Source organism: Vicia villosa, unplaced genomic scaffold, assembly GCF_029867415.1.
Source record: "Vicia villosa cultivar HV-30 ecotype Madison, WI unplaced genomic scaffold, Vvil1.0 ctg.001422F_1_1_3, whole genome shotgun sequence".
NCBI classification, from domain to species: domain Eukaryota; kingdom Viridiplantae; phylum Streptophyta; class Magnoliopsida; order Fabales; family Fabaceae; genus Vicia; species Vicia villosa.
The window spans coordinates 68,922-129,040 of record NW_026705614.1 but is presented as its reverse complement, the minus strand read 5'-3'; the positions used below and the strand labels follow the sequence as shown (position 1 = coordinate 129,040).

Here is a 60,119-nt window from a genome sequence, read left to right as displayed (position 1 = left end):
TATTTGGTTTAAATTGATTTTAAGTGAATAAAATCAAAAATACTTGAAATAAAATCATAAAATAATTTAAGATTGGATTATGGGCCACTTTTAAGCTTAGGATTTCGTGGACAATCAAAACGTTATGGTCCATTACTCAAAAACATGAAATTAGTCAATTAAAGCTTTATGTATTTCTCAAAATTTGCCCAACTTCTGAGGATCATAACTCACCCAACATTTGTCCTATGAGGGTGTTCTAGGACATTTTTAGAAATCTCATGATGTCCTCTACAAGCCACTTTAGAAGCTTTTTTGCATTTGAGGATTTTATCCTGAAGATATGGCTCCTGACGAAAAACTGCTTTTTGCGAGCTTCTAAAAGGACCTGTAATGTCTTGGCTAATATCTCTTATGCTGAAGCATTTCTTAACCTTGGGCCCAACATAAAAGTTGTAGAGAATTTAATTTCCTTGATAATGAGTTTTGGTTGGGAAATTTATGGTGAACCGTGTGGGAGATATGATCAGTCAAAGTTCAATTGACTTTCTCCTTAAAACCCTAATTTTTCCTTTTGATGATTTTTGAGCTTTTCCTGATGAATTATGATCAACCCTTGATCAAATGATGAATGTGACTTAAAATGTTGATGTTGACCAAAAATCAGGAGTTTTGACTGTGGTTTGACCATAGGTGACTTTTAGGTCAAACTGGTCGACTGTGGGCCATTTGAGCTTCTGACTGAGCAAACTTGTGAATCAGAGCTTGAAACTTGGTGTGAGGCTTCTTTGAGGCATATGAGATTCTATGAACTCCACTTGGGGCATCAAAGACTGATTTTACCTGGAGAAGAGCAAAACCCTAGTTGGAGATTTGTTGCTTAGGAGATAGGTAAGTGAGCTTATTCCTCAGCGCTTGAACCAAATTATTTGAAATATGATGGGAAAATTTTGGGGTATGACACAAAGGTGTGTTAGATATTGTAGATCTTTGTAAGGTGCATTTGAGTGTTGATATTTATATACAACATGATGTGTTTGAGACTAAGTTTTATGAGGATTCTCTTGAGGAAAAAAAATTAAATCCTGAGGACATTGTAAATCTTGAAGAGGAAGAAGATTTTCTTGCTAAACTTTATGAAGAAGTACCAAATATTGAGTTGGTGCCACATACATATGCATCGAGTTGCATTACATAAATAGGTTGTATGCGTAATATATGTTTGCGTGTGATTGTTGATTTGGAAGTACTGTGACATCTTGTATGCAATTATCTGTAGAACATGTATGCATTGATACTCTACCTTGAAGTGTGTACCGCTTAATATATTAATGATATTTGTCACCCTTTGTTGTGGTTTGTGCTCCTCTAGGAGTACATATAAGCAAGTAACTGAGTATCTATTTAGAGCGGGAGGAAGACTTGAGACTATTTTTTTCCTTTGTGTTTTGAGTTTTTTAAGAGTTAGGTTTTTTTGATCTGTAACACTTGGTGAGACGAACAATTGTTTTCCTTTATTTGGTTATGTTATTTTAGAGAGTTGGATATTATTCTCTCTTCGTTGTGATGAATATGTTGTTTTGAGATGGTTCTTACCGTATTTTTTGAGTTTTGATAAAGTACTTTATGAGACTTATATGACTTTGCAAAGCATGTTTATCTTTATGATTATGCTGCAATGATACCCTAAGTGAATGTGAGCGTGTGATGACAGGTGTTGAATGACTTATTATATGATTATGTGTTACAAAGCATATGTGTTTGATGTCGAGTAACATCCTAATTCATATATATATATATATATATATATATATATATATACACACACACACTCACACATATTCTTTATGCTTTATTTCATCATAATAAGTGCGAGGTTTTAGGGTGTTACATCAGTCACCTCCTTGGTATTTGATTTAATCTTCCTTTTCATTTTATTTTGTTTTGGAGAAGGTTTGGGGACCTTCTCCTTCTCAATTGTCTCGATAAATATGGATGTTGGTGTTTCAGGATACACCTCCATTTTCCGCTCCTTTGTTTCTACTTTTTCTTTTTCTTCTGCTTATCCTCTTGCTCAATTAGTTTCTATTCTTCAATAGGCAGCATATGATCTACTTCTTCAATCAGAGAGTCTTCTTTAGTGAGATCTTCATATTCCTTTTTCTAGTTGTCTTTTTCATATTCCATTTTTTCATTGTCCTTTTTTTCTCCTTTTCACTGTCTTTTTCTACCTCCTAAATTAATTCGTCCAAAACTTTGTCGTCCATGACCTCTTATGCTTCATTCTCTCATTGATTTAGTAATTTCTAAACTTCAACAATAATTGAGGTGATGTCTTGTGATATAACATTATATACAAGCCTCTTCTAAATTGACATTGCATATCTCTAGTTTGGGCATAGCTCTGCACATACTGGTTGGTATTGTGACCTAAGTGTCACACCTTCTGACTTTTCCTTCCTCATTTTCTTGAATTTCTTCTAAGTTGATGTTGGTGGTGGATTTTATTCTTGATTTACTGGAATTCACTAGGATGCCTCCTCCATATCTCCTAGATTGTGATCAGGAAAGATATTAGGTAAGTTAAAAAGTCCACCTTTGACATAGAGTGTGTAAACTCTTTTGTGCCACTTGCTGTAACATCCCGATTTTTATTTAATAGTTATTTTTAATTATTATATAATATAGTAGTTAATTAATTGTGTGATTTTGTGAATATGTGTTATATGTGTATTGGGTCATTGGGTGTGAGAATAATAGAAATGAATAATTGGGCCTAATAATAATTTGATGAGTAAAGGTGGGGCATGGGTTAATAAGTCCATTAGTGAGAAATTATGTAGTAAGGTTTAACTAAAACAATAGAAAATAGAAAGTTAGAAAGAGAAGTGAATAAAAGGGGAAAAAGAGAAAGGAAGGGAAGAGAAAACCATGGAGGAAGATTTCATCTAAGGTAAGGGTGGGTTTTCATGTGGTTATGAGATATATGATGTATTTAATGGGTAGTAATTATGGATAATTAATTGAATACTTGTGTGTGTGCTTGTATAAGTATGTTTTGGTGTGTGACAACGTGAATTATATATGTTTGTTTGTGCAATGGAGAGATAATTCAAATGTGATGAATTATGTGATATATGCTTGTATAATTGGGATTGAGAGATGGTCTTAATGGCATATATTTAATGAGATTTCACATGCATCATTTTTTGTCAAGAGACAACGTTTGTTAGTTTCGTGGAAGCTAGTGACTTGTCACAAATATAGAGGATTGGTTTGAAAGCTTAGAGGACAGGTTTTTTGGTGGTTATTTGTCTAAGAGATGGACTCGGTTTAAACATATAAATCGGTAAGGATAACAATCAATACCACATGCATATTACATTGGAGTCACATGAGTCGCTGTGAAATGTTGAATTAGTGTGAAATATGTGATATTGGTGTGAATGTTACATTTTGTGGTAATTATGCTTGATTATCTTTGGATTTTGAATTATTGAGCAATGTTGTATATGTAAACAAGTGGGTTGTACTATAATATGTTGAATACATGAATATGTGAAGCGTGATAACTTTAATTGATGTATGTATGTTGTGAATTATTTATTATTATATATTTATATAATAATGTGAATTCTCACCCTTCTATTGGAATGGTATTTTATACTACATCGCTCAGGTATTGAAGATTAGAGTTGCTTTGGCAAGAGTGAAGCTGTGGAAGCTATCTTTATTTTATTTCACATTTTGGGTTTTGAGTCGTGCTCTGGTCATGTAACACTGGGAGAAACGTTTGATTCATGTTTTGAGAGATAAAATTGTATACTCTATTTATTTTGTTAAATGGATTTGAATTTTATAGTGAAGTGGCTTTTTATGCCTAAGTTGATTCAATGAATGAAGTTTATTCGAGACTTAAATATTATGAGATTCTTAATGAAAGTGATTCCGCTGCAACATGATTATGTGAAGTGATATGAAAAGCATGAATTTAATTTAGTGTTATTTGAGCATGAAATGTGTATATGTGATTTTGGAATATGTGTGACACCCTTTCTTGATATGCATGCTAATTTACTCTGATTATTTCTATAATATTACGCGGGGTCTATAAAGATGTTACACTTGCCACCCTTGATTTTTTTGGTACTTTCTTTGATCCTTCTGCATTTTTAGCAACAAATTCACCATGGTATCTTCGGAGATCCTAGATGCTAATGGTTCTGACTAGTCTTTACGTGTCTCCTTACTACTCTTGTCAACTGGACATTTTATCATTTTTTTATATGTCCTTATTGTCAAATTCTACCACAGGATTAATCATATTATCATTTTTCATGATGGGCATTAAATGCCTCTTACACGGGGAAATGGTCAATCATGGAAAGTGCATAACCCATTCCTTCATTTGAGAGAAACTCGTGATTTCTTGATAAATTATCTTCCCAATTTAGATGGGTTGCAAAGTTGTTATGTAGTGAAGCAACACTAATCTTTCCTTGTAGAAAGTATCACTGTGTGTTGTAGGCAACGATGAATGCTTGAGATATTGATACCACATATTTGGTATGAAACTTAGGGGAGTTCATTCACCATATTGTTATTTTCTATCCGCCTTTCCCCTCTAACGCGTAATGACTCCATGATCGAAGTTAGGTCATGTTCATCGATATCACTCAAAATATTGTTGATAAGTGTATTTTACCTTATTAACACTAAAATTCATTTTAATGGTCGCTTATGACTACTGAAGGCTCTTACCTTGCACCACCAATTCCTTCCTTCTTTGACTGGGGTTGGTCAAATTTGCATAAAACTCCTTCACGGGTGGGGAATTAAATTAATTACCATGTTTGCGGAACCTCTTTCACCTGTGTTCTAATCTGGTTCGTCCATCATCATCTTGTAAACCCCGATCATTGTCATTATCATCGAAGATGAAGTCTCTTTCAACACGAAAAGTCTTTTTGGAAAAGATAGAAGAGAAACATAATGTTATTTCACGATTTATGAAGACTGAATTTCCTTAGGAATCAATTAATATTTTAAGGATTTTAATTTTAAAAGAGGATGAAGATGAAATATAATCCATAGCATTTTTTATGAAAAATTAAAGAGAGAGAGAGTGAGATGGAAATGGGTACTTTTTGTATGAGTGGAAAATTTAAAATTTTGAATTAAAATTTGGGAAGAAATATGAGAGGTTAAGTTTAGAAAGGTTGATGATGACGACATAGGTAATTATTAGGACGTACATATGTAAGAGGCGTTTAAAGGCTTTGCGCCACTTGTCACTTTCCTTGTATATTTCACGTGTTATCCCATGTTACATCCTTTCATCTTTCTTATTCTATTTTCTTCCTTTTCAAGAATAAATTCTATATACGTAAGTTATACATCTGACCATTTCACAATTTTTACCAACATACCAATATTCATTCTTTCAAAACAACACAACTTCATTGGTGAAAGTTGGTGTGATGTCACCTATTTTCATTGACCTACTTGGTACCTTTAATCACAACATGTCTATAGGCAAATTAAAACTATTGAAATCATTAAAAACCACGGTTGCCTCTCGATAGCATTTGGTTTTGAGTCTTCAACCTAACTTAACACAACACTATTGTTCATCTAGATCTATGATAATCTTCGTCATGAATAAATGATCAGTAAGGAATTTCTTTACTCTTTGGCCATTATCCTTAAACGCATGCCATGTATTTTCACCAAGGAGGTTCATAGTTCCATAAACATATATCTTTGATTTAATATCCTTTTTTGTCTCGTATGTTAACCTCAGGGTTCATTTTGGTTCCTTAACTAATAAAAAGTTCATATTGATCCCTTATCTCTTCAAAATGTATCATCTTAGTCATTTTCTCTAATTAGCGCCGAATTTAGAGACTAATTTTTTAGTTTTGCTGTCGCTAATAAGACGAAAATGACTAACGATGTTTTGAAGAGTTAGGAAATCAATATAGGTCTTTTTTAAGTTAAGAGACCAAAATTAATCTAAAGATTAACATAAAGGATAAAAAGGATATTAAGTCTATATCTTTAAAAGCTTAAACGGTCCTAACCACCTTGAATTAAGTTTCCTATGGAATAACTTAAGTCTTGAGTTAAAGAGGTGGATGTCTTGTCCCTTCACTAACTTTCTTTTTTGAATTCCCTGTCATGCCACCTTATGTTTTGCCCTTCATTTAATTATAAAAGTATTGCCTTATCTGAAGCTTGTAAGCTAAAGTTCTTTTTGTTTTTGGCCCAAAAGGCTTTATATTGCAGCTCAATGCAAAAACAACAAGTTTTTCCATAAATTAATCTCAATGAGGATATTTCTATTGGTGTTTTAAATGAATTTACAGATCCACAAAGCATCATTAAGGTGCTTAGACCAATCCTTTTTTAAGGATTTATCACTTTTTCAAGAATTCCCTTAATCTCTTTATTTGACAACTCGGCTTGACCACTACATTGATGATGGTGAGTTGTTGAAACCTTTTTTTTACTAACCAGTTTGGCATCACTTGTGAGTTATGCCATAATAATCTCGATCCATTTAAACCATATAATCAATAGCCATTAAGATATAGAGATTTCCAAAAGATTCGGGAAAAATCTCATGAAATTAATTTTCCACACATTTCATAAAGAATAAACTCATCCCAAAATTAATTATTTGATGAGTGGAAAAAATCCTATGATGTGAATTAAATTCTAGATATGTGTACCAAGGTGTCATGATACCTTACAGTGCCAACAGTTGTTCATATGAAAATTTCTCTCTAATAAGTCAATTTTATTGACATTTCCTTTCATCTTGTACATCTCATTATTTATCCCAACTTCTAGAATCTTATTTAGTTTAGATAAGGGGTGTTCACGGTTTGGTTTGGATTGATTTTAAAGCAAAAACTCATCCGATTTAGAGATAAATTTACTTGCGGTTCGGTTCGATTTTGGATGATATATTAAAAAACTAATTCCATCTGATCCAACTTAATGCAGTTTAATTTGGATTGGTTTTTAGATATCCAAATTACGAATTATATTTTATTCAGACTTAAATAGTCAGTTGGTCCCTGTAAGTTAGCGTGTTTTTTATTTTTGTCCCTGTATCTTTTTTTCTTGGGAATGATCTCTCAATGCTATAATCTTTTTGGTTTTAGTCCCTAAAGTTAAAATCCGCAAGAAAATCCGAAGGAAAATTCGCAGGAAACTTGCAGATTTTCCTGCGGATTTTAGTTTTAGGGACTAAATCCAAAAAAAATCAATATTGAAGGACTTTATCCAAGAAAAAAAAGATACAGGGACGAAAACCAAAAACACGCTAACTTACGGGGACTAAAAGACTATGTAAGCCTTTTATTAATATTATAAAAATACCAATAAATCATAAGTTTGATATAATATATAACATATAGTATATTAAAAGTTAATATTACAATATGAGAGTAATTGATTATGGTTGTAACAATAAAAGTAAATAGATTAAACCAAGTTAATAAATATTATTAAAAAAAATAAGTATCATCTAATAATAAATTCATGTCACATATCATACTAATAAGAAAATAAATATTTATAAAAATATATACATGTGGTTCGGTTCAGTTTGGATCGGTTTTGAAAAATCAATCCGATCTGAATCGAACGATTTTCACAAAATGACATTCAAACACATCCAATTAATTTTGGTTTTTTGCGGTTTTTGATTGTTTTTGGATTGGTTTGCGGTTTTTATTTGGATTTGAACATCCGTAATTTAGATCTTTTCAGGTGTCACGACTTCAACCAACATCTTCTTACACTTAAGTATGGTGGGACATCAACAGTCGAGCGCTATTGTGGCACCACTTATTATAAGAAATTAAATGTGCGCTTCAAAATCCAAGTGAAATCCAAAGACATAACTAGGGATGTCAATTTGCATATGTTAATGGAAATTCCAGTGGGGATTATCTATTTGGAGCACCGAAGTTGGAGACTATTTTTCCCCGCGGGGACGGGGATGGAGGGAAAAGTTCCCCTGATGACACTTTGAGGCGGGGATTGGGAAAGTACCCCCTGCCCCGTGGATTTCCCGACTTCGACCATATTATTTAACTTTTATATTTTGTATACTATATGATATATAATTATAAAAGTTTACATAAAAATAAAAAAATATTAATGTATTAGAAAATGAAGAGTCATTAGTGTAACATTTTATTTTTATGTGTTATTGTATAATATATTATTTCACTACCCAAGTACCTAACTCTAGAAAGTGCACCCAATACATAAAATGTACACACAGTCTTCTCATTCTCTTTTCTCAATTATCTTTGTCTCCTACATTCATCATTTTCTCCATTCTCTTCATCATCACCACAACAACCACTCTCTTTGTTCATTGTACTTATGGTAATTACTCTTCAAATATATGGTAATAATGAAATACTAGTGTCATAGTTTTGATCAAAAAGTATAAATTTTTTCTTAAGATTCGATCTCCGTGGGGATATGTTGGGATGGGGAAATATCCCCTTGTGGTGGAGATTGGTGATGTAGAATAAATTGGGGGGGGAGCGGGGAAGCATCCTCCGAGCATTCCCTGCCTGTTGACATCCATAGACATCACCCCTAATGTGCGCATTTACAAAATATTACTAATTGAATAAAAACAAACAAAGCTTATAATTTTTACTTAAGATACAATTGATGAACTCAACTATTTGAGACTTAGATAACTCACATAAATGAAGTTATCAAATTGTTTTACCTTAAGATTTTGATATTTGAGGTTGTTCCAAGTATTGGTTCAGAGAGACAGTTACGTCAAGTCTATGGAGAATTTAGAGGATGGCGTACGGGTTTGAGATCTTTGATGGATAAGGGGTTTGTTTTCTTAGAGAAATTAACTTGTCACCCTCAAAATTGTACCTGTCACCCCTCCAATTTTATTTATTCCAATTTTACCCCTGTTAAAAATGTGGGAAACAAAGAATTTCCTAAGCAAATTTCCGGTATGCACCTCAAAATTTCTGGTACAAAATACCGGGAATTTAGTTAATTTGAAATTTTCGGTACAACATACCGGAAATTTAGTTAATTTGAAATTTCCGATATACCGAAATTTTCAAATTTCAGGTATATCGGAATTTTCAAATTTCCGGTATACCGGAATTTTCAAATTAACTAAATTTCCGGTATGTTGTAATTTTTGGTTTTTTAAACGGTTGAGATTTTGCCGACACTTTTGGAGGATCCTGATTGCACTGATACATTTGTGTGGTCTAGAATGCACTACCAATTGTATAAATAGGGGTCTTAGGGTTATCGGATAACACATCATTTCAACAAAATGCCTCTTCCTCAATATTTTATTAAAGTATATGTGTATTTCAATGGCCGCAACCCTGCTGTTAAAACCAAGATTTCAGATGACGCTGAATCCTTTGCCACCTTGAAAGAAACGTTGAACAATTTGCTGCCTGATTCTGATAATAGAAGGGTGACAAAGATCGAGTTTCAGGAGCACTGGATTGATACAAATGGAAGGGTGAAATACAACTTAATCGAGTTGAAGAATGATGAAGATGTGAAGTCCATGTGGAAATCATTTTGCCGTAGGATAACTAAAGGTCCGATAGAATTGGATGCACAGATCCAAAGATCCATTGACGACATAATGAAGTCTCTGATTCATCCAGAGTCTTCCGATAGTGCCTAGGTTTTCATGTTTCGAAGTACTGTTTTATGCTTGTTATTGATGTTATTTTCTTTATCTACTTGAAACATGTACTAGCCAAAAAGATTATGCAATAAATAAGTTGTTCGTATAAAATATACAAATATACAAATAATACAATCATAACAAAATAAATCTACATAGGTCCTCCACGGGCAACATCCGCCAACCTAGCTAAAATACTGTGAACCTCGCCATCAGGGTTCACCAAACCCATGAGGCTATCCAAGTGAACTGTGATGTATTGCAGGCGATTGTCCTGGTCACCAGCGGGAGGTGGAGGTGGTGGTGGTGGTGAAGAAGCCTTGGTACCTGAAGGCCCTGGAACATCAGATGTTGCGGCAGATGGGCTGACCCTAGGGTGTGACACACTGAGGAACCACTCCAGGTATCCATCTTGACACTGCCCAGGCTGCTGAACCGCAATTGATGTATCAAGGATCTCACGGGGGGAGCTGAGGATGTGACTCTGAAACCAGCTATCAATGCCACCACTGGAGCCTCTGGGACCGGCCGTGGGATACCATGTATATAACCAAACTGGCGTAGACATCGCTCAGGAAAGTGTCTACCCACACGGCTCTCTCATCTGACATACCCTGAATAAAAAAAGATACATTAAAAGGAAGATGTTGGCGGTGACCTGTATACGGTGTCCAGATGACATCATCCAGCGTCAAAGCATCCAGCCTCCGCATGTACTCCATCAAGGTTTTGTCTCCTGGAAGGGTCTATTTGGCCTTCCACCTCCTCGCACAAGGGTCAGCAGCCGCACAACGCTGGGTATTCCGCTCACAAATAAAAATAATCAAGCCCATGTAAAATATAATAAAACACAAAAACTAATGTAAGAATATATACCTGTAACAAGCTCAGATAACCAGCAAGCTGTCTGGTGTCAGGATGAGAAGTGGCATTAAGCGCCGTGTATAGCATCGTCAAAGCAGCCACTCCCCAAGCCCAACATGGGTTCTCAAGGTTGCTGAAGAGAGTAAGATAGAGGGCATCTATATAAACCCCAGACTTGTTTGCAAAGAGAGTACATAACATGTACGCCCTAGCGGCAGCCTGGTACCTCTCTGCATTGACAAGCTCCTAATAAACCCTCCTCAACCAAGACATCATGAGGTGAAAGCCCCGAGTGTCACCAAACTCCTTGAGCATAACCAGCTCATCAACCTCTAAAGCATCCATCACCATGTGAACCGCAGTCGCCTGATCCCTATGAACTGATGTAAAAAATGTACCGGCTATCGGAAGGTGAAATAGGGAATGCACATCATCCATAGTCACCGTCATCTCCCCGAATGGAAGATGGAAGGATGATGTCTCCGGTGCCATCTCTCTACAAAAGTTGATAATAGAGGGACGTCCAGCATCGTCAGAGAGCATCCAGCAAAGTCCAACAAATGGAAGTTCCGAACTATCCTCGCCACCTGCTCAGGCATCGGTCTCTCGGGGAAGTTCTTCAACTTTGACCTGTGAGAAGTGAGCTTCAGCACTGGACGCTCCTGTAACAAAAAAAATACAATTCAAAAAATACAATTAAAACACAATAGTATAAATCAAATTGCATAATAAAAATTAAGCACTTAAGCAATGTTACATACTTTGCCCTGCCATATCCTATAAGCGACATGGTCAGCATATCCTGTCAAAACGAGCCTGTTAGAATATCCTCCTGGAAAACCTCCATCAATGTGTACTGATGACTCAGTAGATGTACCTGTAGTGGTGTCTGTATCATGCACCACCCGCTCCTCAGCAACCCCCTCCTTAACCACAGCTACCCGCTCCTCAACTCTAGGAACCTCCTCATCAGCAACAGGTACCTGCTCCTCAACAACAGCCGGCTCCCGAACAACAACCACCGCCTCAACCTCAGCAACCTCATCCTGATGCACCTGCTCGTCCACAGCAGTGGATGTTCTACCACCCCGACAGTGAGGTGCACGGAACCCCCTACCCGCCTGCTCAGTCCTCTGTTTTCGGTTAGAACCGTTCGGAGGAACGCGTCCAACACGTAAGACTGAGGTACCAGCCTCATCAGCAACCGCAATGGCCCGACCCGCAACAGTACCATCTCTGCCTCTAGTCCTCATTGGAAAAAAAAAAAAGAAAAATAGCATTTTTTAAATAAAAAATACTAGAAATTTCAAAATTTCTGGTATGGGAAAAAATACCGAAAATTTCAAAAAAAATCGGTATTTTTAGAATTTTATAAATATACCGAAAAATTGGAAATTTCTAATACAAAATACCGGAAATTTCATAAATCTACCGGAAAATTAAATTGTTTTCGCCAAATTTTTGGTATCGCCCAAAAAAATTTGAAAAATCCGGTGTTTCACGCAAATTTAAGAAAATATGATAATGAATTTTTGTTGGACATTTAGGTCATTTCATTCATTTTGGGGGGTGGTAGGGATAATTTTGGGGGGTGACAAGTTAATTTCTCGTTTTCTTAGGAGCTTCGGTTTATTAATAAGCTTACTTCGGATATTCTGGGTGGAATCTCTCTTCGGGGGGATATTTTCGATGGGAAATATTTGGCATTAGCATCATAAGGAGTGAGAGGATTTCCACTAAAAATATGTACTATGCTCTATTTGACATCACTTTATATCCTGAAACTCCTTTTTTGGGAGTCATTCAAGTTATGCCTCATCTCTAGAAGAGTTAGACCCCTTTGAAGATTATTGTTTTCTGTTTCTATACGACAATCATTAAGCTTCTTTAACAAACGCTTTGAATCCAAAATCAAAGATATTCCAACATGAATAAAACAATGCCATAAATTAGAAAAATGGTATTCCTTGTTCCCATGCCTTGAATGTCTTTAACAAGTGATCAAATTTCGTAGCTCAATCCTCATTGACAAATAGTGTCATTTATCTTGATTAAAGAAAAAAGATTGTAGTATTGATGAACATGCAGTCCTACTTATGTTAACACGCAGACGTCTATCACTATACTGTAACACAAATATATTGGTGAATTGAAAAAAAAAATATAAAGAAAATCAACAGGGCCGGCTCAACCCATTTAAAGGCTTAAAGCAAATTTTAAAATAGAATCTTTAAAATAATAATTTTGTGGTTTCTAATAATTGAACTCAAGATTAAAAGAAAAAAAGGCCTATATTCACTGATTCAACTATGATAATATATATAACTAATGTATCATTATATATTTTTATAACTAAATGAAAAAATTTTAAACTTTTTTTAAGCCCAAAATTTTGAGGCCTAAAACCCTAGCCTAGGTTCCTTGGCCCTTGGGCCAGCCCTGAAAATCAACTGGAACACTGTTAGACTTCTTATTTTTATTAAATGTTGGTTAATTATCAGTTTTGTTATAATTAACAATTAATTAAGTCAGTATGTGTGATTATATTTTCAGAATAAAAAGTGAAAAAGAGGAAAATAATCTTGAAAGTTAGAGTGATTTGTGAGAGGGATCCAACTCTATCATTTGGGAAAGGACACGGCTCTACCAACCTTACAGAATAATTATCCGAGTGTTACTATGTGTGATTTGAGTGTAATTGTACTGTAATTCTGTTTATATCAATATATATCAGAAATAAACACTACCAAATATATCGATGAAATGAAAAAATATACAAAAACATAAGCCTGAATCACTTGGTCAAAATAATATTTCATATATACATATAGAATAAAAGAATTGCTTGCAGTAGTCGAGCACACCATAGATGGTTGAACAATGTGGTATTGTTGACAACAAACACGTTTCATTGCATTTTTCCAAACCAGTCCAGCGCACTCATTGTGGTCGACTATGAGCAAGTTGCAGGGATCCCCTGTCTGAGTATTACTCTGCATGTGTTTAGTCTCAATCTTGAATATTTCCTTAAATTTTAAGTCTTAACAACCAGGCGGTACATTCTTCAAGAAGTTGGAATTTCTGTCGAGAAGCTATGTTGAAGATAACAAGCATCTTTTTGCGAAATTCAGCTGCATCTTCTTTGCATTTATATGAGCCTGCACATGTACATTGCTCAGCCAAATGTGCGGCTTTCACCTCGTTGCACCTGAGACACACCAGATCTTGCTCGTGGTATTTCCGCTCTCTTTGTCGTGCAATCAAAAGAAGAGCCTTCTCCATCTCCTCACGGTCATAAGGCTGGCCACACTGGGGTACGGCACAATGCCACTCTTCGGTCAATAAAGTCGGATCACGGCACAAGTCCAAATCTCTGCAGTCATTACAATAGCTGACCCGGAAAAAAAAATGTATGTGATTATGGAAGGGTTAATATGAAGGAATGACAAGGATCATGAAACTCTATAATTCTTTATTATTCATTTGATAATCAAAACCTATACTTTTTTACCTGCAGATGACATTGGGTAATATGAAGGACTGACAAGGATCGTGGAATTCTGCTTCTGGAGCAAACTCTCTGACGCGAACAAATTTTAACAAATTTTTCCTCATGACCTGCCAAGTGAAAGACACAATCAGAATTATCACTTGGTTCACCATATAGAAGATAAACAGTCAATGAATATATAAGGCAATGCATAGCTAGCTACATCACTCCTACTTATCTTATTACTTCGTTGAGCCATGGGTTAGGAACCAAACAAAGCTCAAATTCAGCTTTCTTGTTGATATTCCAATCAACATGTCTTAATCTCTTAAAAAATATTATTTGGGGTGAAATCTCTTCTATGTGCTAAAGTTGAGTAAGAGATCAACAGTGGGCAGTACTTCTTTGTAATACCGAAGTATTATCCATCACAACATTGAAATAAAAGTAATATAAACATGAGGCATTGTAAAGCCAAATTATCTCAGCTACTTTTCCAATCAGGGCTGTATCGTTAATAATGCATCTAGCCAATATATTATAGTTGTCGGTCTTAAGTTCTAAGTAACCCCAAAAAAGGTGTCATAATGAAACAGGTAGCATGTCGGAAATTCACCAAAGTTCATGCAGAATTCTAAAACTATGAAAATTTACATACTTGGTTATGAAACCTTGTCAAATTCCAAAACAAGAATCAAACAACTATCAATAACTCTAGAATAATCTCTTTGATACAGATTTCAGTTAAGAATTAAGATGAATCTAAGCAATAAAAGTATATGCATACTTTCTAGAGGTACAAATATCCCAACATAAGCCCATATGTAGAAGAGCTAAAAGTATATATAATACATCAACAATAATGGTGTAGATTGCAATATCTACTTTATAATTTTGTTTAGGGTGTTATCAGTAAATGGAGTTTTCAATTCGGGAAAATTTTATTTTTATTTAGTATTTAGAATTTTATTCAAATTTTGGATTATCTTATTCTAGCTTAGAATAGGAATAGAAATCAGATTTTTGCCTTTACTAGGGTCTGTATTTAGGCCTTCAGTGTAAACTTTTAGACACTTTTGAAGATTATATGATATTTAAATTTCCTAAGAAAATATCTAAGTTTGAGCTAGAGGTGTATTCCACACCTAAAGGAGTTCTTTAGAGGAGTCCGGCCAATAAGAGTACTCTTGGATTACATGTTCTACATCAAATAGTAGTTGTTAAACAATACCATCACAATGGGAAAACAAGTCTTACATAAACATCATGCTGCACACTTTGGTCGAGGGCAAGGACAGCACAGACATTCTTGATAAACTCCAAGGCTGCATCCCCCCTAGGTTGATCACCCATAAGCTGTGGAAGGCCAGCTGATGTACTCTGGTCGGTTTCTGATCTACCCGCCCCCTTCATATGAAGAACAATATCACGAACAACTCCAAGGAGTTTGTCAGTGAAATAAGAGCTAATCTGTTGAGTAGAATTCAAAATGTAAGAATTCAATAATTATTCAAATAAAAAACCATGTCACTTCAATTCCTTATGCTACCATTGTCATACCTGCTCCTTAATATATTCAGTTATTTCTGACTCAAAAACCTCTGCAGCCCCAATATTAATTGATGGGGTGCAGGAGTCTCCATTCTGCACGGAAGCCCTGATCGCTGATTGTTTTCGTGTATAATTCCAAGGAATATACATGAATTGAGAAACTATGAACACATAATGGTCCTGTAGAAAACCAAAAAAACGCAGAAATGAAGCAAAATAGTGCTAGTTGAATGAATAACCTTTTAAATCCATTGGGTGGATCTTCCCATTGCATTTAGTTCTTTATTCAAGTTAAAATTCATACTAGGTAACTCACTTGGATTTTTTTCGGCAAGTATTCAGCAATATTCCAACTGGATATTATGTCAACTTGAGATCCATCAATCATAGCTTCATCGGATTTTGCTGGTATTCCACCGTAGTTATACTACAAGAGAAAAAACACAATAGTTTAAGAAATATATTATTGCATTCCAGTTTGTAGTAAATAATGGAAAACTTAAATGATCCTGAAGAAACTACATTAAATGTTATTAGGAGTATATGGTAATATATTGATGTTCACAACAAATTAGATGCATTCATCAATTTGGTCACCAACATAAGGCATTTAATATTATATTCATCACATGATTAACATTATATAAAATATTTTCAGAGAGCAATATAAAATATTATATACTACCTTAAAATTTTTTGAAATATAACTATTAGCAGAAGCCATAGTATAGAACCTACCATCGGATTTTATATTAATCTCACAGAAGAAAATTTCCTTTCTCTTGATGAAAAATCAGTCAAGAAACTCAGTAACATATTTTGGTATATTAAACCTTGTCCTTGAGGTGAATATATTTCTAAAAAGTTATATTATAAGAAAAATTATCTATTCACCTCAAATTATTGAATTTACTAGTTCAATTCTCTTTTTAATATTCTATCCCTAACCATCCAGAATTATAATTATAAAATGTTCCTGACAAATCTGTTCTCATTTATAATTATTTGTTGATGAGAAACAACTCCAAAGGCCATTCACATAATCTTTAGAAATAATTTGAAGAACCTAATGTGAATAGTAATTAGTTTAAATGTAATTATTTAGTGTAATTACCGATATAGCCCTGTAACCTTTATATATACGAGAAATAATAATGAGAAAAGCATCAAGCCAAGAATTATTGACATGGTATCAGTAGGTTTTCGATCAAACCTATGAGTTTTAGGTTAATCTTGGCTTTATTCAGCAACACCTCACTGGGTCGCTCTTGAAATCGTCTCGGTAGATCTCGTTTCTCGGTAATTGAAATCATCTCGGTTCTCGGTAATCTCTTCCAAGATTGCGATTCTAATCTCGGGTGCTTACAATCGTGTCTCTGGTAGTGCTCATAAGTTACAATTTTGTTATTCCTCCTTGTTTGCAAATCGTGTTTGCTTTGATCGTGTTATCGTATCGGTATCGGCAAGTATTCTGAATTAGGGTTTTGATTTGGTGTCGGCGAGTATCCTGAATTGGGGTGTTGATTTGGTGTCAGCAAGTATTTTCTTCGGTGTTCCGTTGGTGTTTCGTGTTTCACGTTAACAAAATTGTTACGTTAACAAAATTGTTCTTAAGTCATCTCTGATATTATGGCTTTCGCAGGAGAGATAGATCATATTTGTGTTCGTTTTACCAGAAAGATTTATCTTGTTTGGGAATTTCAGTTTCGAATGTATGTCAAAGGGAAAGGATTATGGAGTCACTTGGACGATGTCTCTTTGGCACCGTTAAAGACAACTGACTTAGATGCATGGGAAATAGAAGATGCTCAAATTATCACTTGGATTCTCGGTACTATTGATCCTCACATGATTAATAATTTGCGATCTTTTTCCACTACCCAAGAAATGTGGAACTACTTTAAGCGTATCTATAACCTAGACAATGCGGCCAAACGTTTTCAATTAGAGCTAGACATTGCCAATTACAAACAAGGCAATTTGTCTGTTCAAGAATATTATTCTGGTTTTTTGAATTTGCGGACAGAACACTCTACGATTATACATGTTGAGGTTCCCAAGAGTTCTCTCGCGGATGTCCAAGAGGTCTACAATACTAGTAGGCGAGATCAATTTCTCGTGAAGCTTCGTACAAAATTTGAGGTTGTCAGAGGTGCTTTGCTGAATAGGAATCCTGTTCCTTCTTTAGATACATGTGTTGGTGAACTTCTCAGAGAGGAACAACGTCTTACTACTCAAGTATCCTGTCTCATGATGTTGTCATTTATGAGTCTGCTATGTATGCATATGCTCCTCCGAGTAGAGGTAAAGGTCGTTATATTCGACATGTCCAATGTTTCTCTTGCAAACAATTTGGACATTTTGCTCAGAGTTGCAGTAAGAAGTTTTGTAATTATTGCAAGCAGCGGGGCCATATTATCTCTGATTGTCCCACCCGTCCTCCACGATCAGCACAACATTCGGTGCAAGCATTTCCTGCTAGTACAAGCTCTGCAGTTGGTCCTTCCATCACCAATCCATCTAATGGTGGTGCTCTCCAACCTGAAATAATCCAACAGATGGTACTTTCCGCTCGTTCAACCTTGGGAATTCAGGGTAAGTGTTCGAAGGTTTCCTGCCCGTGGTTTCTTGATTCTGGTGCATCCAATCACATGAAAGCCTCTTCTGAATACTTGCACAGTTTACATTCTTACCATGGTAATCAGAAAATTCAAATTGCGGATGGTAATGCTCTCTCTATCACTAATGTTGGTGACCTCAACTCTGATTTTCGGGATGTGTTTGTATCACCTGGACTTGCTTCCAATTTATTATATGTTGGTCAATTGGTTGATAATAATTGTAATGTAAATTTTTCTCGTGATGGTTGCCTTGTGCAGGAACAGGTGTCGGGGAAGGTGGTTGCGAAGGGGCCTAAAGTGGGAAGACTGTTTCCACTTCAGTTTATTTCTAGTCATATATCTCTTGTTTGTAATAATGTCTTGAATTCTTATGAGGATTGGCATAGAAAATTGGGTCATCCTAACTCTGCTGTTTTATCTCATTTATTTAAAAATGGTTTGTTGGGAAATAAAAATGTTGTTTCTAATGCCTCTCTTTCATGTTCTGTTTGCAAATTAGCTAAAAGTAAAACACTTCCTTTTCCGTCTGGTGCTTATCGGGCTTTCTCTTGTTTTGAAATGATTCATAGTGATGTATGGGGTATGTCTCCTGTAGTTTCTCGTGCTCGCTGTAAATATTTTGTCACATTTATTGATGATTATAGTCGTTTTACTTGGATAAATTTTCTTCGGTCTAAATCTGAAGTGTTTTCTATGTTTAAGAAATTTCTAACATAGTTGAAACTCAATTTCATGAAAGTGTTAAAAAATTTCGCTCTGATTCTGGTGGTGAGTACATGTCTCGTGAGTTTCAAGAATTTCTTCAACAAAAAGGCATTTTGTCTCAACGATCTTGTCCCAATACCCCCCCAACAAAATGGGATGGCAGAACGCAAGAATCGTCATTTGCTTGATGTGACACGCACTTTACTTCTTCAAGCTTCTGTACCACCCCGATTTTGGGTGGAGGCTCTTTCCACGGTTGTCTTCTTGATCAATCGTCTTCCTTCTACGGTTATTGATCTCGATTCTCCTTTTTTTCGTCTTTTTAAAATTCAGCCTAATTATAATGATTTACATACTTTTGGATGTGTTTGTTTTGTTCACTTACCTCCATTTGAAAGGCATAATCTTGGAGCGCAGTCTGTTCAATGTGCGTTTATGGGGTATAGTCACTCTCATAAGGGATTTGTGTGTTATGATGTCACTAACCATCGTTTTCGCATTTCTAGGAATGTGACATTTTTTGATAATCAGTTTATGTTTCTATGTGTTTCTCCTGTCATGAATGATATTGTTACTCTTCCTAAGTTTTCTATTATGCCTCAATCTATAGAACGCTATAAACCAGGTCATGTATATGTCAGAAAACACAAACAGCAGGTTCCCACACCCCTTCCCGATGCTGAACCGCCACCTGATCCTGTAACAGTTGAACCACGACGTTCTGGTCGAATATATCGAGCACCAGATAGATATTCACCAGACAGGTATGATTCCTCACATACTTCTCTAACTGCCACACTCACTAGCATATCTATTCCTACTTGCTATTCACAGGCTGTTAAAGATGTACGTTGGATAAAAGCAATGAATGAGGAACTCCAAGCTCTTCAAGAGAATTTCACATGGGATATTGTCTCTTGTCCTCGTGATGTTAAACCCATTGGCTGCAAATGGGCGTATTCTGTGAAATTGAATTCTGATGGGTCCCTCAACCGTTTCAAGCAGGAATATGGAATTGATTATGATGAGACATTTGCACCGGTTGCCAAAATGACATTTGTTCGTACGGTACTCTCTATAGTTGCTTCTAACGGGTGGGCTCTTCATCAATTAGATGTGAAAAATGCTTTTCTTCATGGTGACCTGGCGGAAGATATTTATATGACTCCTCCTCAAGGTTTATTTCCGTCATCTAAGGGTGTGTGCAAGCTCAAACGCTCCTTATACGATTTGAAACAAGCGCCTAGAGCATGGTATGAAAAATTTCGCTCCACTCTACTTGGATTTTCCTTTACTCAGAGTCGGTACGATTCTTCTCTATTTATTCATAGAACATCTACTGGAATTGTCCTACTTCTTCTGTATGTTGATGATATGATTATTACTGGTTCTGATCATGCTTCCATTCAAAGCCTTAAACAGCAGTTACAAGCAGCGTTTCATATGAAAGATCTTGGGAATTTGCATTATTTTCTTGGTCTTGAGGTTCATTCTACATCCAAGGGCATATTCCTCCATCAACACAAGTATGCCACGGATTTAATTTCTATGGCTGGTCTGCAATCGGCTAATCCAGTGGATACTCCTCTTGAGGTTAATGTTAAATATCATCGTGATGATGGTGATCTGTTGCATGATCCCTTATTGTATCGTCAACTCGTGGGTAGTCTTAATTACTTGACTATTACTCGCCCTGACATATCATTTGCTGTTCAACAAGTAAGTCAATTCATGCACTCTCCTCGCCACCTTCACTTGGCAGCAGTTCGTCGTATAATTCGTTACTTGAAGGGAAGCTCTCATCGTGGTGTATTCTTTCCTACTGGAGTTCCTCCTAAATTGAGTGCTTATAGTGATGCCGATTGGGCAGGGTGCCCTGATACTCGACGATCTGCCACTGGTTGGTGCATGTTTCTTGCCTCTTCATTGATCTCATGGAAAAGTAAGAAACAAGCAAGAGTCTCTAAATCTTCTACTGAACCTGAGTATCGTGCCATGTCTGCTGCTTGTTCTGAAATAATTTGGCTCCGTGGTCTTTTGGCTGAACTTGGATTTCCTCAAATAGAGCCAACTTCACTTTATGCTGACAATACAAGTGTCATCCAAATTGTTGCGAATCCTGTTTTTCATGAGCGCACCAAACATATTGAAGTTGATTGTCACTTAATCTGTGACGCTTCTGATGACAGAATAATATCACTTCCTCATGTCAGTACTCAGTTGCAGATTGCAGATATTCTTACCAAGGCTGTTCCGCGTCCACGTCATCAATTTCTTGTTAGCAATTTGATGCTCATTGACAAGCAGCATCAATTTGAGGGGATGTGAATAGGAATTAGTTTAAATGTAATTATTTAGTGTAATTACCGATATAGCCCTGTAACCTTTATATATACAAGAAATAATAATGAGAAAAGCATCAAGCCAAGAATTATTGACACCTAAACATTATCTAGCAACCAAAAACCAACACAGAGGGAAAAACAAATCAAAACCAAACCTGATCCATGAATAGTAATGAGCACCAGAACTGCTGTGGCTCAAGCTCAATCCACTCGAATAGGTCTCTACAAAATATGCAATACAAGGAGTTAATAGAACAAGATGAATCACTTTTAAAGTAAAAAATATGAATTTGGTTAAAAGAAAAAAGAACACGGTTTGCAATTTTTTCACCACAACTTATGTCATTCAATTAAAAAATGTATATTTTCCATGCCTAAATGAAGTTGTTGACAAAATTTCCAACTTCTGTTATCCTTAGGTTAAATTATCCAAAAGATTACAAAAAATTAAAGAATAAGAAAAAATTTATAACTTTTTTATAGCCTCTGCAAGACTGACCTAGATTGTATAGTTTTTAACAAACTATCACAGTATGCTTTGGCTGTAGACAAATCATATTTTCCCGTGTCTATAATAATCTTGGAAAAGTTTGCAAATACAATGGTTGCGCCCAACTTGCGGAACTCTGCCAACAATAATGCGAAGACCTTTTGCATGACCTATAATAAATACCAATGCAATCAAAAGACATGCAGTGCAATTAATAAGGACGTTTTACAACAAAGTTATAAATCCCATTAAAGTTAAGTAATCCAGGTCATCAGGAAGAGGTAACTAAACGCTCTACCATCTGAGCATCGTACCATATGTTTTAACGAATAATTGTTTACCTTGTGGAGTAGCTGGTGAAGAGCAGGATCATGAAGCTTTGATTGAGGGCTGCGATGTGGAAGAAATGCAATAAATATACAAATAGAATAGAAGATGGTGGTAAACATTTGAGGTTGGTAAAAACCTGCAAATCCATCTATACAGATGTTGCAATATTGCATCAGCATAAACATTTCCAGATGTGACTGCATCTGCAAGGCACCGCTGGATCAAATGTTTTAGTACTCGAAAGGCATGTGCGCATGAAGTAGACTCATCAAAGCCATTCATCGGAAATGATTCAGAATCAAATTCATGATCAAATCCTAACAAAGCACCTCCTTCCATATCATTAACTTGGCTGCATTTTAAAAGGGCATCTACAGCCAGGTGGTGTATCTGCAAATAAATAAATAATAAATAAAAAACTATCCGTTGAGTTATAAAAGTATGACTGAATTGGTGAAAGAAATTTCAAACTATCGAACCTTTAGCTCTATGGTAATTTTTCTATAAGCTCCAGGAAACGTACAAACAGGTTGCTGCACCTATTTTCAAATAGCATGGCAGTCAATTTCAAAGTAACGGGCATGGGCATGCTAAATCATCATACAAACAAAAAATAAGGAAAAATTATTCTCAGTTGATTTTGTAGCAAAGTTTAACCACATCTACTATGTATTTGCAATTGCATATCTTTTGAATAACCAATATGATCACTATCACAGAGTGGATAATTAACTTATTATCAAATTGTAACTATAACTAGTGAATGTTGCCTCATGGACCAGTAGCTTTTAATAAAATAAGAATGACTTAGCTGTGGTCATGTTATAAAAAGTAGTCTCCGCATCATAAAAAATAAAAGTATAAATAGAAATCTAGAGTGGTTATTCAATTAAAGCAAATCCAACAGAGTTACTTATTGAGTTCTTAAGCCACGGCAATTGCTTAAACTTCGAATAAAAATGAGTAAAATTCTTAAAAGCAACATGGCATAGTGGAACCCACTTAATGGTGAGATAAGAACAGAGTGGGCTGCACCATTGGAGATGTTCTAATGTATCATTATTCAAAAGAGAGTTATGGGTAAAAAATGTACAGCACCTGTCAGGTATCTAGAAGTCATTTTCTTCCAGAATAATAATAATAATAAAATAACAACAATAACAATTTGCTTAATAAGGCAGAACAACCAAGCTCAGCATGAAAACATTAAAGGCCAGCAAAAAGTTGGGACATAAAACAGACCTCGTCTAAAAAACAGTTCTCTTCACCATTGTTGCCACCCAAATCTGGAAAGCCATCATCAGATATCCAAAGTACCTGGATTATGAACATCTCATTAAGACAAAAATGGGGTTGTAATGAATTTATTTATGTTTCAGTTTGATGCTATACTACGCAACAAGATACACCCATACTGGCATAAACAAATCATATGGTTCGGGTAAGGATGTAAAATATTAAAAATTAAGAGAGGGTAGTAAGTTTCTGTTGTTGATAATATTCAGATTCAAGATTACAAAATCATATCAAAACAAGAACCTGTTGATTATCACGCAGTGCTCTAGAAAAGAAGGTATCCACTGTAAACATAAGCCAGTCAAATGCAAAGTTCCCCAGTGGTACCTGCAAAAGAAATTCAAATGCATATAGCTGAAGCTGATGAAAATCTAATACACGATTATTTGATAATTGTATACAAACATATATACATAAGCTGAGCATGAAATGGAATCCGAAAGTCAGAAGTTAGAAAGATTACTGCTAAAAATTTGTTCATCTAAGGAAACTAAATCATATCACAAAAAGACTAAAATACAACCAACACTCTTTTTCAAACTAGAGCGCATATATTAAACTAGGGCATACATGTCATATGCATACTAACTGAAATTTTGGCATTAAAATAACCATTTTGGCGTAACTAACTAATTTTATTCAGTGAAGTGTTCATAAATTTAAACTTTTAATAATTAATCCTTATTTTTGTAGTTTTCCCAAATATATGCTGCTAAAGATTTGGAGTGCTTACATGGGCATATCTTGATAAAGCAATTCTCTCATTGAGCCACTGGACTGATGCAGCACATCGTTGCATTCCAAGTTTTGCAGCAACTTGTTGCCATCCGAGAATCTAAAAAGCAAAAATTTGTATTAAAAAAGCATTAAAAGATATTGACATACAAACAAGCTTAATATGGACCAGCAGTTTCAGAACAGTTTACCTGATACTGACTATCACGTGCATTAGAAGGAATACTCAGGCATGGGAAATCGTCTAGAGCTCGAATGCCCTGTTTTAATAGTTGAACATCAGGGCATTCAATGACAGCAACCATAGGCCCATGATGTTCGCTCCTATGACCATGATAAACAGAGGACAAAATAATTCAGTGCAGCGGATGAAAATAGAAAACTGATTTTTATATTTATAACATAACATGTAGATATGATGAACTTCGCTGGTACTAGATTATCATATATGAAATTTAATGGTCAAATTCAAGTTCAAAACAGAAATACTAGGTTATCTAAATAAGTTCAGAATAGATCTTTCATTTAAATTCACAAACAACATTAAGCATTTGACTTTTAATTAAAGTATTTTTAGACTTTGAATTCATGTTATTGCGGCAAGACTTCATTTGTAAAGAATACATAGGCTGTCTTGAACAACCAATAAACAGATGCGATATTGAGGAGTGACCTCTACTTAGTAATCAGTTACAGCATTTTTTACCATCTAACTGAATACATCTATTAGAATTGAGTGAATTGCACCCTACCATTAATGTGACCGTCTAAATGACATGTGCAATCCTTTTATTTTCTGTAAGACATTAGTTCCTCTGTCAAGTACACTCGCCTCCCCTTTAAAAAGGAGAGGGGGTGTAATATCTCCACCAAATAAGGGTGGTAAGTGTTTGTTTAAAAATACAAGAGATGAGACTCATTAAGCATAAAAAAGGAAGTAAATGCAATTTTCTCGTTAGAAATAGAAAAATACTACGGTATATTAAGGACCTCCGGTGAGGAATTCAGCTGCTACTTATATGATATTAAAGTGATAAAATTCCTAAAAACCAAACAGACAAGGGAAAGCTGGTAAAAAAAATTGGTGTATCGGAATGATATATTTGACTTGTAGTAACGCATGAAAGAAGATTTGTCGAAAATCAACAACCTCAGATAAATGGAGAATCGTTGAGACCTAAACTTTGTGCATTGACGTTGCCCTCTTATGGCAATAAACTTTCCTACTCATGTAAAGATTATAATAAACTCAACAAAATAATAATTAGAGTGCATACGGTTAACCTTTATTGCACTAAGCAGCTAAAAGGATCTACACAAAATGGAACAGTGTGGTCGCATGTTTTAAAGAAAACCTAAGTTGTGCTACTTTCTTGAATATTAGGATCAAAAACATTTTGTGCTTCACATAGAATTATAGCAAGGTAAGATATAAAAATAATAGAATTATAGCAAACTAACATAAAATAAAAGTAAAACCTGTGATCATTTATTGCGCTTTGCAATACTGCTTCCGCATCCTTGACAAGTGCAACATATTCCACCTGAATGTAGGATGTAATTATACACATGAACATAAAAATAGGTAAATAAATAGACACTTAAGTGAATAATTCTTTTTTAAAATATCTAAAGACTAGATACTAAGACCCATTACAGTGAAAGAAAATTATGATAAGAGAAATGTGACAGTTACATTGAAATTAATGCCATTCCCCAGAGCTGGCTCAATAGACAAAGCTCTGCAAGCATCGCGAAATTGTCTTTCGAGAAAAATCGGTGATATGTCCTTGTTTTGGTAGGGATTAACTACCACAAAAGTTATTGCCTGTGACCCCGGAAAATATCCAACATATATAGCCCGTCCCTCTGAGATGCTGAAAATAATAAAAGAATGGTGAATATAAAATAATTGCCTTTAAAGATATTATGCAAAGCACAAGAAAACATGAAATCTACCTTTAAAGCAAATGAGGCTCTAATTTTAACCAAAAAATTAGTGACATAAATAATTGAGAATAAAACTGTAGATATTAGGCTTACTTACCTGTGGTATAAGTAAAAAAAAGGTATTGATTGTTCAAGATAAGCACATTCTGTTGTGGTCTTCATGTGCAATTCACTCAAATTCCATGGCTCTTGTAGGCTACGTTTTTTAGCAGTTTTATCCACCTTACAAACACAACCAAGTTGGACTATAGCGTTGAACTCTAGTGGCACTTTGGTTTCATATATTCCCTGGCATAAAAATTGCATCCTCCAATTTAAATCACCAATCATATATATTTGACAAAATGAAAGTAAAACTGGTAATATAGCTCTTTGATGTACCAAAGTAATCTAAATGAGAGCAGACATAAAAATAATACCATGTGAAGCATGCAATTTGTTACAACTGATGTAAATAAGTAGCTGTGTTTAATAGTATTGTGTAAATTGTTTTAAGTTTCAAAAAAACTGTTATAATGATTTGATACAAACTTGATATAAAAAAACTAAACACTAACCCCTATTAATGGGGATATAAGACTCCTAATCTTAAATAAATAGCAAAATAAGGAAACAAATCATGATAATAACTAAGAAATATTAATCCTAGGAGATAAAATAAGATACGTAAGATTAGAAACTGATCCTCGGAAATAACTAAAATATTCTTAGATATTATGATATACTATCTTATATTATAACTCTTCGCCTCAAGCTAAAGCTTATAAAGCTTTAACTTGTAACAAGAAAATAATACATCTCTGCACAGATAAAAAAACAAAGGTTGGGAAGACAACTCAAAAATGCTTGTTAAGTTGACTAGAATTGCTAGAAAGTTAGTTCGACTAGATAGTTGTAATGACTATCATCCTGATAGCAATTTTGTGGCAAGTAATCAAACAAAGATAAGGCCACTGATTTGAGGTGAAGACAGCGCTAGTTTCTTTGGGGTGAAGGCTATGCCGAAGACGGGCTTCTGCACCTGGAAAGAGGCTGAAGCTAGAGCATCTGGGACAAAATTCTAGGATAACGAGTCATAAACAACATAAGTCACCATCTGAATGACAATCGATAGGAAAAGTAGTCACCACTAGAATGGGAAAGAAAACTTTTATATGATCCACTAGTGAGAAAATAATTGCATGACAAACACCGTAGAAGATAGCCTCACAATGCAAAAACAGCAAACATGCATAGTTGTGCAGTGCCCATAAAATAGAAGAAAACGAAACATCAAACATGTGTCACCTAAATTTACATGTATATTCCTTGTCTTTTGTATAAATTCCAAAAACTTAAGTGATGGCGAAACTCTTTCTCATCCTAGGTGACAACAAGCTATCAGTTAAAAAATGCATACACTTCAGAGCAGTGGGATGTTCCTCTTCCATCAAGGAAGGTGGTTGTTATCTTAGATTTGGGACACTTGCCCCAATTGCTAAAACGGATTATGTTCTTTTGCTATGTACATGGCTTCTATTTTTTGTTAGCCTCTTCACAAATTTGATATTGAGAATGTTTTCCTCCTTGGTAATCTCAATGAAGAAGTTAATATGGAGCAAAGCCTCCTGAATTTGTTACTCAAAGGGGGTCTTCATGGATCTATACATGGTCATCTCCTCGAGATTGGTTCAGCAGATTTAGACATGTTGTTCAGCTACGTGGTCTTACTTGAAGTGATACATATTCATTGGGGGCAATCGTATATCCTAGAAAAGTACTTGAAGTGATACATATTCATTGGGGGCAATCATATATCCTAGAAAAGTAAGAAGCATAAACTTGTTCACAAGGTCAAGTGCAAATACAAAATATTGAATCATGGTGCTGGCCGCTTGTGAGTTCATATGGCTTAAATAGTTACTTTAGGAGCTTGGATTTGGAGCGGCCATACTGATGGCATTGGCAACAATCATTAAACATATTGCCTCAAATCTAGTATTTCGTGAGAGGACTAAGCAAATTGAGACACATTTTCATTTTTTTATAGAGAATATTTTATTTAGAGACATCACTACTAGCTTTGTTGGTTCAAATGATAACTGACAAATGTTCGGAGTCCACATATGTACCAAACTTGATCCATATGATTTATGATAGGCCTTTGACACATGTGTATAAGAGAAGGGGAAGAAACAGAAATACACAGAGGGAGGAGAAAAGGCACATGGGACACAGTTAGGAATGATAGAAGGAATGAATAGTGAGGTGGTAGTGAAAACGGGAGCAGAAATAACTAATTGCTTAGGTGGCAATCAGAGAGTGGAGGATGTGATTGAGGAAATCAGTGAGCACATGGGGCAGGAGGGAATAAAAGAGGACAGGAGAAATTATGTGAGGAAGGCTGGTATTGAGAGGGAATTTGGTGGCTGAGTAATGGGAGGATTTTCACTATCAGTAGGGTTACTCTCTTAGGGAATCTCAGTATTTTCCATTTACCATTTTTTAAGGAGCTACTCTCCATTCCAACCTAGTGTTATTTCCATTGTAAGAAGTTTGTCACCATCATCAATATATGACACTGTTATTAGTTGTTATTACTATTGGGATCTATTAATTTATATACCCAAGCTTGAAGGGGAATGTCAGATATTATGTAAATAAGTAATTATAGTGTAAAAGACATGTGGATTCTCTTAGGCTATGTTTGGGAGTTTGGAGGGGGGGAGGGCTTCCCAAAACAAATTCTTAAAAAAATATAGGAAAACATTTGACATTTTCTGAAAAAATGATTTTGTATAGAATGGTAAAAGAATGTATATCATTACTATATTTTTAATTGTTCAAATACTATAACAACATAAAAGATATTTTGAAATTTTATGTAAGCCCTCCAAAGTCCTCCTTCAATGCAAATTTTGAGTCCCCTATATTAGGGGGTTTTTGGTGTTATGAATAAAAGCAAACCCTCTAAAAACCCTCCCACGTGCCTTTTCTCCTCCCTCGGTATTTCCCTTTCTACCCCTTCTCTTATACACATGTGTCAAAGGCCTATCATAAATCATATGGATCAAGTTTGGTACATAGGTGGACTCCGAACATTTTTCAAAGCCCTCCCCTCCCTTCCCCTCCAAACTCCCAAACATAGGCTTAGTCTCTTTCTAACCACATCAATTCCTTTGCATGTATACAAACTCAAAAGGGAAAGATGGCGCCTAATAACAACCCATGAAAGACACTGTTAGGAACTTTTCTTTTGGTAAATGAAGATACGATAACTTTACCCTACCCCAAAGGAGGACTATCCTTTCAGACTTAAAAACTTTCTAAGAACAACCAAAATAACAACTCTTAAAAACCACCTAACAAACTTATTAAATTACTAACTAACTTCTACTAACTTAACTCTTAACTACTCTAATTATCCAATATTCTATATTCTAACAATAATTGTTAGGACTTAAGCCCATGAGAATAGCCCAACCAAACGACTAGTCTATTAGGTGGGAGAGTTTTATCGGGTTTAGTACCACGGTAAGTACTTTTATCTGCTCAATGTGGGACGCCTAACATTGACTTGCCCTTTAAGAGTCGACAACCACAGGGGCCTTCACTTTATCGACACTAACCTGGCGGAAGGCGTTTCCACTTCGGTAGCCCTTTACGTGGTCAACTCTTAATGGAAGCACCAATAGTTAGACATAAACCCATGAAGAGAGGCAAATCCAAAAGACTGGTCTATTAGGTGGGGGAGCCTCATGGCATGAGTGCCATGTTGAGCACTTTTATCTACTCAATGCAGTACTCCGATCATACATGACTATATAAGCTTGGACCCTTGGAGTAACGATTCAGATTTGAAAGAACACCCATATGACCCAACCACATAATATCGTTAACAAACCTCAAGTATCTCTTAGCACATTAACACAGCGATATCAATATTCAATATGCTCAAAAAGTTGATACTGAAATTGTTGGCTCATATTTTATATTGCAGATTTTAACAGTCAATTATGAACAAGTTTTACATTAACAAAATGAAAAAACCTATTCAATCGCTAATCAAAAAAAGCTAAACCTGAACCAAAATGAAAGAGACTTTGAACCAGAATAAGTTGAGTGAAGAGGGCATATTAACCTCCTTGACATATTCAAAAAAGAAACCGTCTAGAGGAATTAGTTGAATATATTCTGAACTTTGTATTTATTGTATAGGTATATCATATCATGTAAATAGGGATAGAATCTCCTTTATTTATTTTTGTAAGTATTGCTTTGAGCATATATAAAATTGACTCTGATTTGTAGTTCAAACACAGTTTCATTGTATTCGTTTCTATTTTCCACTCAGTCAACAGAATCATTTATCTAATGTCAAAATAATGGCCTCTAGAAGAGACTACTTGTAACCTTCACCCCTCAAAAACAACAAATAATTAAGACACCCCTATTATGTGATGATCTCTAACTATTAGTTAGACTGAGAATGCTGGCATATCATATCACAAAATTATAAGTGATGCAACATAAAGTCCACATAGAAAGAAAAAAAGTATAGACGCACGCGCAAGCGCGCACACACACACATTTATATTGATGATCAGTAAATGTGCGGACCTCAACATCAGGATCTGCTAGAAGAGCGGCAAGTTTTTTGCTTTCTTCTTTATATTGTACTTCATTAATTGTGACCTGCAAAATTTTCAAATCAATATTAATACCTTCACTTGAGAAAAAATAATAAATGAATCATCAGTAAATCTTTTTAAAAGGGTAGGCGAGGGAACAATAATTCCACCAGTACCTCATGCAGGTTATAGCTATGTCTTCCATGAGGAAGAGTCTTGTTGACACGTTTGCCGGAAAATTCTTCTGTTGGTGATCTAGAGTTAAGGTAAAAGACTCTAGGAATAGAAATAGGAATCTTGAGCATAATCCCGTCAACAACAACCCAAGCAAAAAATTGACCAGCTTGTGTACTGTAGACCAGTTGTATTATCTGAATCACGCAAATATTAGAATAAAGAAATTTCAAAATCATAAGTAATGGTGTAAAAATGACTGTTGCAAAATTAACAATTACCTGCCAGGGGCACCGTGTTAAGGCTACCTCATGCCTTCTAAAATATGAACTGACATTACTTTTTCCGTGATTCAACTTACCACTGGTTTGTTCAAGACTGCCATTTAAATGGTCAGATCTCTTTGAATTCTCCAATCTGAGAAAATCAAAGATCATCTTTAATACCAATCAATAATAGTTAGCATGTGTATATGTAAATCACATTGATGAACACCGGGATATCTATCATGACATTAAGATTGTCATCCAGTAAAAAATGTTCAATGAATATGGCAAAGAATGGCAGGCAGATCACTTGTAAAGTCAGTAACACAACACAAACAAAGTTCTGTCCTTTTGCTTGTGCCACCTTGAAAGAAAATTGTGTAGCCATTCATGAATATCCCATTTTGATTTCTCCAAAATAGGGAAATAATAAGTACTCAATTCTTAAGAGATGCACACAGGAGACTTTGTTCATGCTTACTCTAAAACAAAGTAAATGCCCAAAAAATATGGTAACACAAACTTACGAATTTGGCCAAAAGCCATCTTTGAGCTATTGTCTCTGTTGCACTTATTGCTTATCAATTTTTTTATTTATCAAGGAAAAGTTAAAACATCCAGAAGACGTTAACTTAAAATATCATTTTATCTCTTTCTTACAAACAACCTGTGATTATCATTTGGGACTTGCCCATTGAATGAGAGCCATTCCAAAGAACTTCCTAAATATTGATCCATAAACTTTAAAATTTACGTAGCAAAAAGCACATTACCTTTGCTTCTTTCTCATTCCCAGCATATTTTTCCACTTTCTCTTTTTCATTTGAAGCCATCCTTGATAATCTACAGTTCTGTCGATATCTTCACATGATATTTCATTTTGTTGTGAAAGGGGATGAAGTATGTTACTCCTGTCAACAGCTTGTTGCTCTGAATCTTCTTGACCATTGATCTTCTCTGAATGCTGTTCATTGTTAGCTTCATAATGCCGTATAATTGGTCTAGGTCCTGTAGAACTCCTGCCCTTGTTTCCAAAGTCCTCCAAGTCATTAACACTCTCATCAACCATTATGTTATGGACACCTTTAGAATCATTATGTTTTTTTGAGCTCTCGTTCTTGATCATTGACTTAAAGGTATCGTCTATTTTTCTTTGGCGAAACTTGTCCTCCTTCTCACGGACCTTCTTATGCAACCAATCAGGATGAACAACCCTAGGGACGGGATTTGCAACCTGCAAGCATTAAACTCTTGTTTGTAAAACATTAGAACAGACAAGAACAAATATTTGAAATTCAGAGAGAAAAAATTAACAAACCTTTTGCATTGCAGCAGGAATAGTGATAATTTTTTGAATTGCAGAACTAAGCCGCTGCTTGTAATAGGACCAGTCAATTATAGAGCGAATGCCAACATCTGATGAGACCTTGCACCATTTTCGGACATAGAACTTCATTACTTCTGCAAAAAGTTTGCATGCACTTTCTTATTTCAAATGTAAACAATAAAAAAATTGACATCTGTTCCTTCAAAAACGAGCAAGTTACCAGCATCAGTTTGAAATATTGCCACAGGAACAGCACGCTCACTTACAGGTGTTCCCTGTAAAGAAAATGGTCTTTAGATGATAGTCACTAAGCAACAAACAAACAGATTATTTGGATGAATGAAACAAATGTGATTCATGAAATTTTCAAATATTCATAGATCACACCTTAGGTTCACTTGCTACTATGTATTGACATCGAAGACCTTTATCTTTGACCATTGTATCACCGAGAAAATCAGCAAGACGTTTAGCAGTGGTAACAGCACAAGACTTCTGCTGACCATATTCAGCTAAAGACTTGCTCATGGTACTTGATTCTGATATATAATCAAGCAACTCGCTATCTGCAATATCTTTTCCTTGGGTCTGTGTAACAGGAAGAATTTAACTAAATAATATGTGAAAAACATATATATCAAAGTGCCTAATACTACAATTAAAATAGACTTTGAGCCATTGACTTTAGCATACATCAAGAAGATCAAGCCAGCGATTTGCCACTATAGCGACTTCTGAATAGCATTCCTTTAAGGTTGAGCCGTGAAGAAAATTGTCAAAAAGCTCAGCCTGTTGAAAAACAACAATTTCAACTGATCACTCTAACTTTGCATTAATAACATAGCAACCATTAAAAAGACCCTGAATGTTGAACTGCAACTTTGATGCTACAATTTAGAAAGAAATAAAAAATTATGCAAACTATGAAAAGAAAAGGAGTAGTTTATGCAACGAGTTTGGAACTGCTTATTCTAAAAATTATAATTAGTGTATTTCTAACTACCGATACCTTTCCACGCTGGAAAAGAAATACTGCAAGTAGTTAATAAATATGAATGCTTCAGCTTTAACTAGTTAGCATCACCCTTGTAGTGAAAGGGAAATGATCAAATCTTATTGTATGGATCGCACTTGAAGTTATCTTTATTAAAATACCTGGAAAACTTTGATTAGCTTCAGTTCACCTCTGCGCTTGATCTCAAAACCTTTGAGCTCTGCAAGAGTTCCATCATCATTAAAAACAGCGTATCGCTTCTTAATTAAAATTCCTTCCTCCTTGGAAGCAGGTATGATCATTGCCTACACCAAAGAAAACCATACAAGTCATTTAAATATAGTGAAACACGGGATAAAATTGTAATATCAATTTGCTGCTCTACTTTACCTTGTATGGTCCATCCACCTCAAATTCAATAGAGCATTCACTATGAGTTGTATAAGTTTTCCTATTGGGATCTGTGAGCGTCTGTCAGGAAATTAGAAATAGAGAGAATTATGTAATCACTTGTTAAAGCAAGGTAACTGAAGACTACTCAGGGTAAAACAAAGAAGCGGAAGCACTGAGTCATATTGTGAATTGAACCAACTACGAATAAAATTACAAGCTCACCTGGTACTGATCGTTTGTATTATTTATTGCCACATCAACATTAAGCATAACACAAGGGTATGAGATTGTCAGCTTCCTTTTTGAGTCTCTGAAATGCATCAAGAATGAGTAAGCATGATTTCTAACAGTAGCATTTGAAATTGTTGAAAACTAGAAAGAGAAAATACTTTGTGAAAGGAGTGAAATGCAAGATGAAGCACAATTGCCTACAGCCTACGCCTTTAATTAAGTAATGTTGGAGAAATCAACTAGAATAACCAATTATGCTACTTAGCAAAGAGCCACCAAAATCATTGATCTTAAGTTTTGCAGTCAACAATTTCCTAAATACTCTTTTTATATTCTAAAATTAAGCAAAGTTTATCATATAATAGACAGCCCCCTGGTTTATTAATCAGTGACAAGTCCTTCTTTTGTTAGTAAGATTTGGCATGTTGAAATTTTATATCACAAAAGTTAATAATTGGATTGCTAGATTTAATTTCTACAAAAGCTAATTATATAAGTCAAGATTCATTGACACCGTATCAAACTTAACAAACTTTTACCTTTAATTCCTTTTTTGTAGAACACAAATTTCCAATCATTATACTATCTTGATCATCATGTATATAAAAACAAATAATTTAGAAGTTAACAGATATATAACTGAATAGCAAATTTAGAACTTAATAGATAATATAATGGAATAGCAAATTTTGTCAACAAAAATAACTTAATAGCAAGTTTACCAATATATTACTCTTATCCTATTAAAAATTTAACTCGGCCGGATAGATTTTTTATGATAGAAAAAATTACTGCACCTGTACTACAGTTTTGAAGAGAAAAACAAGTATTCATTTTCTATGAAGGGTTGCAAAGAACCTATCAAATCGTATATTATAGTTTGATGCTTTGTAAAATTTAAAAGGAAGCTATTAAAATGATATTTTTATAAATATAGAATAGAAATAGTTTTTTTAGGGATGTAAGCGGGTAAAAAAAACAAATTCAACCGACAATTCAAATCAAACCAAACCGAAATGAAATTGATTGTTTTTTATTTGTTTTCAAAATCGAACCGAACCAATGAAAACCGATATGGTTTGGTTTGGTTTTCGGTTTTAGTTTTAAAGAACCGCCAAACCAATGAACTAAGCCAATGGATATAATTACACTCTAAATCTTTTATCTCACACATCATTAAGCCTAAAATTTGTATTTGTCCAACCATTCTCCATCTTCGTTTATATATAATGTATGAAACTTTGTGAATCTGATCTGCTTAATGATGATTTTCAATTTAGTAATTGGATTGATTAAATTTGCATTAAGCATACAAATTTAACACCTGATATTAACAACTTCGAATATAGGTACGCTTAACAGACACATAATTAGTAAATTAGAACTTACATTGTTTTAAAAGTGAAATTTTCTGGAAACGATCCAGGAAGGCAACACCAGATACCGTCAGTGTCTAGTTCAAGTGGTTTTCCTATTTTCTCTACCAGCAAACGGGCATTCTGAATAATTTTAGCACCAGTATATGTGACAACACCAGCCATTTCCATGGAGTACCATCTTGCACCCCTGGAACAAAAACATTGATGCACGAGATGATCAAGAAGAAAAAGTAGCAAATGTTATTGAAATTGAATGAATCCCAATGATGAAACTTCAAAAACATATGGAGGTCAATGTACTCACTTTCGCATTACGTATCCATAAAAGGAATTAAGAATACACTTGTGAGCAAGTTGCAATGAATCATACAGCACTACCATGTCCTGATGCATAAAACAAACAAATATGAAATCCCAACACTGTAACATATTGCTAACAGCAAATTGAGTAATTGTGAAAGAACCAACAAGCCTGTTAATATAACAATTCATACTTGTGCTTCCTGGATCTTCATAGAATTTCCACTGGCCTTGGCATCTGATAGTTTTCCTTTCCAAACCTTGTTGAGGCCTTTATACTCATATCTCCTATCCCGGAAACTTGAACCAGATAACACAAAACATAGCCTTAGTACTACAACCAACCAAAAAATAGTGCAAGACAAACTTAAAAGGGTCAATCAATCCAATTTAAAACTATGAGCTGTATATTTAATATGCCTTGCAGATTATAAACATCTATGGACATCTGCTTCGAACTAGATATTCCAATGGTCAGTTTTTATTCAGAGTTACTCTTCAATGATCTTAACTCACCTGCGAACAGTGTCAACATAAAATGGATTTTCACGCATGCAGATTCCAGCTTCACGGAGTTCAGTAACTGGTTTGTCAAGTACTCGTTTATATGCCTGAGGAAGTCATTATGGTTTAGTATGCCATACATTATTTAAAGAGAATGTTCAATAAATCAATCATATAACCTTTTGGCAGTATTTCTTTAAACGCTCTTTTAGTCTTAATTGTTGCTCAGCTTTGGGCAGGTCAAGAAACGATTTTGTTGACCTTTCATTTACTCCATCGACAAACTCTGACTCAATTTGCTTCTTTAGATGATAATAGTCACTGAAAGGATTTTAAAAAATACCCTTATCAGTCATTTATTTAACTTTTCACAGATTTGAGCAAAACAGTCTGCAGTGCAGCAACTGCAACATTAATATAAAAAGGAAATTACACCTTTTCTTTGCCGTGAATGTTTCTCCACGCCAAACCCATTCAAGCTTGCGTAGACAAGTCTTTCCGGGACGGTTAAAGTCACATGCAGTGCAAATCTCGTCCGTAACAATTGATGGAGGCTGCAATCATGAAAAAAAATCCTTTAGGTCTTAGGTTATGGGAGATTTATATTCATTGGAAATTCAAAATCCGTGATCAAAACTCATAGAGTGATAGTGAAACGAAACAGGCAGAAAACATACATATCTTTCAATTATCTCCTAACATTTCACATCAAATACTTATCCACATTAAACTTTTGGCTATGAAATGGTAAGATGATAATCACATATTTTACTTGAAATGCTTATGACACTTTTGTACTTGATGAAAATTGTTGAAGTTATCAGATATCTTATATATTCTAATACTCTGAAAGGAAACACCCACCTATAGTGGAGGCATATGCTAGGAAGAATAGAAAGATAAAAGAGACGTAACTTTCTGGGACGTGCTTCTTTATTAGGCTGGTACTCCCTCCGTCCCAAATTATATGACGTTTTGGACATTTCACACGTATTAAGAAACGTAATTAATATTGTATGGGAAAGTGAAATTATGTATGACTTTCAATATTGTCCTTCAATTATTACGGATTAAAGAGAAATTTAAAGGGTTAGAAGAATAAATAGTAATAAATGATAGAGGGTATATTGGGAAGAATGTCATTAATGTTGCATTGGAATTGTAAAGTGACTTATAATTTGGGACAAATTTTTTTTGTAAAGTCACTTATAATTTGGGACAGAAGGAGTATTTTATAGCAATTAACCAACTGAAGTTGGTTAATTATAGGAGTGAAAGGTATATAAAAAGGTCTACAGTGTTTCTTTAATTTTCTTCTTTACTTCATCTTCCCTGTCTTCTTTCAGTAGGTGAGTATCATTTGCAACTTTGTTTGGATTTTTCTGACAGTGAACAAGCCTACCGAGTTTTTTTCCAGTCGGATAGATGAGTTCTTCCTGTTCAATCTGATTTGTGACCGATTTAATACATCAAAACTGGTTACATGCACATTCGATTTGAAACATTGAATGGACCAGTCAATGGCCTGGTTCGGTTTGACCGATCAGTCCAGTCGGGTTCCAGATTGAACCGGTTTAACCGATCAGTCCGGCCTGGTTCCAGATTGAACCGGTTTGACCAATCAGTCTGGTCTGGTTTTTCAAACAATGCCGGAATGTGAGGGTGTTGTAAGTCCCACATTGACTAGAGATATGTCGGGTAGCTTATATGGTTTCGACAGTCCTCACTTGATAAGCCTTTTTGTGGGGTTGAGGTAGGACATAAGGTTGTGTTCTCATAATCGGGAGAAAGACACTATATACACAATTTAAGTGTGACAGAGAGGAAATGAATAAAACACATTATTTATAAAGAGGTCGAGAAATGGAAAGAGACCAAAATGAACCTAGGAAACAATGATCACCCAATGTTTTAACAAAAACAATCGGTGAATGAAATTCAAAGTACACACAGCTATTCTTAGAAAACAGACTCACACTCACAAGATTTTGTGATTGAAGGAAACAATATCAAGTTACTGGAAAGAACTTGACATTGAAATATATTAGAATTTGAGATGAACCTTGTATGGTGAAGAGTGTCACTCCTTATAAATCTTATTCAGACTCTATCTTTAATGGACTTGGTTTTTCCAATCAAATAAGATGGAGATAGAAAGAGGCCAAATAATAGATTTCATGTGCAAACCTTGACTATTTCCTACAAGAAAGTGTGATGGGTTCTGCAATATGTTGTTAACTAGAGGTGACAAGATGGGAAGTCACTGGGTCGGCATACCAGTTTTTCAACTTCTGAGATGGTTTGGTATTGGTTAAGAAAGCTTGAGGAACGTAATTGTTTAAACGAATTGTTAAAACACAAACTGCTATTGTTGCTGAAATTGTTCAGACTTGATGTTGCTGATGAAATTGTTGATGTAGTACTTAAACAATTGTCGATGACGTTGTGAGGGTGGAAGAGACTATTGGTGTTGCTGGGTAGGGTTGTGATTGTTGTAAACTGAAGTACATAGTTTGCGTTAAAGTAATTATAGCAAACTAAGGCATCATGGGTAGGGATGTCAATTGTATCTGTTAATGGGGATCCCTGTGGGGAATATCTGTGCGGAGATTCAAAGTTGGGGATTTTTTTCCCCGTGGGGATGGGGATGGAGGGAAAAGTTCCCCCGATAACACTTTGGGGTGGGGATTGGGAAAGTATCCTCCGCCCTGTGGATTCCCCGACTCCGACGATATATTTTAATTTTTATACTTTATATATATATATATTATATATATATATATATATATATATTATATAAATAGATAATTTTACATGAAAAATATTAATGTATTAGAAAATGAAGAGTAATTAGAAGTTATAGATTTGTCACACATAATCAACCACCTGCGCTGGACGACATCGGTATTGTGGTAGTAAATTACTGGAAGCACGGTAGCAAGAAGTTATGTTATTATTTATTTATTTATACATAAAAAATATTAGCAACATCAAGTTCTTTTGCTTTTTTTATTTATTATTGATGCAAGATGTATTTTGATTTTTTATAAAATAAAGATGCAAATATATGCGTTTTAAAAAAAACAGAAAAAAAAAATACTAGTGTCATAGTTTTGATTAAAAAGTGTAAAAAATTTCTTAAGATTCGATCTCCGTGGATATCCGTGGAGATCTGTGGGGATGGAGATGGAGGGAAATATTCCCCCGTGGCGGGGATTGGGGATGGGGATGGGGAGTAAATTTGGGGGAGGGCGGGGAGCGGAGAAGCATCCTCCGAACAATCTCTGCCCCGTTGACATCCCTAATCATGGGTTCATGGCCAAAGCAGCTGGAATGTGCATGCGAGCAACCAATAACATGGAACAGAATAAAACAATGCGGAACTGAAGAAGATCAAAAGAATCACAACCAAGTGAAAAGGTTCAGATCTTGAAGCTCCCAACAAAGTGTGACCCCTAATACACGTACTCTTACCAAATTTTCATTGAAAAAACATACTAAGCATGAATATTCGGCTGAAGACCAATATTATAAATAAAAATATCATAATACCTGAAGTCGGTTTGTTAAAATTATGTTTGGATACATTGCAGCTACATCCAAATGATAAATGAGGGGGCATTCATCACGTATTGGTGCATCTCGTAATTTTACAAGCTGCGTGCATAGAAAAATAGGTTAAGTAACCATACATGAAAAAATAACCAGCCAAAAAATCATAATCAGTACCTTTTCCATGATAGCATCCTTCACTTCATCATAATTTGATACAGATTCTAAATCCATCTTACCCTCAACTCTTATAGCATACTGTAGATCTCGGTCAAGGTTTTTGATCAATTGCTGGAACAACTTACAGTTAGTGAAGCATACTTATAGAAAATATAATAAAGCATGAATTCAGAGCTTAGTTATTTAATGGGGTGTGGGTGGGGTAGAAATTGGTGTCTGCTCCACCCTTCTGGCACAAACAGGGTTTTTCCCTATTTTGCCAAGAAAATGACTAGAAAGAAGTAACAGCTAAATAGATGAAAAATGAACAATCTGTTCTATAATCGAAGGAGTGCAGTCACAAATAAAGTAATTAAAGATGGTAACAACAAACCTCAAAGGCAGATGGCTCGAGTGTAAAACTACATGGAATATCAGATCTAAATACACCACTTTCTAGGCATTCAACATGGCCACCTATATACGTCTCACTCTCAAGAAGATGATTCTTATAAAACTTCTCCGGATCAGATTGGTGCTTGTTAGGGCAGATAACATTAGCCTCGTATGACTGTAACAGAAGTGGAAATAAATAAAAGGGAAACTAGAGGCCTTGTAATGGGAAAAATAAAACACATGGGGAGAGAGCATACCTGGACCATAAGCAACATTTCACAGAGGGTCCCACTGCCTTTGCGCAAAACCTCATCTGGTGACATGGGAATGATAGTGGCAAGCGAGAAAATAAAGGGATGAACATAAGTTGTATATAGGTAATATGTTGACACTGCATCAGAAACAGAATAGGAGGCCATCATCTGCAATAACAATTCAAGTCAAAGAAAAAAATAAGTAAAATGAACAAGATACCTCAGGAGAATCGTGATCAACCAAATGCACAACTTTATAGATTGAAAACTCCAACAATAGTATGGCATACCCTAAGGAAAAAATAATGCTCACTACCAAATATAACAGTTCATTAACTCTTGGTAGACAAATAAATACAAATGGTACTCGCGTTTTACTTTTACTTTTCTTTTTTGGCATTAAAGTGGATCATGTCATTTTAAATTTAAAAAAAAAAAAAGACAGCAATCATTAAACTACAGCACCTCCATTAGTTAGGTATAAGTATACAAAACATAACCCCAAAGTTGAGCACTATATATGTCAGAACCCACAAAGACCTTAGATTACCATACGAGAATTTTACCCAAACACATTATTAAGTAAAAGGCCCTCTTTGAATCCAACACAACAAGCTCAATCAAAACCAATTGCATCAGATCTTTTTAGGAAAATAAGAGAACTATGTCACCGTCCAATCTTCGCAGGCAGCACTAAAGGGCCTGGAGCATGAAAAGTATGGTGGGTGTCCTAATGGATAGGCTCTAATACCATTTAGGAACTACAAAGATAGAGAAACAAAGAAAGAGGGGAGATTCTATATAATTATTCTCTAGAGAAAAACTTGATTAATGATTACAAAAGAATGAGTATTGTTAGGGGGAATGTATCCTAACTGATTTGAACTCGGTTAGTTACATTATGCCGTCAACTTTATGAAAAAACTAGATTCTGTTATTGAGTGGCTGTATTGTACACTACTAGCATGCAGACAGGCACTTTAGTGTCTTTCTGTTTGCTTTTCTCAGTTTTTCAGTTTCCATTCCCTCTTTTTTCTCTTTGATTAGGTAAGTAAAATGTGTGTGTGTATAAATAAATAAATAAATATAAATAAATAAATAAATAAATATATATATATATATATATATATATATATATATATATATATATATATAATATATATATATCAATTATTTCATTGTGTAAATATTGGGATAAACCATAAATAAAATAGTTTAGATGAAAGGTAAAATTAGAAGGAAAAAAAGGTACACCAAGAGTTGATATCCCGGTTATATAGATAGCATAGAAAAACAGTTTAGAGGAAGGGTTAAATAGGAAGAAAAAAAAGCACACTAAAAGTTGGTATGCATTCTCCTTTATATATAGTATAGATTAATTAACTCCTAGTGTGAGAGGATATAAGAGTGACTCGGTGGTAAGGGTGGGAGAGTTATGGAATTGAGTGATAAGGAAATCAAGGGTTCAGTCTCCACCTCCAACATTAAAAAAAATAACAATACTAACATTTGTTGTTTATGCATAATCATGAAGGTCGTGCAAACATTAAAAAGAAAAGAAAAATACTTCCAAATATATTGACAAATGACGTCCATTTATACTCAACATTTTACCAAAACTCAAAAAAAAAGTACTGTTTACAATGCTCTACTGCTAGTCCCCCACATCAAACCAATTTAACAAATAAAAGAAACATCACTTAGATCACTCCTACCTGAGGCTTTTCCTTTGCAAAGCGTACCATGTCCTCAGGGTTCACCTCCTCTGGATCATATCCCAGCTTGGCTTTTGTTACAGCCTAAATAAAACAAAGAAAATATCATATGTAGAAAGGACAGAATTGGTTAAACAGAAATTAATGAGCACATGATTTAAACTTGACCATTCAATTTAACTTAAAACAAGTTTATCTCAAACATAGTAAATATAAATTTTGTAAATAACTTGAAAATTTTAGCAAAATGAATATGTTGCTAAGTAGGTAACTAGTTAACTAGATATGATTATGTCATTGTGCATATTGGGAGAGTAGTATGCATAACTTCATTAAGGTAGAAAATAGAAAGAAAGGAAAACAGACTTGAGCCAACTCCAAGTAAAGTGTATTAAAAGATGGAGGGTAAAGTCTTCAGCAACGTCAAATACAATGAAAGGGAAAGAGATGTGTACTCAATAAATCATAAATGCAGGCAAGCTCTCCAATACTCTGATATCTGACACTGCTTCCTTTTAATAAGTCATGGGTAGAGAAACAAAGGGAGCCATAAAGTTATTTTATCTCATATAGCAGTGGTATAACAATATGGTTGCTAGCATTATGCATGATTATCAAAGCATGAGTGGAATTAAAATGATTCTTATCAATGTTTCAACTAGTTAATTATAGAGCTAAACATGCTATTATTCCATGTAAAATTAGCAAATCTTGGTTTTGGCACCTGAAAAAATTCCTTCTTTTGATTTTAATCCCTCCAAAATTTGCAAGTATTATTTATAATTCCTGTAATATGATAGGGACTAAGGTATTAATGTAGCACCGACACCTCTAAAAAAAGCCGTGTTTGTGTCCGTGTCAGTATCGGACACTTGTACCAACACTTGTGATTACGTTTAGTTTATTCATTTTTTCAAATTATTACCGGTGTCGCAGTGTCAGTGTTGGGGTCAAATTCGGAGTGTTTGTGCTTCATATTGCAGGATGCTCAAGCCTCAAGTTCCGCATCAAATAGTATGAAGTGCTCGGTGGAGTATTGAAGTGGTCTAATTCATCCCCCTTGATAGCTAGCTTTTAAGGGAGGGCTGCCCAAGTGCTTGGATTTTTATCAGTTGGTATTAGGGCTAGCTGACGACGGCTCAGAAAATGCTACTTATGAAAGGGCTGACTGGATATTATATTATGGGGTGTTCAAGTCCCACATTGAGTAGTATGGGAAGCTTATTGGAGATTTCAAGTGCCTTGTTCTTCTGCCTAGATATCTAACATTTAAGAGAAGGTTTCCAAGTGCTTGGATACTTTAAACAAAATGAAAGAATTTTGATTTTGATCCCTGTAAAAAATTATTCGGTTTCCATCCCTCTAAAACTTCAAATCACTATTTTTGGTCCTTAGCTATCATCTATGTAGCGCCGACACTTCGAAAAAAAGGCGTGTCCGTGTCTGTGTCGGGGTCGGACACCTGCACCGACACTTGTGATTACATGTAATTTAGTCATTTTTTCAAATTATTATCGGTGTCGCCGTGTCAGGTCAAATTCGGCGCGCCCGTGCTTCATAGGCTATCATTTAAGGTTCAAGAAAATAATTCTGTGGAGTCACATGCTATCGTGACATCACAAAAATTATCAGGTGTCACCTAGCATGATCGTAATCTATTGTGAGACACGTAAGCTATTAACCAATGCCCCGTGATGGTAGAGACAAAAAACAACACTTTCAAATTTTGGAGGAATGAAAACCAACGAAAATCTTTTACATGGACCAAAACCAAAGTTCATTCATTTTACAAGAAACCAAAACCATATTCAAACATTCTATACATGAGCTCTCAGAGTTAGTTATGACGTGAATTTTACTTTTAATTCGAGTTTGTTAACTTCGTTGTATTTATTGTTCTATTTATGTAACATGAAAACATGTGGCGTGTTCCTATTCATGCATTAACTGTAAATGGATTTTTATCCACCCTTTTTAGTATAAACTGAGTTCCCGCGAGCAACATCAAAAATTAATCTCTTGAGCCAGATATGACAGTGTGGATTGTCAAGCTCTCCTTCAAGAGTTTTAACATTGTTGCATTCCCATGATTAGATTCAACTTTTATTAACCCTTTAACTGATAAACAAAATGTTAAATATATGAACTTACAATGTTGGCAATATTTTGGGGGAATCCACATCTAACTATGTCAAACAATTAGAAAGTTTTACATGAATGTCAACAAAAGACCAGTTTTCTTTTGGATGAAATTAAAGAAAAAACTAGTGTCATAGAGAAACATAGTTAAATACAATTAATAGAATGACCCTAATAATTAATAAAATAAGTTACAACAAGTCAACAACTGAGAGCTTGAGTATGAATTTGGTACCTTGAGGCCTTGGCTCCCTTGAGGAAGATAACTGTCACGTTTAACCCACGCAAAGCAATCTAAATGGGGAGCAAATTTAGCACGACATTCCCCTTGGTTCATGTCACATTGAAACCCCAGTTCCTGCAAGATCGAATAATAACAGAAAAATGAAAGAGAGAAATAGTGAATTAATTATTAATAAACTAAAAGGGAAATAGTAGAACTAATATGCTTCAGAATAAGGAGCGAATATAAAAATGAAATTTCAAACATACATGGTTTGTCCCAAAATATGCAAAGAAAGTTACTACACATAAATAACTATTGCACAACAAAGCCCAATTCAAGCTCAAATACAATGGGAATCGATGTCTTCCTTTAAGTTGATATACTAATGAAAATGTAAAGAAGAAAGAAAGAATTCCATATGCACGTGCACTTTACTTATTTACCCACATAAATGAAGCCAGTACTGCCAAAAATACACAAGGTTAGCAACATACATCACTTATTTTTAACCCGTGATGGGCTGCCCGTCGTTCCAGGAATGGCCAGTCAAAGAAATCACCATTATATGTCACATAGATACCAGGTTTCACCTCTTGCATATGAGAAAACCATGTTCTAAGAAGCTCAATCTGCCAAATAATATCAGCCACAAACCCAAAAAAATTAATAAACCTGAACAAAATAAATATCATTGTTACAAAACAACTGCGGGAACAGATTTTCAGCAGACAAATAGAATATAAAAAAACCATTATCTGTGGATTCACTTATCCCATTACCTCATTTTGAACATTTGTCACCTTGAAACACCCTTCAAACTCTGGTTTTGGAGTGAACTCTAAATCCTCTATATCGTCCCCAACACACTGGAAAAAAATTGGAAAACAACACTGTTATTTAAGGTCGTCATCAGCCTATGATAATGACTAATGTTTTTAAAATACAGGCTCAACATACAACTACAGGATCAATTAACAACTACTTTAGATGAAATAGAGTTATATATTTTATTATTGTTCCATTGATTCTCTGGCTACACTTTATGCTTAATTTGGAAGTTAAATGGATGAGGAATACCAATCTCTACTTGTGTATCTCAAATTTTAAAGAAAATCAAAACATTGTATTGAGAATTGAGATCAACCTCTGTGCACCCAAAGTAGGTGTATTTGGGAATCGTACAAGCACTATAAGGTTGATGATCAGAATAACATTAAATTCTTATGAAAAGAAAGAGCAATCAAAAGATATTGACCATCATAAAACTGAAGATAAGAGCGATGAAACGTGTATTTTTCAGTTTCCTTTGTAATAATAGAATAGTAACAGCAAGAGAGAGATTACCCAAACATTAACAACTTCCATTAATACTTACCTCTCTATTTATGATTAAATACCCTTGCCTATCTACCATATATGAAATCATCATAACTGAATCATAGTCAGCATCAGGAAACTTCAAAGGAAGTTTTGTAGTCTCGATATCAAATGCACAAACACGAACTTCAGCACGCTGTAGAAGATCTGTCCTTCTTTGAAGTGTAACCCCATCAGTGGACACGCCAACATCATACCACAGGCCACACCGTATATCTGGGGCACGTGTGTTTAAGAGTGAGATGATAAAGATAAATATAAAGTGACAATGGAAAATGGGATATTTGAATAGGTACTTTAAACAAGAGGATAAATATAAATATAAAAACTTACCATTGTCAATAGCAAAGCGAACATGGTAAGGAACGTCATATTCACGAAGATCAATTATGCAATCTAGAAAATCTTGAAGTTTTTGTTCTCTGCTAAGCATCATGCAAGCTAGGGTCAGATCAGGTTACAAAGTAAAGTTAAAATCTACTAAGAAAATAAGCACTATAAAATGAAATGCTATTGTTAAATGAAGTAAACTTCAATCTAAAAATTAACTGTCCCATCAAACTTAGTTTACCTTCTCCCCGATAATATGGACTCATAGGCTTCTGCAGCATCAGACTTCGCCTTATTTCTTTCAACAACATGCATCAGGTCACTCTTCACATTCATCAGTTGTTGCACGGTATCAAATGAAATCTTTAGATAAGATTTTCTTAATCCAGACAAATGGTTTTTCTGTTCAGAAAAATGAAAATAATTCAGAGTCCATTTATGAGGAGATACAGAGTATGCATGGACCAATTGATTGAAGTAAAATGAAACTTCAATGCTGATTGTGTCGATAACCATTTTGACTTAAACTTCTTAAGCTCCGGAAGGAATTACAGTATAAAATCCAAGAGAACAGATTATCAATGCTAAAGTTGTATAAGAGACAAATAAAATTCTTACAAGATCCAGATCTTCCTTTTCTACGATTTTGATATCTGCAATCTGGCCTTCATAACGTCGTCTCAGGTATGCGTCAACATCCATCTCCATTTTATTCTATTAAATTTACATAATCACAATTACTATTACCATTGTGAGAGTGATGGTTTTCGCCGCAGAATAAACATCGAATCAGAATAAATTTGTAAAGGCAATGAACATTGATGATTGGATAGTCACACATAAACAGCCTCTACATGCATGCATGTGAATGTGCACACTCACCTTTGTAGCTACATAGAAATAAGGACGAAATCTGTATTTTGTCTTGAATGAAGACCCGTCCTGCAAGCACACTCCAATCAGTAACCTATTTACCAAACCAGGTCCCTCTTTTGGTGGAAGAACTAGTAACAAAGTATTTCAGCCGAACAATACCTGTGTGACAAAGTAAAGATCAACGCAACTGTAGGCTTTGCGGGTATCCTCGTCTTCATAAGATGACTGCAAAGCATGGAAAAGTGTGTATAAGTAGTCCCTTCCATAAAAGTATTACATCAAACAAAATTGTTGTGACTTCAAAATTAAGAACAGAAAAACCATAATGTCTATCCAAGGGAAATATCACATGAAAACGAATTAGTAGATAAGGTTACATTTTAATATGAGATTAATTTTGATGCAACGTCGGTGTAAAATTTAATACAATGTCAACCAATTAGAGAGTCAAAGACCCGTAGATTTTGTGGTAAGGAGAATAGATCAAATAGAGAAGAGTCAAAGAGCTAGAGATAGAGGAAAACCTAGAAAAAACTATAAGAGAAGTTATTAAGAAAAATCTAAAGATTAACGATTTGGAGAGAAGCATGGTCTTGAATAAAACATTATGGCTGGAGTTGATCCATGTAGCCGGCCTCACTTAGTGGGATAAGGTTTGATTGTTGTTGTTGTGGTCAATCAAGAGTGAATAATGATAAGTAGAGTTTCATTAATAACTAATAAGTCTTTTTCGACTTTACTAATAATCCTAGGATACCCTAACATCATCTAGACTGGAAACTACAAGTCTGTATTCTGAAGACTACACAGCACATTTAAGTAAAGCGGAGATATGACAACAGTTAAGCCTTATCCCACTAAGCGGAGATAGATGCAATTAAAATTAAATGTTTTTAAGCAAGTTATGATTAATTAACACCATGAATAAATAAAATAACTAATATTATACACTCCTTGCATGTCAATTAAATACTTTCAACATTAGAGCATACTGAGAAACACAAACACAAATATAACTAGTAAGCAACAATATGTGCAACAACCGAGAACCACAATCACAAATATAACTAGTAAACTAAGAAGCATGGATACAAACACGAACACCGTACAAAACACTGACACGTCAAGTTCAACACCAATAATAATTTTAAAAAATGAATAAATTGAACGTGACACGCTTTTTTCAGAGGTCTCGGTGCTACAGAGCTAGTAAACAATATGTGCAACAAGATATGTACAATGTAAAACTAACAAAAACATTAAGTAATGAGTAGTTATAGTAGTACAATTCTACAATTTATCAAGCTAAAAGCAAACCTTCAGTGAGAAACAAATTCACTCATACTTAAACAATTCTAGTAATAAATATTTCATCAATTCAATAGCATAACTAGAAGAAACTGATTTAAACACTAGTTTGACTTACCGTTGAAAAAGTGAGCAACCATCCAAGACGCTTTTCCCCTTCGGAGAAAAGATCGAACCCTAGCTTTGCTTCAAGTTCTTCCTCGGCGCTCTTGATCAATTTCTGCTTCTTTGATGTTCGGTTGTCTCTCCGGTCCCATTTCCGGCCACTCATCGTCGGCGAAGAAATTGAGATCTCAGATTACCCTCTGGATTGGAAGTTGATGACTACTGTTACTGCTAAAATCTCGAATAGAAACCCAAACCCTCTTGTGTAATGCTGGTGTATTTTCCCGCGCTTTTTCACTTGCGTTTTTTTTTTTTTGACGAGTAGTGAAATAGAGTGTCTTGCTGATTACTGTATTACCCTGCGAAATTTCACGTTCTAATTTTATTTTAGTTGAAAATCAGGTTCCATTTTCTATTTAAAATATATATTTTTAAGTTCCTTTTTATTTCCAAAAAACCTTGCGAAATTTCACATTCCTTCTTTTATTTCTTTTTATATTTCAAAATTGAGTAATACATAGTTGGGTCGTAGCATAAATGACTCTCTCTTATAATTTTAAAATTGAGTAATACATAAGTATATTATTTTTTAAATTTTAATTTCTTAAAAATATTTTGGTTTTTATGGTTTAATATATATTATTTTATTATTTTATTGTGGTTTATCTGTGATATTTACACTATTTTATAATATCTACACTCTTTTATATTTTTAATATTAGTAATATAGATACTTAAATAAATACTATGTTTTAATATGTAAAATGCATTTTAATATGTTAAATGCATTTTGATTGTATTTCTCATAAAAAAAATATGTTTTTTCTGTTAGGAATTTCTCTATATACCTTGTCATCTTCTTCATGTTTTTGGTGAAAAGTCAAAATTGCTCCCTTATGTTTGGAGATACATCTCTGAATGCACCATTTTTTTATTTTACTTAAAGATTAATTCAAAGATGCATCTGCAAAGGGGTTGTAGGGTATGTTCGCAGTTGCATCTATGTATTAACATTTTTTTTAAATTCAAGAATTAGTTTGGAGATGCATCTCCGAACTAGATAAATCTATTTAAACTCACACTAGGTTCCGAATTTTTTTCTTATTTGAGCTCGTGAACACCATAGTTTCAGTCAACTTTTGAAGCAACACAAGAACCTTTACTTCTATCTTGTCAATACCAACTTACTTTACCTACTACATTCAATAATTTGCATCCTCGTCGACACGTTTTTTAATAAGTTTCTCATGTAGCTTGTTTTGAGTTTTTATTTATGTATTGGGTCAAATGGGTTACTTTTAATGTATTAGATAGTATTAGCATTTGAAATAGATAATGTGTATGAGATGTTTCTTTCATTTGGATGATATGGATGAGTTTTATGGTTAGGGCAATTGCATAGATGTGAAATAAAAAAATGAAGCTTATGTTTGGAGATACGTCACGAAATTCTTTTATCCCCAATGCATTAATGTATATTCTTATGTTTTTTCAAGGAAAATGGCTGCAAGCAACAACAGGGTGAGACTCGGCCGTGAAATCTTAATCGCGTTTACTTGCTGCAAGAGGACTTTTCAGCAACAGCATGCTAGAGGTACATGGATAGCATCCCTACGCTTTACTACGGGGAAGCGTCAGGTTCTACGTGTCGACTATCACAGGGGTCGTCATCACATGCTCGTGTACACCAGTAGAAGGAGACTTCAACTGCACATGATGATCTCCCTCCATTTGCATACCCTTTCCAAGAGGGCCCGCTGACATGTCATCACTGATATATTTTGGAGACCATGTTGCTCTGCATGTCTGGGCCAGAGAGGTATAATTCTTAATGGATCCTTTTTTTATATTTTAATTAAATTCAATTCGATTGAGATTGTTATATTATCTTTTTAACTGGAACGTGAGTGTTTGAAATCTATGAAACATGCCATAAAGATTCACAGACTTCCTCAGCCACAACAATAGTGGTTCTTAAGTGTGCTTCAGTCCTCCAGTCTTGTCGGTCTGTGTTCTTATGGGTACAACGTCATCAGCCATAGCATGCAAGCGGCATTTGATGAGAGATGGCATAAGGAAACATCATATTTCCATCTTTCCCATTGGTAAAAGGACCATTACATTAGATGGTGTGCCTTGCCTCCTACACCTTTCCATCAGAGGAAGGTTGCTTGATCATTCTAGAATTAGACACGGTGAGATAGTGGATATGATGGTGATGTATTTGGGAGTTGATCCAATGGAAGCATTGATGCAGTGTGTGAACACTAGGGGAACGCATGCCAAGCTTTCTTGGTTGGAGACGCTATACAAAAATAACCTGGAGTTGGCTTGGGATCCTAAAGGCGATGATCTACAAGTTGGCTACCACTAGGAGAGTGCATTGAGGTGTCACTTCCTATTTTTAGTTAGCACGTCCGTGTTTGTGGACAAAAGTGCAACCTACGTATATGTGTCATGCTTTAAGCACTTCATCGACTTAGAGGCCATTCACGATTGGAACTAGGGGGTTGCATGCTTGATATACCTGTACTCTAAGCGGAGAGAAGGTTCTCTTTAGGGGGACAAAAAAATGACAAGCTCTTGCACTACTTTCACTACATACATGAGTTTGATCGTGTGCCATGATATACTAAGGATTACCCACGTGCTTGCCTGTATTGCCCGCGCAGAGGGAATGATGTTGTGGTTCTGTTTTGTGTGTATATTGGTTGGGCTCAGCATGATGACATCGAATGGATGTCACACACTTCACACTGTGAGAGAGTTCTAATCGACAACATTTCATTATACACTAGATAATTGGCATGTGAGAGTAGTATCATATGTTAGTGTTTGCCAGAGTGTTGCATGCAGCAGTTTAGGTACGTGTAGATCATATGGTACCGGAGGAGTATCGAAGTATGCTGACCACAACTCAGTTGTCTTATGTGGACAGTTACATGACTTGGTTCCATTCTGTGTCACATCTTGTCATGACACCAGATGCTCTTGAATGTCCACCTAGGTCTGCTTATGAGGAGATCCTAGAGAATGAGCAGGTCATAGATGACCATGACATTGATGTGTTGTCGGTATATCAGAACATTATGCGGATGACTGGAAAAGGCATAGAGTCTGGACTATTTGAGAGAGGTGGCGATGACGCGGTTGCCCTAGCACGTTCCATTTTTACTAACGTTCCATTTTTACTGAGACACGTAATGCATCGGGTTACCGTAGGCAGAGGAGGATCCAAAGAGGCATACTTAATAGATTATGCATTTGATTGTATTTTGAGATGTTTTTGTATATTTTTCCATACTTTGAGAATAATTTTTGTATTATAATATCTTTCTTTTTAATTAAGGCATTACTCTGTTCTATGATATTCGTATTTATTAATCTTTGAAACTAATAATGTCAATGTTAGTCGAAATAAAATTATTTTAGATTGAATAAACTACAAACGCAGTACAATGCTTATGCACAAAAAACATGCAAGCAAGACTTCAGAGATGTATCTTTGAATTTACTCCACATGCATTATAAAATTCAGATATATATCTCCGAATTAGTCTTATAAAATTCAGAGTTGCATCTCCGAACTAAATTTTGTTAAAAACGGTATTTGGTGCAATCAAATATGCATCTTCGAATAAATCCAAAGATATTTTAGGATTTTTAGAGGTGTGCCCCACTCCCCAAAGGTGTAAAGAGAATTTACCTTTTTGTTTGAAATTGGGAAAAAGGCTCTATTGTTGTATTTGGTCAATTTGGCTTGAAGCCTAATGTTTAACGCAAAGAGATTAAGGAATTTCTTTTCCCACCCTTATGGTGTGTCTCACACCTCTAAAAATTCAAAATTGCCCTAAGGTGTTTTTGGATATGCATCTCCGAACGCAACTTAAATTACCTTATCATTCGTAAATCAAGCAGTCACCCCCATTTTTGCAAAAAAAAATCGTCTGGATATGCATCTGCAAAAATTTAATGAGGTGTATTTGGAGATGTATCCCCCAAAACACCATTAAGTTGTTCAAACAACCTTATTTTAGATATGTGTCGTGGCACAAAAAGATACGTGAGCGTATTGCACGCTCGAAATACAACAGAGTCGCCACCAAACTTTATTTATTCTAAAAGGAAAGGGAAAATATTGATAAAACCCATGAAAGAAAAGAAAATGGTCATCGCAACCAAATTAGGGTTCGTGAGTCGATTATGCAAGGGGAAAGTATTAGCAACCCTCATATTCGTCGTACTCAACGAGATCCGTTTAATTAGTTATGCAAATGAGCATTAGTGTGATGTTTATTTTTTATCTTCTAATTGTTATGCAAAAAGAAAAGAAAGAAAATTTTTTAGGGTATTTTATTATTGTCCTTATAAGTGCCAAATTGTAGTTATTTTGTATATAGTTTTACGACACTTATCGATTCTTTTTCCTCAACTTGTACGTGAATGCGTACATTTTCGTTATACTTGTACATTTGTAGTTATTTTGTATATAGTTTTACGACACTTATAGATTTTGATTCATTTATATACCGTTTGACCATTTATCGTTCATTTTATAAGTATTGATGCATATCAGAGCCTCGAGCAATAAAATGTCGAAGACTCGACTTCGAATACGCAGTTTTGAAACAATAAGGAAGAAAATTATGCAGAGCCCGCTATGCCCAGTCCCTAGCGCGCTACCATTTTCATTACAAAGGCAATATCATATTTCTGAGCCCGCTTAGCGCGGTCCCTTTTACTGTACCAGGTATTTTGTAATAAAGGGCAAACGCGCTAAGCCCAGTGAGCCTGCTTAGCGCGCATGCGTAAATTTTGCCTATATTTCTCATTTCAACATAGTTTTAGGTTGTGTCTTTCGGGAATATTTGTCCCAAATTCATCAATTTCATTCTTAGGTTAGTATTAGCTTGTAAAAAATCACTGGGTTTTGCACTTAGATGATTGGAGGTGGATTTCTCATTAATCGGAGTTGACAATGTAACACCCCATATTTTCCCTTATTTAATTTAATTATAGTTTAAATTATTTATTGGAGTTATTTGGCATTTGATTGGATTATTGAAGAATTATGGAAATAAGAGAATTGGGTCAATGTCGTGTTTAGTAAAAAGGGGGTGTTAGTTATGAGGCCTTTTACTAAAGTTAATTGTTATTTTTCATAAAACAAGGAAAAGAGGAAAATTGGAAATAGAAGAGAAGTAGCACATTGGAGAGAAGCTGAATACGTGAAAGAGGAGAAGAAGAGGAAGAGAGCTTTCAAGGATTTCAAACTCTAAGGTAAGGGGAGACTCTTCTGATTAATATCTCTTATGTATTCATGAGTAGTAGGATTGATTAAGGTGTTAATTGATTCAATTGGAATATGTTAGATTTTGGATTTATTGGATTCTGGGAAGTTTCATAACTTTTGCATGATTTGATGAAATTGGATGATGATGATGATTGTGTATGATGTTAATTGACTATTAAAACATGTTAGAATTGTGTTGTAATATTTGAATTGATGTTGTTTATATGTGGTAATCATTTTGGTACGAAATTGATTGAATTGGAAAATGGAAAAGTGTTGTCAAAAGTGATTTTTGGGGTTACTGGTTCGCAGTAACCGGTTACTTGAGGTGAGGTAACCGGTTACCTCGTATGTGTTTTGGGTTGTTGTTGCTGTCTGGGAAGCAGTAACCGGTTACCGCTGTTACGAATAGGGATGTTAGTCTGTCTGTCAGACAGTAACCGGTTACCACTAAACGTTTTTTAAAAGAATAGTTACTGCCATGTGTAGTAACTGATTACCCCAATTGAGGTAACCGATTGCCGCTGAAGCTTTTTTGAAAAATAAATTATTTTCTAAAATCCATATCTTTTGAACCGTGTATCCGTTTTAAGTGTCGTTTTGGGCGTTGCGAAGCTAATTAAATATTGTATATGATGAATTGGTGAGATGGGCAGTGGCCCGATTTTATTTTAAAATCCCGACTTAATTAGTTTGGTGAAATTAAACATTGTGCGCATATGATTTCAGGTGTGACAATGTACTTGATGTGGTGATGGCTTGATTGTGATTATTATTATGATTGTGTGATGAATGTGTGAATGATTTGAATGATGCTATTGACATGTACATACTTTATTCAGTGATATGGTGTTGAGATGAATTGTTCATCGTTATTAGTGTGTTAGCTGAAGATTTCGTTTTGCAAACATGGTCCTTCGAAGGATAAAAACTCGAAGGAAGGATGGTTACTGATGACCATCTTTGAAGATAAAAATGGCTCCTGATGGCCATGCTTCTAGAATGAAGATTTCTAAGCTATAACGAAGATAGTGAATGCTGAAGCTAGTAGGAGTATATGTCTTCGAAGACTTAGACAGATTTCGTGAAATATGTTAAGTATTGACACTTAGCGTGCTTTTGTAGTGTTTTAATGTTAAATACACTGCCACGCGTCGAAGAAGGACTTAGGCGGGAGGATTTGAAATTCGAAGACGGTTTTGTAATTGTCTAAAGACAGATGGCGTTCCTGAGGTTCTTATGAGAAACGTGGCATTAGATTAGCGTAGGACCGTTAAGGTCGAAACTAGTATAAATAAGGGTCTTAATATTAGGATTCCGTGTGTTCATTTTGTACAAATCACTCACATATTACTCAAGTATCAAGTGTTAAAGAGAAAGAGTTCGCTGAGAAATGCACGTATGACACCACCATTTTAATACATGTGTATTTTCCCTTTATTTTCAAGTATCTTTCAATATTATTGCATTTCGTTTACTTCTTGCCATTTACGTTTTTGTACTCATTATTTTCATGTCATTTATCTTTGAAGTATTTAACATTTCTGCACTTTAAGATTTTTGCACTTTTACAGTTTCGTCTCATATTTTATCTTGACTTACCTTTCGCTGAAGTTATACTCACGTGTATAACGAAGTGATTGCTAATTTTGTTTGTTTCGTTCGAAGTAATTCTTATTGACAAGATGAATCATAGATATGGTTCGAATGACCATCAATAACAATCTTTTTGACTATGTCCTAGGATCAATCTAGTCGATCCTGCGAGTAACCAAATCATATTTATTATAGTTTGGAAGACTAGCGGTTGTTTACCGGAAATCACCGTAAACATAGTGATGGTAAGTATGTTATGTGTGCATGCATTCATAATCATTTTGGTGGCTGAATCCCGATGATATTTTGGATCAGTGAGGGTGTAATTCCCATTGTGTGGAATTTGTGTCGGTAGGGCCGTATCTCAGTGATGTTTAGATCGGTCAGATGGGTTAATCCCATGACATATTGGTACCACATGTATAGTGTCAGTGCATTGCATATATGTGTATGTGTTATAACATGATTGGAAGAATTCTAGTGTTATTACATGATGATGATGTTGATTGGATTGTTGTTGTTAATGAATGATTTTTGAAAATCTGAATATATTGTAACTGGGTGAATGATATACTTATGACGTTTTATTGCTTATGAACGCATAATATTTGTTAATTGTGAATGAGACTCACCCTTACATGTTGATATTTTTCAGATTGAGGAGTAGCGGCTTTATTGTTTTGGTGAGGATAGCTCGTAGAGTTAATCCATTTAATTCGGTTCGTGTCGGTGTCATGTTCTGATTGTAATATTGGGGAGCGATAGACTTAGAGTTTAATTATTATACTTCGTTTTGTTGGTTTTTGGATTATGTTTTATTGGTTTATGCATTGGTGATGTTTATGCTATTCCGTTTTGAATAAAATTCCGCTATGTTGAACATGAGTTTGTTATTTGGTGAATCATTCCTAATAAAGCATGACAGACGACTGATAATTGGTTTAATTTGTTTTCAATTATGGCACCCTTGTTTCGTGTTACTCTGATTATTTTATTAATTGTCGCGGGGTTTTAGAAGGGTGTTACAGACAACTCGTGAGATGCTTGGTTTATCTCTTATCCTCTTTGTGTGTTTCCTTTTTGTTGAGTTTATTTATATATTTTCTCTAAACATATGTATATTTATCGCTCATGGCGTTATATAAAACTTGCTTTACAAATTGCTATTGTTATCTTCCTTAATCTTTTTGCATTTATGTTTGATATTTGTATTATTGTAGAGATATACCTCACAGATTTTGATTAGGGATAGATTTATGTTAGCTTCTAGACTCTAGAGATGGATTTAGAGCTAACAATCACTTATGTGTCGAAACTTAATGCTTTCGTGTTTGAGTTTCGCATGAGAGATCACCAACGTGAGAATACGAATGTTCTCGTAACTTTGCGTTAGACATATCCTCGGTTGTGATACGTCTTATTGGTGCTTCAGAGATGAACACTGATGTGGGAGACACGTGATGGTAATGACGAGTATTATAGGTTGAGTGCAACTGATCGATAGGTTAAAGTTTGTGACGAGTAGTGTACATTCATGCTTGATAAGTTATTATCTTCGAAAAATGTATTTATTTTTCTGTTTATACGTTTTTACTTCTATTTCATTTTAACCCAAGCTCATAAATGAAGAAAACGTTGAATGACATTCTAACTAGACCATTCTATGTGGATACGATAATTCCTAGAGTAATACTTCCAAATCTTTTGCTTGGCGCTTTACTGTGTCAAGATGTGCTCGCCAAGATTTCAAAATCATGTGCCTACGTATTCCTAGGTGCAATGGGAAAATCAGATCCTCATAGCTCTTGGTAGAAAACCATGATTTTGTTGGTTTCTTTTAAAGAGTAAAGTTTTAATCACATTAAGAGGTTTAAACATTGTTTATTGCTTGTTCTCGGAGGTTGAAGCATTGGTTTATTTTGCATCGAAATGGATCAAGCATACTCGTATGCGAAAAGGTTTTCAGAGTCGCTCTAGGGTGAAAAAAAGACAATTTGATTGGTCAAGTCGCTTTTAAGTGATATGAGTATTCAAATGACCAAGATATACACCTTGTATCCAAACACTTGGGAAAAGGTAGGACATACTGTAACACCCCAATTCTACCCAAAGCATTTAGGCAAGAAAATATCAGAGTATTAAAATTTCATACAACACAATTAGGATGTTACACTAAGTAACCAAACAAACACCTAGAAAACAAACGGCCGTCAACGATGCCAAAAGCATACAACACCTGCCTATAAAACGATACATAACACACAGAAGATATGAACATAAAAATGTACGTATAGTTCTCACTCTCAAAGAGGAGTTTTCCAAAATAAAGTGTTTACAATACACATCAGCACATCATCACATATACATGTTCAAAAGAGTCATATATAAATAAATAACAACGGACTCCCGACTCCCCGGTGTTACGTATCAGAGCAACCGACAGGACCAACTGGAGAACTACCTCTTCCAAAGACTCCCGAAGCGGCTAATCTGCAGGATGCCACTCAAGCATCAAATCATCAGAAGGGTGAGTATATAGTTCATTACGAATAAGTATAATATATGTAGCGACTAAAACACAATTAATCAAAATACAACACACGGATCAACATAATATCTCAATAATAAAAGTCACGGCAATCCACTCATTCAACCACAATCGATATATAAGTAATGCGACACATGAATGATAACATAAATTATAAAGACAGACAATGATGAATGAGACTCGACTATACATATGCATGTGGTACCAAATCCGGAGTAAACTCCTCCTAGTCATTATGACAAATACACCTGGCCGAGCATTATGCTGGGACTTTATTCCACTCAGGAAGCCCGCAGGCTGTCGTCATCGAGCATGTAGCTCCCACTGATGACCCTTGCCGAGCATTATGCTGGGACTTTATTCCACTCAGGAAGCCTGCAGGCTGTCGTCATCGAGCATGTAGCTCCCACTGATGACCCTTGCCGCTCAGGCTAATATACCGTTACCGAGCATTAAGCTCCTACTGGTAACCAATGCCCGCAGGCCATCTGTTAACAGCATTCCGCCATTAACGTATTGAAATGTTATGATGCACAAATATATGACTCTATTACATGACAACAACATCATCAACAATATAACACGATCATACACTCACGTTACATCGTTTATATTCTATCCAAAAGGATACATCACCAATTAATAACATCGTTATCAATTACATCACACCATAATTACCACACAAGCATTAATAAGCACGCAACACACATTCACCGTCAAAACATACTTGCCACATCGGCATAGATGAATATATAACACACTTATACACATTAAATTAATATTGGCCATCGGCCCACAACTTCATCAATACATCATCAACAAGTTGTAATAACAATAATTCAACAATGATAATACATCATTCTCATAACAACAATTACTTGGCATAAGGCCACATATCAGGTTAACAACAAACAACCAAACATCGTTACATATCAAGAATGAACATTCATTAATGCATAACACATACGAACATGATCTCATGTTATCGACAATTAATCACATACCTCGTATCAATACGATAACATTCACAAAACATATCATCATGATTTATCATGCACTAGTTCACAAAATCATTTATGAAAATCAACCAACCACTAATACATCCTACATCATCATATAGAGCATGGAAATAGCTTCCAAACGTTTCAAACGACACATAAAACGAACACCCAAGTTAAAAGATACGACTTTTCAAAGTTTGGAAAACATAAACATACTTCATATGTTAACCCTACTTAGTTCTACCACTAAATCCTAATAAAATTAATAGGATACTAAATCCTATGAATCATTTTATTAGATCATAGTATAGTTCATTGCGTTAGCTTTCCAACGCTTCGAACGACGATAAAATCGGAGCTACGGATCAAAAGTTATGATCGTTACAAAATCTGTCAAAAATGGAAAAAATTGTAGGTCGACGCATGGAAAACATGGGTCGACGCATCGAACTCTGTCACCCTCGGGTATGCGCATGCTGACCCAATAGGTCGACGCAAGGATTTCACAGGTCGACGCATTCAGCAGAAAACGCAGATTTTTGCCTTTTAGGCTGCACAGGTCGACGCAAACCTCTGTGTAGGTCGACCTAAGCTTCGTAGAAACCCTAAAATCACCATTTCCACCAACCAAACTCTTATAAACATTACTCTAACACCTATACATCATTATAACATCAATATAACACACACATGCCATATAAACAACATAACATTCAACTTTCATGGTTGATTCATTAATCTCTCTCAAACCTAACATTTTCTTACAAAACAAGAAAAAATGGAAGATATGGAAAGGATGAAGAAGATGAACAAGAACAACTATATAAACCATACAAATGCATAATAAACGACATACTCCCCCTTACCTTAGATTTGTTCTTGGATCAAGGTTTGTTTTGATCTACACAAAAATCCATTTTCCTCTTCTTCTTATCTCTTCCTTTCTTTCTCTCTTCTTTCTTTCCTTTCTGTTTTTCTTTCTTCTTTTC

General features: G+C 35.0%; 2 protein-coding genes across 3 annotated transcripts; both read right to left on the bottom strand.

Annotated features, from left to right (window-relative positions):
- Positions 1-10,381: 10,381 nt before the first annotated feature.
- LOC131635093 (uncharacterized) lies at positions 10,382-11,817 on the bottom strand. The gene is made up of 4 exons (XM_058905692.1): positions 11,326-11,817; positions 11,152-11,226; positions 10,577-10,810; positions 10,382-10,462 (listed from the first exon to the last, which is right to left on the bottom strand). The coding sequence occupies exons 1-4, from the start codon at positions 11,815-11,817 to the stop codon at positions 10,382-10,384; spliced, it is 882 nt and encodes a 293-aa protein (XP_058761675.1).
- A 1,399-nt stretch (positions 11,818-13,216) lies between these two features.
- LOC131635092 (DNA polymerase epsilon catalytic subunit A-like) lies at positions 13,217-49,049 on the bottom strand. Of its 2 annotated transcripts, none has more exons than XM_058905690.1 (49): positions 48,706-49,049; positions 47,439-47,504; positions 47,286-47,345; positions 47,022-47,117; positions 46,645-46,805; positions 46,407-46,498; positions 46,072-46,289; positions 45,476-45,562; positions 45,191-45,325; positions 44,706-44,828; positions 42,332-42,415; positions 40,620-40,784; positions 40,361-40,537; positions 39,985-40,098; positions 39,808-39,912; positions 36,691-36,809; positions 36,435-36,576; positions 36,268-36,362; positions 35,946-36,051; positions 35,756-35,835; positions 35,462-35,638; positions 34,064-34,151; positions 33,839-33,919; positions 33,610-33,753; positions 33,148-33,243; positions 32,842-33,042; positions 32,675-32,729; positions 32,446-32,588; positions 31,901-32,361; positions 31,143-31,278; positions 30,864-31,058; positions 30,677-30,751; positions 26,175-26,365; positions 25,824-26,004; positions 25,607-25,671; positions 24,319-24,451; positions 24,126-24,227; positions 23,636-23,719; positions 23,339-23,413; positions 22,576-22,635; positions 22,233-22,486; positions 22,108-22,156; positions 21,776-21,936; positions 21,432-21,498; positions 15,922-16,032; positions 15,615-15,785; positions 15,312-15,524; positions 14,076-14,182; positions 13,217-13,955 (listed from the first exon to the last, which is right to left on the bottom strand). In XM_058905690.1, the coding sequence occupies exons 1-49, from the start codon at positions 48,856-48,858 to the stop codon at positions 13,592-13,594; spliced, it is 6,618 nt and encodes a 2,205-aa protein (XP_058761673.1). In that variant the 5' UTR covers positions 48,859-49,049; the 3' UTR covers positions 13,217-13,591. The 2 variants fall into 2 exon arrangements, with proteins under 2 accessions (XP_058761673.1, XP_058761674.1); XM_058905691.1 differs by having other exon boundaries at positions 46,407-46,495; positions 48,706-49,048.
- Between the last annotated feature and the right edge of the window lie 11,070 nt (positions 49,050-60,119).

Coding starts and splice junctions, on each gene's coding strand:
- LOC131635092 (XM_058905690.1), bottom strand. CDS start 48,858: ATGAGTGGCCGGAAATGGGACCGGAGAGACAACCGAACATCAAAGAAG. Junction 36,363..36,434: donor TAAAGAAATACTGCCAAAAG/GTTATATGATTG, acceptor TGACTTCCTCAG/GCATATAAACGAGTACTTGA. Junction 35,639..35,755: donor TATGGATACGTAATGCGAAA/GTGAGTACATTG, acceptor TTTTTGTTCCAG/GGGTGCAAGATGGTACTCCA.
- LOC131635093 (XM_058905692.1), bottom strand. CDS start 11,817: ATGAGGACTAGAGGCAGAGATGGTACTGTTGCGGGTCGGGCCATTGCG. Junction 11,227..11,325: donor ATAGGATATGGCAGGGCAAA/GTATGTAACATT, acceptor TTTTTGTTACAG/GAGCGTCCAGTGCTGAAGCT. Junction 10,811..11,151: donor AGAGACCGATGCCTGAGCAG/GTGGCGAGGATA, acceptor AGGGTTTATTAG/GAGCTTGTCAATGCAGAGAG.